Below are 72,089 nucleotides of genomic sequence, written 5' to 3'. Positions count from 1 at the left end.
TATTTTTAAGTTATTTTTACTAGATGTATTTACCTTAAGCCTGCAACCACGCTATTCATGTTTGAACTAGAGCACTGTGTGGAGCACGTATATTATACGCTGCATCAAAGCATTGTTACCGAGACTGAGAAGTTTAAATATTTTGTAACTTTTTGCGTCAAAACTTTGCCATGAACAAACAAGACGTGACAGAATTATTACGCGAATCATACAATAAGAGTTCGCAGATCGAGGGCGAATTAATAATTTACGTTACTGATACTATTATATACGATGCATTAACTACTTGATAGAATGATTGTACACCATGTATTACATACTCAATAAAAAGAATGTATTTTGAAACGTATAAAATTATTTTTCTCGATATAAACCTTTCCCAAGTTACAATACGTAGAATAAGACGTGTAGATTATGAGCGGGAGAGAGAGACAGGTTTGCGTGCGCTGGATCTTTGCTTATAACATTTATATCAATTGGTGATGCAAACATGGCTAAGGTCATGCCTAAGAGCTGCTTCAACAAATGTAATTTGAATAAAGAAAGTTCTATAACTTTTAAACGGTAGGCTAGAATTTTCTGAGACTTAAAATTTAGATGTATTAAAATACTGCCTTTCAAATAAATCCAGGAAAATAATAGGCTTTCTAGAAACATTATAATATAATATAATATAATAGCGAGCATAAAGTAGCGGCGTATACTTCATCTTCGATGTAATCGTGTATCTTTTGCGATTAGCTATAATGTAAATACACGGCGACAGACATAAGATGCTCTCGCTAAACGAACCCTTCGTTAATAGCTCTGGAGTAATTAAGAGTGTAAGTGCATGTCGTTAAATAATAAAAAAGAAATGAATCAAGACAATAGACAGGGAATGCACGAAGAGGGGGAAGAGGAGTATGTAGAACTAATTCAAGAAATACGTGTATTATTCCGAAGGATAAAATACCTCTTCTTCCTCCTACCCAGATATATTGCTATCTGAATCCTCAGCACCACGAGTTTATTTGTGTACGACGAGTATGAGGTGCATGAGGAGAAGGATGAGAACAACGATGATCACAATGATGATGACAATGATGATGACAACGCTGACAATGACGACGACAAATACTATCGGAGTAAAGAATAACAAATGGTGGTGGTGGCGGCGACGGAGATAGCGAGCGAGGGCGACGGTAAGTTTAAGAAAACGTTTTTTATTATTATTATTTGATCCGCAAAATTCGCGCGCGGGCGCAAACGTTCGGGCGGCGGCGGCGGCGGAGGGGAGAGGAGGGGCGACTGGGGACAGCGGCGTAGACCTCCGAAATTTGCCGCGAAAATCGCCGCGTCAGGCCCCGCAAAATTCGCCGCGGACATAAACGCGAATAAAAGCGCCACGAAAAGCGCCGCGTCAGGCTCCGCGAAATTTACCGCGTTATTATAAAAATATAATTGTGCGGTCAACGCACAGGGCGGGCCTAAGCTCGCGGACACCAAAGATCTCAAAATCCGGCGGAGAAGGTATTGAATGAAGAAGTCCAATTGGTTTCGAGTAATAAATATAATTGCACTTACCGTTGATTACAACGTAGTTACATTTAAATGTAGTTGCGGATACGACGCGACACACGGTTGCTCATACGACTTCACTGATTATTCTCCGTCGCTTGATCGCTTTGGCGGTGGTTTTGTACAGAGGTGATTGCGCTAAGCCGTTGCTTATCGCACTCGCTCGTTAGCATTTTCGTGACACGGTTAGTCCAAGTAGTCCTCGGGTTTTTGAGATTTCTAGCTCCGTGTTGCGAAAATGCTTTACATTCGTGGCATGATAATCTCATTTGATTGTCATGCCTCGCGTATTACTTAATTGTAATACTTTTGTGGCATGGTAACCTCATTCGGTTGCCATGTCTCGCGTTATTGCTTAACTATAACATCATACATACCGGTTCTAACTACGGGCTTATCCCTATCCCACCATCACTTTGGTAGTTACATACCGCACGAGTGACCCGCTATCCTCTCAATTAGTCTCACCTTTTGGTCAGTAGGTGACACCACCCACTACACCATGAGGATCACCACCCACTCCCCGTCAGTATCGTTGTATTACTCCCCACTCCCGGGTAGGACCGTGGGCTGACTCCCACGCGCGGTTAGTACAATGGGCTGACCCTCACCTCTCAAGTCAGGCCTTGCGAATCACCACCCACTCCGCGATCAATACCGCGGGTAACCTCGCGCCTACATTCCCCTCCTCACCCTCCTCATTGCCCTGGTCCAGAACCGGCCTAGACTATCTACTAATTTACTATGTAAAATAATCCTGAGGAGCATAACTTATGAGAAATTAACATAATATATCTACTTAGAACACAACAAGGATCGTAGCAAAGATAACCGCAATTTCAAGAACAACTGCAGAAATGGCGTCAGTAGCAATTACAGCAGCCTCAATAGGTAAAAATAACATAAAAACATATAATTTAATAAAAATTAGGAATATTTCTTTATGTATATATAATACACGCATTTAGTGATGCCCAGCTGTTTATTTTGGAATGATAACTGACTAGACTCGACGGATTTTCCAAATGTAACAACTTTATTTCAACGGATCGCCATGTGCGACGATCTTCTTCATCCGCCATGTCTCACAAAACCGACGTAGCGCCACACGCGTTCTTGTTACTAACTACGTTTCCAACCGGTACGCCCAGACGATCTAATCGGTAACATTTCCGGGGCACCTTGAAAGATCCTCTTTCAATATAACTCAAAACTGAAATGACAATGACTAAATAATTGACTAAATGAATGTTAACATAAACAATGTGATTTGAACTGAACTGAACTTTGTTTGAAATTAAACAATGTGGTTTGAACTAAATTTAAAATGAAACTAAGCCTTATTCTATAGAGTCTTCAATTTTAATACATAGTATGGTCATTCGACAAGAGCAATGGACATATCTACTTGACAGCTCTCTTGTAGGACCCTGTCGATGTCTTGACTGTCACGACTCGAACTTTAGCATCCGCGCCGGGATGCACTGCAACCACTCGACCCAGTGGCCACTTGAAGGGGGGAGCGTTATCCTCGATGAGTAGAACGAGAGTGTTCACTCCAACATTAGCGTCAGAAACAAACCATTTGCTCCTCCTTTGCAATTCCTGCAAGTACTCTCGTTGCCATAACTGTTGACGTAGTTTCTGTAAATGCTGCCAGTGAGACAAACGATTATCCGGAACATTAAGCAAACAATGTTGAACAGGTTGAGTGAGTGAGTCGCCTATAAGGAAATGAGAAGGAGTAAGTACGTTAAAATCTGATGGATCACTGGTCAATGGCGTTAAAGGACGTGAGTTAAGAACGGCTTCAATCTCAGTCACTAAAGTATTGAATTCCTCATAGGTAAGCACCTTTCCTTGAGAAATCGTGTACATATGCCGTTTCATAAGTTTCACGGCCGACTCCCATATCCCTCCAAAATGAGGAGATCTGGGAGGAATGAAGCTCCAATTGATCCTTTGTTTGATCATAAAAGACTTTATCTCTGGTTCTGTTTTCTCTAGAAATTCTTGAATTTCCTGGAGCTCTCGAGAGGCTCCTACAAAATTCGTTTTATTGTCGGAAAATAGTTGTGCTCATAGTCCACGTCTAGCCGTGAAACGACTCAGCGCTGCTATAAATGCCTCACTTGTGAGACTTGTCACCACTTCCAAGTGCACTGCCTTGGTGCTAAAACAAATGAATAAGGCCACATAGCCTTTTGATACATGGAGCCGTCCGCGTCGGCGACTTTCTCGAAGTTGAAACGGGCCGGCGTAATCTACACCCCTTACCATGAATGGTCTCGTGGGCATTATGACCCGTTCCCTGGGCAGATCTCCCATGGTGATATCTGGTATTCTTGGGTTATATCTAAAACATTTAACGCATGTTCTTACTATTTTCTGCGCCAATCTCCGCCCGTGAATAGGCCAATATCTTTGTCGCACGCTGTGTAACAGCTGTTCTGAAGGGCAATGCAACATGCGTATATGCTCCTCGCGCATAATGAGTAGCGCCAGACGATGCCTCGCCGGTAAAACGATGGGGTGCTTCTGCTCTTCTGATAGGCGTGCGTGCCTTAGTCGTCCTCCAATCCGTATCAGACCGTTATCGTCTATGAACGGACTGAGTGATTTTAACTTGTTTTTTCGCGGCAAGTCTTGATTGCTTGCTAAGCTTCGCAGCTCGAGAGGAAACCCTTCCCTCTGAGTCTGTTTGAGAATAACTTTCTCTGCTCTGTTCATTTCCTCGATGCCGATTGACCTCGCCATATACTGCTGCTTATTCGGCTTGCTTTCATCAGCTGAGCGCCTCGCGGCATCTACGAATCTAAAACAATACGCGATTATCCTGCATATCTTGCCGAACGACTCATGTTTCAGCAATAAAGGAAATGAGGGTGTTACTTGTGTCGTAAACAATGTGATAGCCGGAGCCTTTACTTCTGGTAAACTCTCACTTGGCTCTTGCATGTGTTCTGGACATCGATCATCTCTCTTAATCCAGTTTGGTCCGTGCCACCACAAATCACTAATCTCGAGCTCTTGGACAGCGACACCTCGAGACAAAAGTTCCGCAGGGTTTTCCTCCGATGGGACATGTCGCCATGTAGCCTCGCTTGCCGTTAACTCTTGTATCTTCGCCACCCTATTGGCAACGAAAGTCTTAAGAACGTGAGGTTGCATCTTTATCCAACCAAGAACAATTGTGCTATCGCTCCATAAATGAACTTGACGAATTCTCCCTTTTAAAGCAGTCTTAACGCTGTCGTACAATTGCGCCAAAAGAAGTGCTGCTTCTAGCTCCAATCTAGGAAGAGAGAGTGTTTCAGCGGTGCCACTTTGGACTTGGCACAAAGAAGATGCGAACTTGTATTGCCACTTTGATTTGTGCTAACAATGTACAAGCACGCTCCAAACGCGCTTTGAGACGCATCCCCGAATCCAAACAAGTCGGACTCTCCTTTAATGTTATCTGGGTTGACATTTCGTAGTGGCCGAATTAAACTGAGCCCTGACAATGATTCGTAATAATCGTACCACGCTGCTTGGTGTTGCAGGGGTAACGGTTGGTCTCACTGCAAATCGTCTGCCCATAATTTTTGCACGAAGATCTTTCCCTTTATCAAGATAGGTCCGAGTAGACCCAATGGATCGAAAATTTGCGATACATGTGATAGTACAGTCCTCTTCGTAAGGCTCTTTCTTACTGGCAGATCCAGTTTGTATTGCAACGTATCGCTTGATGAGCACCACAAAAGACCCAACGTCTTTGCCTCATCTTTGTCTAACGTAAGCATTTCACCATGCCGCTGATCTAGTAAAGGCTGCAAGATTTGATGATCGTTTGATCTCCACTTTCTAAGAAAGAATTGCCCCTTTTGTAACAACTCGAACAGCTGTCGTTGGAGTTCGATTACTTCTTGACGTGTATTACCTCCTGAAAGTATGTCATCCATGTACGAATCCTCGATTATTGCCTTTGATGCCATCGGGTATTCCTCTTGATGCTGAATCGCTAATTCCCGGATGCAACGCATCGCATGATACGGTGCACTTGCAGTTCCGTAGGTAACGGTATTTAGCTGATAAATGTGTGGTTCCTCGTTAGAGTTGCGTCTCCAAAGGATGAGCTGTAACGCCCTGTCTCTCTTATCAACCAATATCTGCCTAAACATCTGTGCTACATCAGCATTTATGACAAATGGAAGCATTCTGAATTTTATTAATACCTTAAAAAGACTATTTTGCAAATTGGGCCCCGTGAGGAGCTTGTCATTTAGAGACGTACTCAACGCCGTCTTTGATGACGCGTCGAATACGACACGGATTTTTGTTGTTGACTTGTCTGGTCGTAGCACTGCTTGGTGTGGCAGGAAATATACCTCTTTGTATTCTTGAAACTCTTGTTCTGCAATTTTTGACATATGACCCTGCTGCTCATAGTCGTCCATGAATTCGTAATATGCCTTTTGCAAATCTGGATTCCTTTGGAAGCTTCGCTCGACTGCTTACAATCTCCTTTGAGCTTGATCTCGCGAATTTCCGAGTTGAACCGTTGGTCGTGTAGGTAGACGGACAACGAACCTACCATCCTGTTCTCTCCGTGTTGTGTCTATGAAGTACCTTTCGCAAGCTTCTTCTTCTGCTGTGTAGTGCCTGACTTCCGGAAGACTCTCCACTTTCCAGAATTTTTCAACTTGTTGATACAGTTGATCATTCGTGATTGCTAAACATGTTGATGCTTGACCTGTTGCCTTGGAGCTACCTGAATCTAAGCTGCCACCGATGATCCACCCCAATTTAGTGTTCTGCAATGCTGGCTGACCATCAATGCGATTTCTTGGTGCACCGATGACTAGTTTCCAATATAAACCTAATCCCACAAGTAAATCAACTTCTCCAGGCTCCTTATATAAGCCGGATCTGCTAATTGTATTCCCTTTGGCATTATTATCTCGTGTGAATTTATTTTCCTTTGCGGAATTTGCTCCGTTACGGCTGGCAAGACGACGCACTCGAGCTCCGTCTTGAAGTCGTTATGAATTGCTTCCAAGCTGATTCTCACGACCTTGCAAATGTCTGTTTTGACTCGACCTATTCCACTGACTGGTTCGTCACCTTTAGTCCATGGTAATTTCAGCCTTTGCAGTAGATCCGTTGTTATAACATTCAACTGCGACCCTGGATCTAACAATGCACGACAGATTACTCGTTTTCCATCGCTGTTTCGAATATAAACCTGAGCTGTGGAGAGAATGTGATGCGCACTTGTATTTTTATGCGCTGCGCTTGATACATTCACTGCATTTGTACAGTGTACGACAACTGGTGCTGTTGTGATTTCCTCTTCTGTCTTTTTGTGCTCCTCTCTATGCAAGAGCGTGTTGTGCCTGCCTGAGCATTTTTTACATTTGATGCTCTACACTCCTTCGCTTGGTGACCTGTATTAAGGCAATTGATACATAACCTCTTTTCCATAATGCATTTTTTACGCTCGTCTGGAGCCAATTTCAACAGTTCGTTACAACGGAACACTTGATGTGCCTCGTTACAAATTTTGCACTGAAGTGAAGTCGCTGCTAATACGATCTTCTTTCCTGTTTTCTTCTCCTGATTGTCTTTGGGAGACGGCTGCTGTTTTGTTTGAGTAATCTTGTTTTGATTTAGCATGCGTAATATGTGACAGCGTTCTGTCAGAAATGCGATAAAGTCATCTAACTTCGGCATATTCTGTGGCGTATGATCCTTTGCACGATCCTGCCAATCGCGCTGTTCAATGTAATCAAGTTTCTTTTTTGACAGATGCAATATTATCGTATCCCAATGATCCACGGGCTGATGCAGGGATTTCAACGAAGATTTGTGCGTTTGTATGTGCCATATGAGTTGCCTTATTGATTCGGCCTTGTTGTCCTTTGTGATAGATTGAAAATTGAATAATGCGTCTAGATGCGTTTCTATGATCATCATTTCATTATCATATGTGTTTTTTAGAAGCTGCCAAGCATTCTCGTAATTTTCGTTACTGAAACCTTCGATGACCTTTCGTGCTTCCCCTGTTAGCACTCCGATGAGATACTGAAACTTTTGTGGTCCTGTTAAATCTCTATCGTTATGTATTGTGGTTTCAAAGCTGTTTTTGAAAAACAACCATTTGATGTATTCTCCACTAAACTCTGGGAGCTTTATTTCGGGAAGCTTTGGTTTGTTTCGCCTTTCCCGATAGGGGATGCTCTCTTGTCTGAGCCCGCTGGTTGATGCCTGATTGTGACTGCTGTCTCTTTGTTGTTGCTGTTGCAACGTTGCTTGTAACCGATCCTTTTTTTCGATGATTATTTGCTGTGCCTTAGCTGCTATGCTGTAATATCTTTCTTCGAAAGTTACTTGCTCGCTGTCGTCTTCCGTTGGCACGCCGTCTTGCATGTCTATTTCCTTTATTTGTTGCTGAATTTCCTCGAATGAATTCCAGAGTTCTTCCAATTTTTTGAGCCTAACCTGTGCCTCTGCTGCTGAACATTCCGAGTTAGCCTGAAAGAAGCTCTGTAATCTGGTGACTTGACTTTTAACCCTACCTCTTCGTTGCTTTAGTTTTGTTAATTCTGACATTTTGCAAATATTTATACTACTGACGTGTTACAAGTTACGACTGTATTGAAAGGAGGATATTATTGGAAATGAATTATGGGAAGCGACTCACTAACCTGTTTTCCTCGATGCCCCACGTTGTGTGACCGAATCGAGCCTCGATATGATGTTGCGTTGCCTTGTTGATGCAACGCTTCAATGTGTATATTGCTGCGCTGTCTCGCTGTGTTGTCTCACTGCGTTGTCTCACTGTGTTGTCTCACTGCGTTGTCTTACTGTGTTGTCTCACTGCGTTGTCTTACTGTGTTGTCTCACTGATCCTTGCGATCCTTGCTGAGTTGCGTTTCTTAGCGTCGTTGTTACGGCGCGCCTGCGCAAGCACGCTGTGTGCGTGTGCGTGTGTGTTATACGGTCGGTGTGTCCGACCGTTGCACTGCTTCCTGGCGTCGTTGTTACGGCGCGTCCGGGTAAGCACGTTATGTGTGTGCGTACTTGTGTTGCGTGGTCGTTGTGTCCGACCGACGTATGCTTCCTAGCGTCGTTGTTACGACGCGTCCAGGCTAGCACGCTATGTGTGTGTGCGTGCTTGTGTCGTGCGGCCGTTGTGTCCGACCGACGTATGCTGATTTACGTTGCGACTCACCGACTGTGGGCGAGATTCGGGCTGTTGGGCGCCAATGTTTATTTTGGAATGATAACTGACTAGACTCGACGGATTTTCCAAATGTAACAACTTTATTTCAACGGATCGCCATGTGCGACGATCTTCTTCATCCGCCATGTCTCACAAAACCGACGTAGCGCCACACGCGTTCTTGTTACTAACTACGTTTCCAACCGGTACGCCCAGACGATCTAATCGGTAACACCCGCCGATACCAGTCCTTGCTCTGGTGATGGAGCTCTGGTTATGCGCTAAACAATGGCTTGACAAGTGAGCGGTAAGAGGACGTGATGGTCACAAGGAAATATATTCATAGAGAAAATGTGTATCACATTTACAATACACCTCCTACACAATAATTTTTTAATATACATATACATTAAAGTATAATAATTACAAAGTAAACATATCAGTATAGGAAACATATAAATTTTTTATAAAACATAAAACATATTTTAAAAAATATACAATATTACTCTCATAACAAAATTCTTGTGTTTTCTAAATAACTACACGTGTAACGTTCTTACTTAAATATCCCACATAGCACGTAATATTGCAGTGATATCATAGCAATATCACTTTTACATTGCAATATTACAAATGACATATTGCAGAAATATCACGAAATATTATTGTGATATCACAGTAATATCAAAATGTCCGCGAAAACACATCACAGTAATATTACTGTGATATTTCATAGTAATATTACTGTGATATTTCACAATATTTCTGTGATGTTTATGTGATATTTAAATAATATTGCAAGAAATTAAATAAATTATTTCAATTTATTTTATTTTTATTCTTAATATTATTTTCATATTGTTACATGTAATATATATTAAACATAAAAAAAGTAATTATATTTATTAAAACAGAATACAATAATGTAAACGTAATAAATGTTTAATTTACAAAAAAAAACTCTTGTATCCTTTTTCATTTTTGTTAAAAAAGATTCAATTTGAATTATAATTTTAATTTATGTTCAAGATTAAATAACAATACAAAATATTATTTACATGTAAAAATATAAAATTTTATATGGAACAGCGTTCCACACGTACCCCTTAAAAAAAAATTGATAAACTTGTTTCAATAAACTGATTACTGATCAGTAACTGACAAAATATAATCAGTTACTAATCAGTAATCAGTTTATTGAAACAAGTTTATCAACTTTTTTTTCAGGGGACGTTACATTGGGAAAAAAATTAGAACAAGTATTCGTTTCCAAATTACAACAAGCAACGATTTTCTTTAAAATCTCACTGAAGTGTGAGCTAGTGAGTCGTAGTGAGCCGGCCCGGTCGGCCGCAGTGGCGTCTAGATATAACACCTGTGGCTGCACTTGACTCACGAGAAGGTCTCCAGCGGCGCGGCCACCTAGCGGTGGTGCCAGCACTCACTTGTTTGCGTGGAGTCTTATACACACGGCGGGACCGCATAGCGGCTGTGCACGCGCTCGCTTGTTTCGTCGTATGTTGTGACAGTCGGTGACCGAGCCGCAACATTATATACATACATATAATTAATGAACATTGTAAAATACCTAATTAATGATAGAATATATATAATCATATTTTTTAATAAAGTTGAAAAAAAAGTGAAATCTAAAGAAAAATTTGTTGGAAATTTAATATTTTATTTAACTTGGAAAACCTTTTACTGTGGTGTATAATAGTCTAATCAATATTAATGAATAAACTATTTCACAAAATAATGTACCGATCAGTAAATATTAAATAACGTAAAAATGTATATTTTTTTAAAAACTTCTAAATATACTTTGAAATATTTATTGCCAAGTGAATAATAAATGTGTATTAACAAAACTTTTTGTAAACATTTTTTTTTAAATTCCTCATGATAAAAATTTTTAAAAATTAAAATCAATTTTGTGCTCCTGTAAAAATTATAAATGGCAATAAGACAAATACAAAGGTTTTTTGTAATTTTTTAATAAAATCAGTATTAATCGAGTTGTAAAGCAATAATTAAATTGATAGATTACATAGAAGAGCGTACATTATAGTTTATACATATATACAGTTTAAGGAATAAACTAAGTAAATATCTAAACTAATAATAAAGTAAATTAATTTTTTTTCTTAACATTTACTTTTATTCCACGAAAGGGTAAAGACATAATTATTTTATTTGTAAGTTGATTTCTTCTATAGAATACCGAAATTACCAAGAATATTAAGGATACTAAAAATATCGAAATTAATCAAAGAGATACTGACGTTGCATTAATAAGACATAATAAAAACGTCATTTGACATTACCTTGTTCTTTGAAATTAAATATTGCAACAATATATTGCAATGATATCATTGGAATATTTTAATGTTATTATCACTGTGTAATATCACAATAATATTTCTGTGATATTTCTGTGATATCAGTAGAATATTTCAATGTCATTATCACTGTGTAACATCACAGTAATATTTCTGTGATATTTCACAGTAATATGTAATATTTCTGTGATATTGCAATGATTCTGTGATATCACAGAAATATTACGTGCTATGTGGGATTGTATGTATTTAGTATAATATTTTAAGAAAAATAACTACTTTTACTTTGGGGATGGTTTTTCAGAAGGAGATAAACAAAAAAATCTCGTCGTGCATATTTCGAAAACACGTAAATATCTTGGGCCTATAACCAATTTGATATCTGGCTTTTTACTAGTACTTTACTCTTGTACCGGGAAGGTGGGTGCTCATTTCAGGGGAAGTTTTTCGGTCAAAGGGGATGGCACAAAAATTTCGTCGTACATATTTTGAAAGGACATAAATAGAAGAATATCTTCGATCTACGAACAATTTGATATCTGATTTTTTACTGGCTATTTACTTTTCTACCGGGAAGGTGGGTGCTCACTTCAGGAGTAGTTTTTTGGTTGATGAAGATGAGCATAAAAATCTTGTTGTGCCTATTTTGAAAGCATGTAAGTAGGAAAATATCTTGGGCTAATGACCAATTTAATTTCTGCTTTTTTACTGGCACTTTATTCTTGTATCGGAAATGTGGATACGTACTTTGGGGACGATTTTTTCGTCGAAGGGGTTGAGTACGAATATTTATTTGTATTTGGAAAGCACATAAAAAGCATTTAATTCTAGTGTATTAAATTTTAGATGTTATAAATAATTACAGTAAACGGGAACAGCGTTAACATTAAGCTAGCATCATTTTCAATTGCAATTTTCTGCTAAACCACTCAACCATAAAAGTTGAAAACACAGTACATAATTAGCACATAAAAAACACTTAATTTTAGCATAGGTGTCGTCTCATTTTTTGTGGTGGGGATGCTAACTTAATAGACATCAATATTCTTTTTGTTACATAATTATACTTTTTAAAAGAGGAATGATATTACAGTTTTCAAAAGTATGGCTTTTTCTTTAAAATGCTGTACTTAAAAATCCTAAAAGTTTTTTGTTGGAAATATATAGTTTTTTAAAGGAAATGTAGATTTTTGAACTATTTTTTATTTTTGCCTAATGATTTTTTTTTATAACTTCATAATAAATCATTTTTTGACAATGTTGATTGTGTAGTCACATTTCTGAGATGCTTAACTTTTATTTGAAAAAAAAGAATGCTAAAAGATATTGATTGGAACCAAAATTAAAGCTTCTCAAAGTTGAAAAAATCTCCTAGACTGGAAAATATGTTAACGTAATTTTCCGGATCCTTTATTTAAGCGTTAATTAGTGTATCATATTAACTTTTATTTTGTAATATGAATAATGCTTATTTTTATTATATTAACCCTAACAGTATAAATCTCCCAGGGACATCCATAGGACGTCCATAGGACATCCGTGTGTCCCATGGATGAAGTGTGCTGTTAAGGAAATTAGTGAATAATGTGGGATTTTCAATAAATACAGCTTTAGTTTTGTGATTTTAATAAATTTCAATACAAATTTAGTATTGGAAAGTAAAAATTACATTTTTATATTTATATAAAGAAAAGTTTTATTTATACGAAAACTGTAATATAAAGAAAAACAATAAACACTTTTTATTGTAATTCGCAATGCACTTCCATTTCTTTTAAACTTTAGATTTTTTATTTTAGCCACGATTATTAAGTAAAAAAAAACCGTAATGTTTGTTTCTTGAAGCCCCTAAGCAATAGAACGTGTCATAAAAAATAGGCTATAAAAGATCCTTACCTCCTTTTTCCTTCTATTCTTCTTTTGAAATTTGGCTTTCTCTTCCTACGGTATTTTTGTTAAATTTTTATTGTTTTCCACATTTTTCTCCAAAATGACATTGCCCATAACCAATCAGCTCATGAAACAATATGGACGTAACCTATTATCTCGCGGGTAGCCATAGCGTCTGAACACATCAAATAATGATCCAATTATCTTTACCACTCTTCCGTCAACCGACCAGCAGAGTGCAGCAGACACGTTTAACTCATTCCTTTCCCAGTTGACTCTTCTCTCTGTCTGTACTGCTCACTTTCCTCCGTCTTTGACGTCATTTATTTTGACTGGCCATGGCTTGCTACTACGCCATCTCTTTTCTTACTGTGTGGGACGTCATTTGTTTTGACACTTTGGCTTTCAATTTACTGCTGACGTCCACATGGAATATAGAGAAATCCAGATACAAATATTGGCAAAGGTAATATTCTTTGCAACAAATTCTTTACTTCTTGTATAAAAGAGTGAATCGTAGAGATGTTTGGAGGCATCAAAGTTATTAAATTGATTAGTAGTTTAATTTCATAACATAACATTTCTGATTTTACTTAAAAGCTGCGTTTTATGTCTAACAAACATGCAGCATCTAGCTCGGAAAACTTGTTAATGTTTGTAAATTTTTCTAAGAAATTATTATTGCGCATTAAGATCTACTTTCGATCAATACAGCCATCTTCGTAATTTAAATATGTTGATACACTTTTCGGTCATACTAGAATGCCATTTATATTGAAGAAAAAAATTTTTTTTAGCCAAACAATGAGTATCTGATGACAATAAGACTGCAACAAATTGCTGCGAAACATAGTCTCATTGCTCATTTGAATAAACTACGAGAACATGTCATCGGCAAATTAATTGAACATCATTGGAATTACAATCTCAAGATATGTGCTACATTTGAAATGATAAAAGAACGTGTTTTAAATATTCCGCAAACTACAAAGGAGTTATTGGAATTAGGTATGCTTACTAATCAAGTATTATTATTTTCTACTGTAATTATTACAATAATATAAAAAGTTTTGTATTATGTTTAGTTTAAACAAAGTAAAATACAATATTTGAAATTTGATGTCTTCTTCAATTTTTCCCTTTTTCTTAAAAAAAATTGACAACAGACAATTGTTACAAACCAATTTGATTTTCATTGAATATGTTGATCATTTTTTAAATTTCAAAATTTCAAATCTAAGATTTGTTTTTTTATGTCCATTTGACAAATGGATGTTTGCAATGTGTTTGTAAATAACTTTCATTCAAATAAATATTTTAGTTATATTTTAGTAATAAATATTATTTAAACTACTTTATTATTTTACTTTATAAAAGCATATATTCAGACAACTCACGGACATTGGGATATAAGATGACTAGCCCTTTTAACTTTGAAAGAACGGAAAAAAGGAGGGTGTTAAAAAAGTATTAATTTTGACCCCCAAGCCACTCTTAAATAATCCTTGTAAAATCATTGTCTGTGTCGTTAAATAACAAGAAAAAATAGCCATTTGTCCGAGAAGTGGTAAAAACATTGTAAGAATAGCTTAAATATAGTAAAAAATGACATTAATCACATGTACGGTAAATAATTGGAAAACTATGAATTTAGCTAAAATTGTTGGTATATACTGCACATAAAGAACGCAGACTACTTTAACATGATTCAGGATGCACCACGTGATAGTATAGTCCGCCTAACATTCTTTGAGATTGGAATCCCACAGTTCGTCACCCCTATGGAATTTTGTAACTTTAAAATGCCGTGTATATGAGTGTGTGTGCGAACGTATAACATAAAAATAAGCGAGTTCACATCTTTTGCACTTTCAGAATGTGATTATAATGGCCGTTTTCCAACAAGGTACACAGATGACATAGTGTAACTTGTGTTGCGATTAGATAACTAATCTAGATAAAGATAAAATCAATTACGTATAAATATATCTTACAATGAACATTTACAAAGTGTCCGCCTCAAATTTAGACGAACTTTTAATATGTTATAATACAAATTAAAATAAAGGACACGTATTTTTTTATACGTGCCCTAATGCACTTTTAAGGGCAAAACACCCCTTTGAAGAAAATCGATTTTTTTTCTTTCAAAGCGTATATCGCCGAAATTATAAGAAATAGAGAAAAATGTTCAAATAGAAAGTTAAATGGTTTGGAGAGTACTTTATAACAGTGCTTGCAACAATCTGCATATTTTGGGTCGATTTCTGAAGCGATTCTCACTGCACCCCCCACTACCGCTCGCCGCTCGAAGGTTGAGCTCGCGAACACGTGGTAGGCGTGTAGTGGATGAGCGGCGGGTCCCGATAGCGCACATTCCGATAGCACACAAACCACTCACAATGGCAGATGCCTAGAGATTTTCCGTAGGTTGAGTTAAATAAGTCAAGATGATTGGTTGGTGGGCTATCGGGATGTGCGCTATCGGAACCCTCCCGTGGGTTAGCAGTGAGCGGTGAGTGGTAGTGGGGGCAGCAGTGGAGGTTGCTTCAGGAATCGACCCGAAATGTGCAAATCGTTGCAAGCACTGCTTTATAAAAACGTTAAATATTTTATTTTTTTTTATACTTTCTTCCACCATTTTTTCAAAATTTTTATTTTTTTATAAGCAGAATAAAGCTTATTTTATTACATATTCAATGATATATGATAAAGTTATGTTACGACATTTCCATTTTCCAAAAAATAATTAAAGTCACTCCATAACGCATGGTACGCGCACCCATTTGTACGCTACGGAAGTATCCCTCTCCGATTTTGATGAGCCTTTAATATGTTGTAATACAGATCAAAATAAGGGATACACGTATATTTTTATACGTGCTCAATCTCAATTTTAAGGGGTATAACATTCTTTTGAAGAAAATCAGTTTTCTTCATTCGAAGCATATAGCGTTAAAACTTTAAGAGACAAAAAAAAATATTGTAATTGAAATATTTTGCTTATAAAAAAATAAAAATATGAAAAAAAGAACAGGTAAGTAATGGGCGAAAAGTGTAAAAAAATTTTTTTTTTTAATGTTTTTCATCATTGTTATAAAGTATTCCTCAAGATATTTAACTTTTAATAAGAAAATTTTTTTTTATCTCCTATAGTTTCAACAATATAAGTTTTGAAAGAAGAAAACCTATTTTTTTTAAAAGGGTGTGTTACCTCTTAAAAGTGAGATTGGCCACGTATAAAAGAATACGTATTCCTTATTTTGATTTGTACTACAATATATCAAAAGTTCGTCAAAATCGTAGGGGGACAGTTCCATAGTACATGGACGGGTGCGTATAACATGCATTATGGAATGGTTTTTAATTATTTTTGGAAAATGGAAATGTTGCAACATAACTTTGTCATATATCATTGAATTCGTAATAAAATAAGCTCTATTTTGTTTATAAAAAAGAATAAAAATGTTGAAAAAAACAAGTGGGGGAAAGTGTAAAAAAATTTTTAAACACTCTTATCGGCTTAAAATTGTTAAGAGATTTGCGGGTTCTTAGACTTAAGAACATTTACGAGATAAACGTTCTTATGTCTAAGAGTGGTGAGATACTGAAAATATTAATATTATTAATATTATCATTAAGTTCATAAAGAATACGTCCGTGAAAGAAGAAAAAATGGTAAGTATTGTACAGTGTGTTGCATTGATGCCTGGGGTACCGATTTTAAGGACCACATTTCTTTCTTAGTTATTTTTACGTTCATGACCAAATGCTGCTGTCAACGATCACCGCAGCATTCAGCCATGAACATAAAAATAATCAAGAAAGAAACGTGGTCCCTAAAATCAGTACCCCAGGCATCAATGCAACGCACTGTACTACTCAATACCGGCTTGTGTAAAGAGGCACATGCCACATGCGGTCTTGCATTTTGAGTTTGTTTAGCACAAGACACTATCGTGGTCGTGTTCCAATATTCACTGTCAGTACTAAAAATATAAGGCAAGACTTTTAGTTCATCGATTGATCAATCGCATTATGCGCAAATGCAAAATTTATCTTCTAAAAGCTACATTTGCGTATAATGCGATTAATCAATCAATGAATTAGAATACTCGCCCATAGTATAGATAACGTTGGCTTTCTTTTTAGTGAACAGAGTCGATACTCGATACAGACATTATTCTATCCTTTTTTGATATTCAACGAGTAACAAAGATAAAATTATGCTTAAAAAGGGGCCATGCCCCTCAATTTCGATTTTCGTGCGACGCTTTTTCTAGGCCATACAGTAACGCCAATGGATCCACATTTTCAGTCGACGGAATGGGATCCACCTTTTTTTACTACTCGATTGGTGTATGTCCGTGCCAGATCTACGGACCTTACCTATGTGCTGTAGTAAAAAAGTGCTATTCGGCTGTGATACCAAAAAAAATCTCGCGTGTGGTAAAGCAAATTATAATTTTTAAATTATAATTATTAAATTAGAATTTGTTTTACTATGCGCAAGATTTTTTTTGGTGTCACAGTTGAATAACACTTTTTTACTATATATAATAAATAATAGCACATGGGAAAGGTCACTATAATGGTATTGGTGGAAATTTAAGACAATTAGCAAGGAAAGTTTGCAAGGAAGTGTAATCCTCAATGCTGTGGCATTGTATTTAGGCTAAAAATAATATGAAAGAGACAACAATTTTATTTAGTTCGAAAACAAATCACGACAAATTAAGTTTTTGGAACCAAGATTTGCATTAGTAAAAACTATTCCGGGTACATTAAAATATCATGTGATTATTCCTACAAGCAAAGATCAATTAATTTAAAAAAAATTCAGTTTTGATGAGGAACAAGACTTTTTTCCAAAAAAATATAAAAAAATAAATAAGTCTAAATAATATAAAACGCAGATTTCACAACTATTTTTTATTTTATAACTATTTGTTAAAAAAGTATTATTTACGTAGTACTAAATAATTGGCCAATAAAAATTGATATTATCTAGCTTTTAGATAAAATTATAATTTTGTATTAATAAAAATATTTATTTTCGGCAGGATCTCATAGCAATCTCAAAATTTGCTTTATGATGCGATATTTTATATGTATTGAAGTATTTTTAAGAATTTTGTCAGATTTATAAAAATGGATGAAATTGTTCATTTTTTATTTAAAACTAAAAAATTAATTTTTTGATACTATTAAATTTTTCTCATTAAAATTAATATTTTTATCTGAAAGTACAGGAAAAATTAAAAAAAAATCATGTCTTTAAAAATGTTTTAATTTTAACTCCAAATGCTAAAAATGAAAAACATTCTTTTTTAATTTAAATGACAACCTTCAATATCTTTGACAATATAAGCAAGACATATAATATTTATTTTTTTTACCATTAACCTTATACAATACGTCCACTAACATGTTTTTATTATTATTTTAAAAATTCCAACCAGTTTATTTTTAGGTAGACTTCTTTCAGGTGGAATGTCCCATATATGCTTTAATATACAGGGTGAGTCATTTTAATCTATGGACCCGAATATCTTCCAAATAACGGTATCTACAAAAAAATGGTTTAGATAAAAGTTGACCAGGACAGAGGGGGTCATTTAATTGTACCATTGATTTGACCTTGATGTCAATTTTGAAGGTTATTTCAAGGTCACGATGGTTTTTTTAAATGGGACACCCTATTTTTGACTGCGGATTTTGAAAGAGCAGAAAATTTTACATCAAACTTTTCTTATAAAAAAATTGTTTTTGCGACCTTGGAAAGGTCAAAAGTGAAGGTGAAATGCCTGAAAAACGATCTGGTGTACTTTTTCTGAAATGACGTGGTTTTCTGGGTAACACAAATGTGCATAATGCTTAAACAAAGTCAATGAATTGTAAAAGTGTTAATCACTTTGACTAGCTTGACCTTGAGGTCAATTTTCAAGGTTGTTTGAGGCTCATAACGCATTTTTTGATTAGTAAACCCTATTTTTGACCGCAGAACCTGTTTCTTGACAATGGGCTCTTAAACAATGGCACTTTTTACATGAACATAGGGATTTTTTAGTTTTTTGACCTGACCTTTTGAAGGTCATATCAAGGTCAAAAGCACTTTCATCTTACTTTTAGCGTTACTCGGAAACAACGACGTGGACGTAGTAAGTTCTATTTCCTTTAGGGTGCTTGATTATCGTGAGTCCCCTTGCCTCTCACGCGGGGTGCTTGATTATCGTGAGTCCCCTTGCCTCTCACGTCGGGATGCTTGATTATTGTGAGTCCCCTTGCCATTCACGTCGGGGTGCTTGATTATCGTGAGTCCCCTTGCCTCTCACGTCGGGGTGCTTGATTATCGCGAGTCCCCTCGCCTCTCACTGACACTGTAATTTAAATGAATTACCCACGGAGTAATTGTTCAAAATTATCTCCGTTGGCTTCGAGGCATAACTGGAATTTGTTTTGAAAACTATCCACAGTTCTAAGCAGGGTAGCTCTAGGAATGGCTGCACAAGCTCTACAAATGCGGTCCATAAAATCATCTCTTGTGGTTGGTCGTTCAGCAAAAACAACATTTTTCAAGTATCCCCATAAAAAGAAATCAGTCGACGTCAAATCTGGTGAGCAAGGAGGCCATTCAACTCGACCCCTTCGTCCAATCCATCTGTCATTGTAACTGGCATTTAAAAAGGCACGTACAATGAGTGCATAATGCAATGCAGCACCATCTTGTTGAAGCCACATTCTTGCTCTTGTTGCTAAGTCAACATCCTCTAATAAGCCTGGTAAGTGATCTCTTAGCAACGATAAGTAACTGTGTCTATCAACGTTCTCTTCAAAAAAATAAGGTCCAATCAAATAACCATTTACAATGCCGCACCACACCATAATACTCCATCGATTTTGATGATCTATTGGCCTATACCAATGGGGATTAACATCTGACCAATAATGGCAGTTATGTCTATTAAGTTGTCCGTCACTATAAAATTTAGCCTCATCTGAGAAAAGCACATACCTAAAAAAATTAAGATCATCGTGTAACATTTGTAAAGCCCACTGGCAAAAAGCAATACGCATCAGATGATGATTAGGCTGTAAAGCCTGCGTAAGAGTGATGTGGAAAGGGTGATAATTTAGAGCTCTTAAAATTCTAACAACAGTTCTTTGTGATATACCTATTTCCCTTTCAATCTGGCGAGTACTAACGTGAGGATTAAGGTGAAGTATTGCTAAAATAATTACAGCTCGCGCATCATTTTCCTCATATTCATGATGTTGACGTTGACGAACAAGATGTCCATTGCGAGTTTTTTGGACTAAACTACGTATTGTCATATCAGTTGGATGTCGCATTTCAGGAAAACGTTGAGCATAAAGCCTTGATGCTGTATTGTAATTGCTATGACACTCCGCTAAAACTAATATAATATCAACAATCTCATTAGGACTATAATCAGCCATTCTGGAAAGATAACTTGTGAATGTAATTACCTATATACCTTGTATGTATGTTTGGAATTTTTAAATTTAAGCAACTTTAAATAGTAAATTTTTCAATTATGCAGAAGTGAGTAAGAAAGAAAAGGAATAAAACTCTATTATAACAATAATTATAAAGCTTAAATCAAACGTAATTGTTTAGTTTTTTCACTCGTTGATTATTAGCATTAGGTATCGCAGTGCTGTCAGCTACTTGCAACTTTCGGCCGCATTCTTCGACGCACGCCTATTGCTCCCCTCCCACCGCTCGCGCCTTAGCAACGGCATCGCCGGACGGCGTAACTAAGGAGCGCGTTACATCGTCTCAGGATCGTGCGTTACGCCGTCCGGCGGCGCCGTTGCTAAGGCGCGAGCGGTGGGAGGGGAGCAATAGGCGTGCGTCGAAGAAACCGGGCGAAAGTTGCAAGTAGTAAGGTTTAAGCATTATGCACCCAGAAAACCACGTCATTTCTGAAAAAGTACACCAGATCGTTTTTCAGGCATTTCACCTTCATTTTTTACCTTTCTAAGGTCGCAAAAACAATTTTTTCATAAGAAAAGTTTGATGTAAAATTTTCCGCTCTTTCGAAATCCGCAGTCAAAAATAGGGTGTCCTATTTAAAAAAACCATCGTGACCTTGAAATAACCTTCAAAATTGTCCTCAAGGTCAAAACCAATGGTACAATTGAATGACCCCCTCTGTCCTGGTCAACTTTTATCTAAACCATTTTTTTGTAGATACCGTTATTTGGAAGATATTCGGGTCCATAAATTAAAATGACTCACCCTGTATGCTGTATTATAACTCCGCAATGATTTTTTCCATATTAATACATATTTTGATTATTTTAATATATATATACACACACGCGCGTGCGCACGCACGCACGCACGCACGCACGCGAGGGCGGTCCGATAAGTACTTAGCCTCATCGCCCGTTGATGCCAGAGAGTTTATCGCAAGAAAGATTTACTATCGTGTAGTACATTCTCGTAGACGGCTACTGTCCAAATTTCAGCCGAATCGGACTCGTAGTTTTGTTTTGATCGCGTGTGGAAGCGGGCGTGTTTGCGGATTTTAGAAAAATGGAAAAAGAGCAATATCGGTCAGTGATTCTTGTTCTTGAAAGGGAAATCGCGCAGCAAACTCAAAGAGCGCTTGGATGCTGTGTACGGTGACTCTTCTCCTTCGATGGCGACCGTCAAAAATTGGTTTAACGAGTTTCAACGTGGTCGCACGTCGGTTTTTGATGAGCCACACCCAGGTGCCCCGAAAATGGCTACCACAGAGGATAACATGACAAAAATCCACGATCTCGTATTGGCAGACCGCCGATTGAAGATGCGCGAGATAGCTGAAACAGTAGGCATCTCAAAAGACCGCGTAGGTCATATCCTGCATGAAATTTTGGGCATGAGAAAGCTGTCGGCACGACAGGTGCCGCGTTTGCTCACTCCGGACAACAAGCGAGACCGTGAGACCACTTTAGAGTGTCTGACGCTGTTTAAGCGCAATCCGAAAGAGTTTCTGCGTCGTTTCGTGACTGTCGACGAAACATGGATTCACTGGTACACACCAGAGACCAAGGATCAGTCGAAACAGTGGACTTCACCCGGCGAACGTGTTCCGAAGAAGGCGAAGACTGTCCTATCGGCTGGAAAGGTGATAGCCACCGTTTTCTAGGATTCTCAAGATGTGATTTACATCGACTACCTGGAGAAGAGCAAAACGGTCACAAGGCTCTACTATGCCGAATTAATGGGTCAATTTGACGCCAAATTTGAAAAAAAACGGTCTCATATGGCAAAGAAAAAAGTGCTCTTCTACCATGACAACGCACCGGCTCACACCTCCGTTGTCGCCATGGCCAAATTGGTCGAATTGCACTACGAACTGCTGCCCCATCTACCGTATTCTCCAGATTTGGCCCCGTGTGACTTTTTTTTGTTTCCAAACTTGAAAAAGTCACTCGCCGAGCAGAAATTTAAGTCGAATAAGGAGGTCATCGCTGCCACGGAGGCCTACATTAAAGACCTTGAGAAAACGTATTTTTCAGATGGGTTAAAGAAGTTGGAGCATCGCTGGGTTAAGTGTATGGAGCTAAAAGAAGACTATGTTGAGAAATAAATCGCCACTTTTCCAAAATTTTCGTTTTTCTTTCGTAGACTAAGTACTTATCGGGCTGCTCTCGTATATATATACGAGGTATGATCAAAAAGTAAGGTGACTTTTTGAATTTCGCGCGCTCTGTACACTCTAATTTCAAAATTTTTTTTTTTGTGTCGTGTACACTCGTCACGATCATATGTTCACAGTTTTGACTATATAGCATGTGTTGTTTTTATGTGAGAGGCATAAAGGTTAGACTCGTGTTTGCGTACTCGGCGATTTTTTGCTGTTGAAAATAATGGAGCAGAGAGTTTGTATTAATTTTTGTGTAAAAAATGGTGTTAAGTGTTCAAAAACTCTTGAAATGTTGACAGTGGTGTACGGTGAGTCAACTTTGAGCAAAAAAAATGTTTATAAATGGTATAAGTTATTCCAAGAGGGCCAAGAAAATGTTAACGATGAACCTCGCTCTGGACGCCCCAGCACGTCAAAAACCGACGAAAATGTTCAGGAAGTGAAAGAAATTGTGTTGAAAAATCGTCGAATCACGATTAGAGAAATAGCTGATGATCTTAACATATCGTTTGGCTCATGCCAATCAATTTTAACGGATGTTTTGGGTATGACACGTGTGTCAGCAAAATTCGTTCCAAAATTGCTTAATTTTGATCAGAAGCAGTGTCGCATGAACATCGCCCAAGACATGTTGAACGACGTCGACAATGATGATCCTGATCTGCTCAAAAAGGTTATAACTGGTGACGAAACATTTTCCTCTTCCCAAAATTGAAAAGGCCTATGATAGGACGAAGATTTGCGACGATTGAGGAGATTAAGGCTGCATCGCTGGAGGAGCTCAAGGCAATACCCAAAAGTGCATTTCAGAAATGTTTTGACGACTGGAAAAAGCGCTGGCACAAATGCATTGTATCAGGGGGGGATTATTTTGAAGGGAATAACATAATTTTGGATGAATAAATGAATATTTTTTTATAAAAATGAAAAGTCACCTTACTTTTTGTTCACACCTCGTATATATATATATATATATATACGAGGTGTGTTCAAAAAGTATCGCGAATTTTGAATTTTCGCGGGTTACGTATATTCGAATTTCGATCTTTTTGTGGCGTTATGTTGGTACTCATGTCTCTCACTTATGCCGACAAGCTCGGCCATTTTGAATGTTCACTTAATTGTTGACAGCTGCTTTGCTTGCACGTGTTTTGGATCGTCTTCGATTTTTACCTATTCAAAAAAATGGATCAAAGAACCTGTATCAAATTTTGTGTGAAAAACGAAATTAAGTGCGCGGATGCATTCCGAATGTTGACTGTGGCATACGGAGAAGCTACCTTGGACCGAAGCAACGTTTATCGGTGGTACAAAATGTTCTCAGAAGGCCGAGAAGATGTGAACGACGAAGAGCGTGCCGGACGCCCGAGCACTTCAACAACAGACGAAAAAATTAATGAAGTGGAGAAAATGGTATTGGCCAATCGTCGAATCACCGTTAGAGAAGTTGCTGAGGACCTAAACATATCGATTGGCTCGTGCCATTCGATTTTTATCAATGATTTGTGTATGAGACGGGTCGCCGCGAAATTCGTACCAAAATTGCTCAATTGCGACCAAAAACAGCATCGCATGAACATTGCTAATGAGATGTTGGACTCTGTCCGCGACGACCCAAATTTGCTCCAGAGGGTCATAACTGGTGACGAATCGTGGGTTTATGGTTATGACGTGGAAACCAAAGCTCAATCATCTCAATGGAAGCTGCCGCACGAACCAAGACCGAAAAAAGCGCGCCAAGTTCGGTCGAATGTGAAAGTTTTGCTGACAGTTTTCTTCGATTGCAGGGGCGTGGTGCATCATGAGTTCTTGCCACAGGGTAGAACGGTCAATAAGGAATATTACCTGCAAGTTATGCGCAATTTGCGCGAAGCAATCCGCCAGAAACGCCTGGATTTGTGGAAGAACAAAAATTGGCTTTTGCACCACGATAACGCCCCTGCTCACACATCGTTGCTTGTGCGCGACTTTTTGGCCAAAAACAACACACTAATGATGCCGCAGCCACCGTATTCCCCAGATCTGGCCCCCTGTGACTTTTTCTTGTTCCCTAAACTGAAGAGGCCCATGAAAGGACGACGTTACGCTACGCTTGACGAGATAAAGACGGCATCGAAGGAGGAGCTGAACAAGATAAAAAAAAATGATTTTTTGAAGTGCTTCGAAGATTGGAAAAACCGTTGGCACAAGTGTATAATATCTCATGGGGATTACTTTGAAGGGGACAAAATAGATATTCATGAATAAATAAATAATTTTTGAAAAAACACAAAATTCGCGATACTTTTTGAACACACCTCGTATATATATATATATATATATATATATATATATATATATATATATATATCAGGAGCATCCTATGAGGACACTTTTAAGGGGCCAAGGCATACTGTTGGGACATTTTGATACTTTGGGGACTGGTCTCAAAAAAAGTTGACTTTTATCGCATACATTGGGGACTTATATATTTCTATATTTAACGCATACTTTGAGGCAAAAATTTTATATTATTCGGACTGTAGAATGGCGCCATCTAGAAGCATGTCCTCAAACAATACATTGACTACATTAAATCATATAATGCATATTTTACATGTATTCTTTTTAAGAGGAACGTGAAAACATATTAAAAGATTAATAGTAACTAATTATTGTATTGTTAGTCAATTCTAGTATCATTACGTCAGTATTAGATAAATAGTAATAAAATAACTAATAATCTTAATATGTAATTAAAAATTTTATTTCCAAGGCAATAAAAAAGCATGCAAGTATATATTTATGTATTACAAAATATTTTAATGAAAACATTGATGTGAAACTGTCTCCAAATTTTACAATAGATATAATATCCTGATGAAAACGTTATCAAACTAACATCTACTCTGATAATTTCAAAACAAACATTAAGTTCAGACATAAGGGTTTTATAACAACGTTTTTCGAGTTGTACATAAATCAAATAATATTTATTTCAAGAACCCACGGTTCAAAAATTCCAACTGTATAAAGCATATCTAGAATGATTTGGATGAAACCTTTTAATGACACACGGAACATGTGCCTTTAAAATGGGTGACACTCTTTTGGACACAGCACGATTGGACACCAACCAATCATCTTGACTTATCTAACCAAACTAACGGAAAAACTCTAGGCATCGGCCGCTGTGAGTGGTGGTGTCCAATCGTGCGGTGTCCAATCGTGCGCACCCCCTTTAAAATTCCAGAACACATGGTTAATTTGATAATGTTCTCGAGTGCATACATAGTTTGTACAATTTAAAGACTGTCCCCAAACAAAGCTTTTGGTGAAAGGATTTAAAAATGTAACGATATATTAAGCTATATTTTATTGGCTGAGAAAATGAAAACATACAGTATCCAATAATTTCTAACATGAAGATCAATGACGGTTTTAATAGATTAATCAGATGAGCAAATTGTATGAATACATAGTGATACCTATACGTCAGTAAACAAAAATTTAACAATAAAATATTGCCACGTCGGCCCGTGCCTGTTAGGACAGAAATCAATCGGACACTCGTGGAGAGGATTTAGTCAACCTTGAGCACACTCCTTGTTAAGCGCGGGAATGTTGATGTATACAAGTCGCGTTTGTCACGCGATCGTCGCTTGTTACATACAGGGTGTTTGCTAAAAAAAGTTCCCCCTCTCTTAGGATGACATACAAAATAAGCAGAAATATCCTTTATCATATTACAATGTTCGCAAAATTTAGCGACATTTGTAATTAAAATCAACGACTTAACCCGGTTTCCCGCCAATTGTATACGCGCTGCTAGAGATGACCGTTCGCTGTTCGCGGTACGAGGGGAATTGTTTGTTATGTGGGACAATAGAAATTTGAGCGGTGTCTGGCCATTTGAAGAACAGTTTCCACGCAAATATAAATGCTTGGAATGGGAGGGGGTGAACATATCTCATAGCGTGTTAGGTTTCATCGGAAAACTGCTTGGAATCGATTATATATGTCTAAAGCATTTAATGAAGACATTTGCTTGGGTCAATGGATACTTCGGGGACATTTCAATACTTTGGGGACATGTCTCAAAGAAATTTTTGATTAATTGCATTGGTCCTTCTTTCCTCCTTAGAAAGAAAGCAATTTCTCTAATAATCGAAATGATTTCAATGTATATGGCGAATGAAACTAAATCTTTGTCACTGATTAAAGATATTAATATAAATATTTATTTTTTTCGTACAAGGACCAACGGTTAAAAAATTCCAACCCTCTTTGAAATATATCTAGAAAGATTTGTTAAAACCTTTTTACTGACACACGGAACATGTGCTTTTAAAATTCCAGAAAACAGTTAATTTGAGAACGTTCTTGAATGCATACATAGTTTGTACAATTTAAAGATTGTCCCCAAACAATGCTTTTGGTGGAAGGATTTAAAAGTGTAATGATATATTAAGCTATATTTTATTGGCTGAGAAAATAAAATCATACAATTTCCAATAACTTCTAACATGAAGATCAATGACGGTTTTAACACATTAATCAGATGAGCAAATTGTATGAATACATAGTGGTACCTATACGTCAGTAAACAAAAATTTAACAATAAGATATTGCCACGTCAGCCGTGCCTGTCAGGACAGAAACCAAACTCGTCGAGAGGATTTAGTAGTCAACCTTGAGCACACTCCTTATTAAGCGCGGGAATGTTGACGTATACAAGTCGCGTTTGTCACACAATCGTCGCTTGTTACATACAGGGTGTTCTCTAAAAAGAGTTCCCCCTCTCTTAGAATGACATACAAAATAAGCAGAAATATCCTTTATCATATTACAATGTTCTCAAAATTTAGCGACGTTTGTAATTAAAATGAACCACTTAACCCGGTTTCCCGTCAATTGTATACGCGCTGCTAGAGATGACCGTCCGCTGTTCGCGCTACGGAGGAATTGTTTATTATGTGCGACAATAGAAATACGATCGGTGTCTGGCCATTTGAAGAACAGTTTCCTCGCAAATGTAAATACTTGGAGTGGGAGTGGGTGAACATATCTCATAGCGTGTTAGCTTTCATCGGAAAACTCGTGGAATCGATTATATATGTATGTCTAAAGCATTTAATGAAGACATTTGCGTGGGTCAACGCATACTTCGGGGACATTTCACTACTTCGGGGACATGTTTCAAAGAAAATTTTGATTAATTGCATTGGTCCTTCTTTTCTCCATAATAAGAAAGCAATCTCTGTAATGATCGAAATGATTTCATTGTATATGCCGGATGAAACTAAATCATTGTCACTGATTAAAGATATTAACATAAATATCTATTTTTTTCGTACAAGGGGCCACAGTAGTTAAGCAAGGCGGATTCTAACTCAGGGATCTGAGGGGGGTGCGGGGGCAGGGGGGAAATTTCACGACGCGTCTTTGCCGTACTGACCATGATGATGTCATGTGGGGGAAGCGGGAGAAACATTTCACGGCATGTATTTGTCGTGCTAACCACGCCTTGAAGGGAGGGGTGATGCCACATGCCTACAGAAGAAACATTTCACGGCACGCGTCTTTGCCGTACTGACCGTGATGATGTCACGTGGGGGGAGCGGGAGGAACATTTCACGGCATGTATTTTGTCATTCTAACCACGCCTTGAAGAGAGGGGGTGATGCCACCTCGCGGCGTTAGCATAGATGACATTACGTAAGCACTGCGCTCTCACTCCTTCCTGTATACCTTCTTGCTCGCACGCCAACGCTCTCAATCGTCGTTTTGGAGGGATGGGGGGGGATGCCACCTCGCGATGCTAATCATAGCATAGGTGATGCGCACATGTGTTTTCTTTCTCAATATCATTTATTAAAATTATTTATCTATTTCTAACATACACAAATAATTTTATTTGTCTTTATTGGATAAATTTTGCTTCTTATTTATTTTTAATAAGTATACAAATAATTTTGCTTTCCCACGGCTTATCTTATACTTCGCACGCGTTCTTATTTCTAAGATGTTTTCAGGAATGGAAGAGAATAGGGAAAATAATAATAATTTGCTTGAATGTAATATATTTATTCTTTTTATTTTATTTATTTTAAAAGAAATACATAAAAATGGTTTTGCTTCTTATTTATTTTTAATAAGTATACAAATAATTTTGCTCTCCCACGGCTTATCTTATACTTCGCACGCGTTCTTATTTCTAAGATATTTTCAGGAATGGAAGAGAACAGGGAAAATATTATAATAATAATAATTTACTTGAATGTAATATATTTATTCTTTTTATTTTATTTATTTTAAAAGAAATACATAAAAATAGTTTTAATAAAATGTTATTAAAAATTATTTATTTATTTTTTAATATACGCAAATAATTTTATTTGTCTTTATTGGATAAATTTTGCTTCTTATTTATTTTTAATAAGTATACAAATAATTTTAGTTATTTTCATTAAATAAATTATTTAAATGAAAAATATCCGGTTCGCCATAATAGTAGTAAAACCACCATCCATGTAAAGTTGATTCGCACCATAAGAAGTCCAGTTCATCTCGTAGTTTTTTTCGTTCTTTTTCAATTTTTATTTTTTTTTGTATATTTATGAAACCTACTACCTCGAGATCTTCGATTCGTAGTTTCTGTGGATCCAAAATATATAAAATAATTAATAATTTAAATACCAAACACACACACACACACACACACACACACACACACACACACACACACACACACCTGCGGTTCATCAAACATCAATGATGTCTCCCGACGAACTCGAAGCTCGTGGTTCGATATATAACTCTTTACTATTTTGTGCCTCCGTCAGCGACCATTTAGGAGGGATTCGTCTCACAATGTATAATCCTGATGATGATGATGATGATGATGCTGACGATGATGATGATGATGCTATTTCATCTCCATTCTGTAAAAATAAGAAAATATATATTATTATTAATCAAAATAACACATGTGTACTCACATACACATAGTTATACATGGACATACCGTTCGTGAGGTCCCATCTATCACTCTTATTTTAACGTTTTTTTCTATATCATTTACTTTTATTGTAAAATTCTGGAAAAATAAAAGAAGCATTATAATGTGTAATATAAACCCAATATATATAAATATCATAAAACAATACCTGTGCTGGTGTATATTTTAGTAATATCTCTCTCTGAAGAGACACCTGGTTTACAATTTTTTCGGTTCCAACTCTAATGTGCTGTAAAGTATGAAATTTTATTTAATAAAATATTAAAAAATACATGTATTCTACTAGTGACACAAAAACAATATTCAGTATATTAGTATTCAGTCATTTAGTATATTCAAACAATATTAAGTATATTATAAATATACTTACTCCATTACATGGGTATTTTACTCGTAAGTATGCCATTTTTTTTGTTCGTGAGACAATTTTTTAATGCACACGAGATACAAACGACGACGGCGACGACAGTCCAACCCTTATGACTGACGCTAAGGAGCGCAGCCCATCATTTTATAGTACAAAATGTACGTGATTTATCTACGAGATGTTAAATTCCCACAGTCAAAAACCTTTGACAGTAGTAATTTAATACTCATCTTACAACTGAGTTCTTGGTAACAAAAGAAAGTCATTGTCACAGCTGTGACAACCACGTTGTACCACACTGAATAGCTATCAGCCTCATTCGCTAAGGATAGGAAAAATAATCAAAAGTTCAATTTCAATTTACACATTTTTATTATTATTTCAAATTTGCACATAACATGATTATAACATTTTATTTATCATTTAACACATCATATGCAATATTCACATTTCTACATATTATAATATTTTATTTGTCATTTAGCGAATCGTATGCAATATTATTTGAAGCATAAGCTATTAATTCACATTCAATATGTGAACTTTTATCATAAATTTTTCGCAAAATATTTACTGCATCGTTTTTATTAGTGATGCAATTCTGACGCAAGTAAGTTACAAAATGTTTATATTTGTCAGTAACATTATTCATATTCTGACACAGTGTGAAATATACATGTTCAATACAATGCTCAAGTTCAAACATAAATGATACAGTTGCAGGCTTCATGCAAATATAAGTATTGTGCAATGTTAATTTTATAATATGTTCTTCATGCAGTTTAATCTGCTGCACAATCAGTTCGTGAATCAATAATGGAGCCGTTTTTGACTGCATAAGTCCCTCGATGTCCATACGTTTCTCAATCAACGATCTCCACGTTTTATAAGGCAGAGCAATTTGATTTCCACGGTTGTCACCCAGCACCAATTCCACGTAGGATATAGATCCTGCGTTGATTCCGATATCCAACCATTTATAAGATGTAGGAGTTAGTGCAAACCTTCTCCCCAAAATGTGTGATGTGTATCGTGGTGGCGTTCTGTAAATAAGATTACAGATTAATGAGATAAAACAAAAAATATTGATGATGATGATGATGATGATGATGATGATGATGATGATGATGATGATGATGATGATGATGATGATGATGATGATGATGATGATGATGATGATGATGATGATGATCTATAAGTAATAAATAAAATAGAGATTTTATAAGAAACAATAAAATATGAAAATATGAAAAAATGTATATAAAATAATTATAGATACTTACGATTTCTCACATGCTTCGGTCTGGATCGGAATGTAGTAGTTCATTGATGTGTGTGGCAATGTTCTGTAAATAAGAAATATGGATATGTAGAAGCAAAAATATGAAAAATATAATTTAAGGAATCTATAAAAATGTGTATAGATACTTACGATTTCTCGCATGCTTCGGTTTGGATTGGAACGTAGTAATTCGCCATTTCTCTCGTATTTTTCAAGAGTTGTCCGCTAACAATGAGCAACTGATGAGAGTAACGTTTTTAAAGTTCTTTTTATTTTATAATCCCCACCACCATATCGACATCAAATGTGGAAATTACATATTTTATGATGAGATCATACACATATTCAAACGTAAATCTTGCAAGCGTTGACAGATGTGATGAGATCGCAGGATAGTAAAACTCAGTTTTAGACACGTTTGAATGTAATTTAATATTACAATGAAATCATATAGTATTGCAGATTTGCATTTTCAGCATAAAAGTATGCGTCAGAGTACAGCAGCTGTGATGATATCATAGACGCTGATATCACAGATCTATAAAATTAATTTAGACATACGTTTGAATATAATTTGACATTACGATGAAGTCATGGAGTAAATGTGGCAGTTTTGCATTTTTAGCGAACGCCTGCTGTGACTCGTTTAAAAGTAATTTGATATCACGATGAGATCATTTAATAATTTTACAAAGTCAGTGATATCAAATATACATGTGAATCTTACAAGGGCCGATTTATGACAGCTAAGAAGACTTTAGACATGTATCAAATGATACACTGTGAATAACATTTAAAGTGATGGTGACATTATAAAATGACAAGATCGCGATGCATCCCATCAGTCTATGCAGTCAAGCACATTGTAAAAATGGAGCAAACGGAGCGCGATTTGGTGGAGCAATCCACTCGATTGAATACGCATAAAGAGTATATGGCGTGGGAGCAACGTTGTATCGAGTTCATCGAATCGCTAGATGGACGCAGCCGCAGTAAATATCCGCGATTGTCAATCGGCGGAAGACAATCTGTGATCGCTTGTATCATGCGACTAGAAGGTTTGAAACAAATGATGCGTGGGCGGTTTGTGCAAATGGGCGCTGGATATAGTGCAGGACTCCAATGGCGTGAGATAGATACAGTTTTTGAAAGTCGTATACTGACTGGTGCTGTGATTAATTTCGAACACATTGAACCGTATCAATTTCTAGAGGATGCGCGAGAAATTGTGCTTGAGCACGTGCAAAGTGTCATGCAGAGACATGGCAACGTAAAGATAAATGCTATTTTTAATGGTGAATTTGTGGTGGGTGACAAACGCGCTAATAAGTGTATCACAACAAGAAATTATGAACTCTTTCAATGCTCCGATTTGCATGAGTGGTACCAGTTACACGTCATCGAGATAATCCTAGCATCGTTGGAGGAATTCCAAGAACGTGATAGCGGATGGGCGTTGTCGCGTATACTAAATTTAACAATAAATATAAACAAATATAACCCTTTGCATGCAGGATGCAACATCCAGTTACCAAGTAAAATTATGATGAAGAAAGCGGTAATTAATGTAAAATCAAATGACAATGCATGTTTTGCATGGTCAGTGGTGGCCAGTCTGCATCCTGCTGAAAGGAATACAGATCGAGAATCTTCATATCCACATTATTCTACGGTATTAAATCTGAAAGGCATTGAGTTTCCAATGACACTGCCACAAATTAAAAAGTTTGAAATTCTCAACAAAATCTCCATTAATCTATACTGCATCGAGGAGAAGAAATTATCTATTTTTCCTATACGACTCACCGAACGAAAAATGGACAAACATATAAATCTGCTATACGTGCAGGATGACAATGTGGGACATTTTGCGTTGATAAAGAATATGTCCCGTCTCATGAGTTCACAACTCAGTAAGAAAAAGAATAAGAAATTCTTTTGTGATCGGTATGTATATATTTCGGAAAATACAAAAATATGTATATATAAATATATTTTTTCTAATTTCTCAAAAATAAATTATATTTCAGATGTCTACATTATTTTAGTTCGAACGACAAGTTGGAAATTCACACAATGGACTGTGGAAAGATAAACGATTGCGCTATCATATTACCAAGCGAAGATGACAAATGGCTGAGCTTTAAAAATTACTGTCGAAAGGAACGAATGCCGTTTATCGTATACGCCGATTTGGAATGCATCCTGGAGAAAACTGAGGATGAGAAAAATTACCAGCATCATCGAGTATTTAGCATAGCATATTATGTACACTGTGCGTATGACAATTCTCTATCAATGTATCGGTTTCATCGCGATAAGAATTGTATCGCATGGTTCGTCGAGCAACTTAAAGATTTAGCACAAATTGTAAATAATATTCTGTCGGTTAATGTTCCCATGGATTTAACACAAGACGATTGGAAAAAATTTAACAACGCTACACACTGCCACATTTGTGAAAAACCATTTACGAATGAAATAGAACGGGTACGCGATCATTGTCATTTAACCGGTCGATTCAGAGGTGCAGCGCATTCAAATTGTAATTTAAATTACAAAGATTCGCATTATATTCCTATAGTTTTCCATAACTTATCTGGCTACGACGTGCATTTTATCATCAAGGAAATAGCTACAGCATATGAAGGACGAATAGATTTACTTCCGATAACAAAAGAAAAATATATTTCGTTTACAAAAAATGATCAGAAAAATTGCATAAAATTAAGATTTATCGATTCTTTCAAATTTCTCGCATCTAGTCTCGATAAATTGGCATCTTTTCTTAGTAAAGATAAGCTATGCATAATGCAACGGGAATATAGTAATTTATCAACAGAAAATTTCGATCTGTTAACACGAAAAGGTGTCTTCCCATACGAGTATGTTGACTGTGTGGAAAAATTGGAAGAGTCATGTTTGCCACCGCGCGAATTATTTTACAGTTCATTGACGGGTGACACAGTATCCGAGAGCGATTACGCGCATGCTGTCAACGTGTGGCAGCGGTTCTCCATCCGATCGCTCGGAGATTATAGCGATTTATACTTGAAAACTGACGTACTGTTGTTGGCTGATATCTTTGAGAATTTTCGCGATAGTTGCATCATGAGTTATGGACTCGATCCCGCGTATTATTATACTTTACCCGGTTTTACGTGGGATGCAATGTTGAAATATACACATGTAAATTTCGAACTGCTAACAGACATTGACATGATCATGTTCATCGAACGTGGCACACGTGGTGGTCTGAGTCAATGTTCAAACAGGTACGCACAAGCCAACAACAAGTACATGAAGTCATACGATCCATCGAAATCATCATCGTACCTGATGTACTTTGATGTAAATAACTTGTATGGTTGGGCAATGTGTCAGCCATTACCATACAAAGATTTTCGATGGGTAGATGACATAACAAATTTTAACTTTATGGACATCGCGCTAGATTCTCCAACAGGTTACATTCTTGAAATAGACTTAGAATATCCACAACATTTACATGATGCGCACATTGACCTACCGTTCTGTCCAATGCGTGATAAACCGCCCGGTAAGCGGCAGGACAAGCTCCTCGCAACCTTATACGATAAGAAACGTTACGTCATACATTATCGTAACCTGCAGCAGTGTACTCGTCACGGCCTTCGAGTAACAAAAATACATCGCATATTACAGTTTGCACAATCACCATGGCTTCGCGATTATATTCAGTTAAATACAGATTTCAGAACATGCGCCAAAAACAATTTCGAAAAAAATTTATACAAATTAATGAACAACGCGGTATTTGGCAAAACCATGGAGAACGTGCGCAATCACGTCGATGTGCGACTTGTGACAAAATGGAAAGGCAGATACGGCGCGGAGACAATGATTGCTATGCCAAATTTCCACAGTCGTAGTGTCTTTTCAGAGAATTTGGTTGCAATCGAAATGCGTAAGCTTGAGGTGAAATTTGACAAACCAATCTATGTGGGTATGTGCATCCTTGACATATCTAAGACATGTTTGTATGAATTTCATCATGAATACATGGCGCCGATGTTTCGCGAGAAATGTAAAATTATGTATACTGATACAGATAGCTTAATATATAACATTGAATGTGATGACGTATACGAAATTATAAAGCGTGATATTAATAAATTTGACACAAGTGATTACGCGGTTGATAATACATACGGTATTCCGCTTGCTAATAAAAAAGTGCCAGGTTTAATGAAGGATGAAAACAATGGTGCGATCATGACCGAATTCGTAGGGCTTAGAGCAAAGATGTATGCCTTGCGCGTTGATGGTAAAAACGACACGAAGAAAGTCAAAGGAATCAAGAGCAACGTTGTGGCAAAATCGATAACTTTCGATGATTACACGCGATGTTTACATGATGAGATTGAAATGACACGACAACAGTCAAGTATTAGATCAAAATTGCATGAGGTGTATACTATATCCGAAACGAAAATTGCTCTTAGTCCGTATGACGATAAGCGATATATTATGTCAGATTCTATTGACACGTTGCCTTGGGGACATTATAAAATACCAATGTAAATAAAGCACTTAATTTGTATAATATATGTATATTTGTGTAATTGTAATAAAAATTACAAATATCTTGTAAATAAGTAATACATTTTTTACAATACATTATCCTTGTGTATCCACGAATTGTGTGAATTATCAAATCCCAGCCATTTCACATAAACCTCATCCCCTCTTTTGCGTAAAATTTTTTCAACGAGATACAAGTTAGAATTACCGACTCGCTGAAGCTCATATTCGTAAAATCCACCGCTGATATGTTTTTCACAGGAATCCTTCAATAAATACGTCACGGGATTAGTTCTCTGCACTTTGGCAATTTTAAATATCTCCGTAGTCCAATTCGGTGTATAACCTTTATCAAAAATGGTCTTAAATTTGCTCACGCGTACCGATTCACCCACTTTGAACCGCGCGGGTGCAGCAATTTTTATGCGACTATACACAGTGGATAAGAGTTTTTCGGCAATCGCAGGGGTAACATTGATAGGTCGCATACCAATAGTACGATGCCTTCGCGAGTTGTATTCTAATACGAGACGTGGTAACAAATCGATCCATTTATAATTTCCATTAAGCGTAAACTGCTTCCACATGTCGTTCTTTAATGAACGGTTGAACCGTTCAACGACTGATGCCTTCATTACGGAATATGTCGAATAATGATTGATATTATGTTTTTTCAATAGTTTCTGTACCGTGGCGTTGTAAAATTCTTTTCCTCTGTCAGTCTGCAAATTTTTTGGACATCTTTCATCGTCTCGTATTATCTTTGCAATCGCATTAACCACTTCATTGCCACTCTTGGCCTTGAGAGGCACAGCCCATGCATACTTGCTCAATACATCGATAACGGTGAGTATGTAATGGTAACCTCGGTTAAATCTCATGTAAGGTCGCATCTCAACCACATCCGCTTGCCACAGGTCATCGTATCCGCGAACAATGACATGCCTTCTCGGAAAATTTCTTCTCGCTGGAGCATGAAGTTCCTCCACTAACAGCTGCTTTTCGGAATTGTTCATGTTTGATTCACAAATGATGGAGAGATCTAATGTATCGTTTTTTCTACTCTGCGCTATGAGTCACTGTATCGAGTTGTCTTTGAATTTTGTTAAGCATAATCTCCACCTTATTTTGGAGAGTAACAATCTTCCTCTCGATTTCGTCCTGGTGATCTTTCAAAATTTGTATGCTCTGTTGTACATATCGTTTATTGGCAGCATCGCTATCATCTACAGGTAACGCTACGTGACGAATCTTGCATGACTTTGCATCAAAATTGGCGTTGACCTTGCAAAGAGCATTATCGCGGACGTAACTTCTTATTAATCCGTTCCATTTGTAATACGATTCCGTTCCGCTACTTCCGAGCGATATCCCAAACTTATTGATTGACATTTCAACGTTGACTAAAATAATATGAATAGCACGACTCAATTTATAATTAAACTAGCTTCGCGAAGTTCCTCGATAATCGACAGGATCTCGTTATCGTGAGCGTTGTGTCCGGCTTGGCGTGAGGCCTCGAGCAATCGAAGACGATCGACGAGTTCGTTCGGATCGTTCCAATGAATGTAATCAATCTTGTTGTCGTTTAACGTAACGTTGTTCGGTATACCTCGTCCAACTTTATCCAGTGCTAACATGGGGGAGATTATATTTTTATACTTGTGTCCTTTGTTACCTAGTATTGGATTATATTCACCATGGTCTCGCCTATGTGCGTTTGTAGTTAATATGATATCCTTATACTTCTCTACATCGTCATTCGTGTAGATATCAGCGTTGGGTATTTTCATGAAAATTAACTCGTACAGACCTTGAGTACCCTTGTATCTTTTACCGTCTATGGATATATCATCGTTCTTGTGCAAGTCGATACGTTTGTTACCAAGCATCGTTCCGGTATTGTTGAAGTAAACTCCGTAAACATTATCTACGTTGACCGTTTTTTTACCGCTCAAAACAGCTCCCATATATTTTTGTCCCAATGGACCATAATGTATTTGTAATTTTTGTTGCCCCTCAGACGTTTCTAACTGTTGTCGAACGGACATCACAAGCGGCTCATCGGTGATTTCGAAAACCTCTTCAACGGAGGGTGCATGATTCTGCAATAAATCGCTATCTTGTAACATTTGTGATGCTTTATTAAAATTAATTGGTACAGTTTGCAATTTAATTGGAGTAGAAGTCATTATTGAATTATTAAACGAAATGTTCGACCGTTTTCGTTTTGGTTCCACGTATTCTTCATCTCCCGAAAAGAATGCTTCACTCTCAGCCTGTTTAGACCCATTTTCAATGGTATTTTCAGCTCCAACGGTATTTTCAACAATCTGTTTTAGAGGTTCAATGATTGGCTTAAAATGTCTTTCCAATGCAATATCTTCTTCCATTTTACCCGTTTTTAATGCACGATATTTTTTGCGAATTGTGTTACTTGTTTTTACAATCTGTTTAGCTATCTTCTCGCGTTCTATGTTACTATCCATGTTGAACATTCAACGTATCGACAACAACTAATCATTCTACGGTATTGCAAAGTCGTTAAATCCTTTTCTATATCTTCCATCGACAAGCGCGCTGTCCTTGTCTATTACTAGAAATCCATATTTTTGTTGCCAACAAATCTGGCATAAATCGCAGAAATCCTTGTAAGACATGTCAGTGTTTACATGATCGTTGTATACATGCTTCAGATTGGTGCCATCCTGTTTGAACATAATTAACAAATTCGCGTTGTCACGTATAAGATGCTTCGGTATCTTGGCATACGTCTGACAGAGATAGAAGCAGTCAACGTTAGCATGTCGACCCATTGCAAAGTACTCTCTTATCGTATTTTGCTTGTCGCATGCTACATCATCAAAGATAAAGATGGAATTCGGAAGTGCTTCGCTCGGAGGAATGACGTTGCTGTTGTTGGAGAATGCAAAATACCCAACTTCTTCAATCGGTGTTAATAAGTTTTCCAGATATCGATATTTCGGCTGCTGAAGCGATTTCGAGTACACATACACGTTCTCGAAACGTACACCGTGCGGGCTTTCCAGCATGCTTATCAACACGTTTGTCTTGCCACAATTTGACGGACCGCAAATGATGCCACGTATAGAAATCGGTAGCATATTTCCATGTCTGCGTGTTTTTATTTCGGGTGTTACCTTATCATCAAAATTAATTACTCTAATTGCCTGCGGTTGCTGCACAAATCGCATATTTTCTTTCCCTCTACGGTAACAATAAACTGAAAAATTTCTATTGCGGGTAGCTTCTATTTATAGAGGCGCGTAGAGTGAAATCGCTCAGTATGCAAAATGTTTCTTATCGTGTCAGATATCTGTGATGTACACAGTTTGACTAGCGAACAGTTAAAATATATACCAAAAGTTGTTTTGCTACAAAAGTTTCACAATTACATCGATCATTTATGGGACAAATTGCCCAAACATATAAAAACAGATTCGGAGGTTCAACAGTACCGTCGGTGTTTCAAACATTATAATTTACCGTCTCAGCATACGCATATAGACGGTCCGGCACCGTTGAGAAAGAATTGCTGCGAATGCCTGCGAAAGGCTGCGGTTTGTTAAATCGCGCGATTAATGCACTTCCTTTCGAATTACATATCCCCGGTTATCAGTATTGCGGTCCAGGAACACGTTTAGAAGAGCGATTGGCTCGAGGTGACCGAGGCATCAATCCATTGGATGCGGCGTGTCGTGAGCATGATATAGCCTATTCGCACAGCAACGATCTCGCGAAAAGACACGTGGCTGATAATATACTCGCCTCGAAAGCACGGAAACGCATTACAGCGAGAGATTCAAGTCTCGGAGAGAAAGCTGCTGCGACAGCAATTTGGGCGGCTATGAAAACCAAGATGAAAATCGGTATGGGTCTGAAATCAAAGAAGAAAAAGAAGAAGACAACGCGCAAGCGGATACTTCCGGTAGCAAAACGTGGTGGTATCCTACCCGTCCTGCCATTGTTGGGAGTTCTCGGGTCATTGGTCGGAGGAGCGGCTGGAGTAGCAAAGGCCGTAAATGATAACAAAGCGGCACAGCGTCAACTGGAGGAATTAAAACGTCATAATCGTGTCATGGAAGGTCATGGAGTTTATCTCGCTCCGTATAAGCGCGGCGGAGCAGTATCAAGAAAAAAAAAAAAAATGTCGATGAAACATTAAAAATGCCAAAAGGTGTTACTACAAACCTTGAATTACTTCAACTAGCAAAACGTATGCGCATTCCACATTTCCGAGGAATTTTTATGCGTACTTCATTACCAACGGGGGGAGCACGCCGAAACGAGAGCGGTATCATGAATTTGGACAGTGTCGAAGGACCGGGTACTCATTGGGTGGCGTACGCAAAGAGGGGGAATCGTGCTATATATTTCGACAGTTTTGGTAATCTTCGACCACCACAAGAATTGGTGCGATACTTTAACAGTGATGTGACACGTATCGAGTACAATCACGCGCGTTATCAACGTTACAATCAAAGCAACTGTGGTCAACTATGCCTACGTTTTCTACAGTCGGTTGACAATCAATTTAAAGATCAACATTTCGCTATTTAACTCAGTATACAACATGTCACTGACGTTTACGTTAACCGGCAAAAGTAACGTCCTCGCGGTAAGCTACTTTCCAGCTGTAGATTTAAGCGATGGTGATTACGAGCTCGGTCTGACAGACTTTGAAACCTACAATACGATACCTAATATAAATTCCTCAAATAACAAATTTTACTATGACAAAGACGACAAGGAAGTTATCATTCCCGAAGGATCGTACGAACTGCGTGACATTGACAAGTATCTGAGACATGCTATATCTCATGTCTCAAATGATGTTACTAGGAAGAAGTTGCTTCATAAAGAGATCGATGAAGACGAGGATAACGAGATTATGATTCGCGCCAACAATAATACTATGAAGAGCAAGATCAAGTGCTCTTATCGAATAAATTTTAGCAAATCCAACAACATTGGATCGCTGTTGGGATTTTCCTCAAATCGTATGCTTGAACCTCGACAATGGCACGAATCAGACTTACCTATAAATATAATCAATGTAAACATTATTCGCATAGAATGTAACCTGACCGCTGGTGCGTATAGCAACGACAAGTGCGTGCATACGATACATGAATTTTCACCGAGTGTTCCTCCCGGGTATAAAATCTCGGAAACGCCTGCACAGATCATTTACCTTCCGATCGTCGTACGGAGCATTACTGACTTGACTATTCGCATTGTGGATCAAAACGGTCGATTAATTGATTTCCGCGGAGAGGAGATTACTGTTAGATTGCACGTACGAAGACGATAACGTGAGATGCTCGTGCTGAATGAGCAAGAGCGAGACACAATTTGCAACAAGAAGATCACAACAATCAAAAAGACAGCAATCAAGAATATCCAATTGCTTGGTAAAAAGAAACTTACTCCATCAAACGTTGCATATTTGAGATCACTGGGATTCACCATACAAAATTTCTGAGATGTCTGATATTCTAAACATTGGAGGTGACCCGATCTTTGACGATAGCATTGTCAAGATTGAAACTCACTCGTATAATCCATACGCTAACACTACGTTTGGACAGTGTGTGTGAAGCTGGCACATCATTTGGTGGAAAATCACTAAACATTGACAGTTCTGAGTTTATTTTCAATAGTTCTACAGTTCCTGATAGATAAAACAAATAGTTCTGGCCTTTAAAGCGAAAAAAACGCATAGGACAAAGTGAGGTGCCAGGTTCACGCAGCACCTCACTTTGTCCTACGACATTTTCCAGACCGAATTCTTGTAGGATTTTAAAAGATCTATAGTTCTAGATGAGTTCTAGAAAGAGTTCCAGCGTTTAACATAGTTTTTTTATTTTTTTTTATTTTTTTTTTATAAAACATTAATGTTATAATATTATAAAATAGAGTTCCGTGTACAAAAAAATATTTTTCCTACAGTTCTAAAGATATTGAAGCGCGTTCCGAAGAGTTCCGGGCGATTCCGATATTAATTAATTAACAAAAAATTAATAACACCCGAAAAAGTCGATTTTCCGCACATATAGGTGAGGTGCTGGACTTTTTCGAAGAGTTCTGTGTACGAAAAAATATTTTTCCTACAGTTCTAAACATATTGAAGCGCGTTCCGAAGAGTTCCGGGCGATTCCGATATTAGTTAATTAACAAAAAATTAATAACACCCGAAAAAGTCGATTTTCCGCACATATAGGTGAGGTGCTGGACTTTTTCGAAGAGTTCTGTGTACGAAAAAATATTTTTCCTACAGTTCTCAACATGTTAAAGCGCGTTCCGAAGAGTTCCGGGCGATTGCATAATTTATTAGTTAATAATAAATTGTTAACTCCCGCCAAACACGTATTTTGTCATATATGGTTGAGACGCTAGTCTTTATTCGAGAGTTCCGTGTACAAAAAAATATTTTTCCAATAGTTCTTAACGTAACAAAGCGCCTTCCGAAGAGTTCCGGTCGAGTGCATAATTTATTAGTTAATAATAAATTGTTAACTCCCGCCAAACACGTTTTTTGTCATATATGGGTGAGACGCTGGTCTTTATTCGAGAGTTCCGTGTACAAAAAAATATTTTTCCAATAGTTCTTAACGTAACAAAGCGCCTTCCGAAGAGTTCCGGTCGATTGCATAATTTATTAGTTAATAATAAATTGTTAACTCCCGCCAAACACGTTTTTTGTCATATATGGGTGAGAAGCTGGTCTTTATTCGAGAGTTCCGTGTACAAAAAAATATTTTTCCAATAGTTCTTAACGTAACAAAGCGCCTTCCGAAGAGTTCCGGTCGATTGCATAATTTATTAGTTAATAATAAATTGTTAACTCCCGCCAAACACGTATTTTGTCATATATGGTTGAGACGCTAGTCTTTATTCGAGAGTTCCGTGTACAAAAAAATATTTTTCCAATAGTTCTTAACGTAACAAAGTGCCTTCCGAAGAGTTCCGGTCGAGTGCATAATTTATTAGTTAATAATAAATTGTTAACTCCCGCCAAACACGTTTTTTGTCATATATGGGTGAGACGCTGGTCTTTATTCGAGAGTTCCGTGTACAAAAAAATATTTTTCCAATAGTTCTTAACGTAACAAAGCGCCTTCCGAAGAGTTCCGGTCGATTGCATAATTTATTATTAACTAATAAATATTATTAACTAATAAATTATGCAATCGACCGGAACTCTTCGGAAGGCGCTTTGTTACGTTAAGAACTATTGGAAAAATATTTTTTTGTACACGGAACTCTCGAATAAAGACCAGCGTCTCACCCATATATGACAAAAAACGTGTTTGGCGGGAGTTAACAATTTATTATTAACTAATAAATTATGCACTCGACCGGAACTCTTCGGAAGGCGCTTTGTTACGTTAAGAACTATTGGAAAAATATTTTTTTGTACACGGAACTCTCGAATAAAGACTAGCGTCTCAACCATATATGACAAAATACGTGTTTGGCGGGAGTTAACAATTTATTATTAACTAATAAATTATGCAATCGCCCGGAACTCTTCGGAACGCGCTTTAACATGTTGAGAACTGTAGGAAAAATATTTTTTCGTACACAGAACTCTTCGAAAAAGTCCAGCACCTCACCTATATGTGCGGAAAATCGGCTTTTTCGGGATTTATTAATTTTTTGTTAATTAACTAATATCGGAATCGCCCGGAACTCTTCGGCACGCGCTTCAATATGTTGAGAACTGTAGAAAAAATATTTTTTCGTACACAGAACTCTTCGAAAAAGTCCAGCACCTCACCTATATGTGCGGAAAATCGACTTTTTCGGGTGTTATTAATTTTTTGTTAATTAACTAATATCGGAATCGCCCGGAACTCTTCGGAACGCGCTTCAATATGTTTAGAACTGTAGGAAAAATATTTTTTCGTACACAGAACTCTTCGAAAAAGTCCAGCACCTCACCTATATGTGCGGAAAATCGACTTTTTCGGGAGTTATTAATTTTTTGTTAATTAACTAATATCGGAATCGCCCGGAACTCTTCGGCACGCGCTTCAATATGTTGAGAACTGTAGAAAAAATATTTTTTCGTACACAGAACTCTTCGAAAAAGTCCAGCACCTCACCTATATGTGCGGAAAATCGATTTTTTCGGGTGTTATTAATTTTTTGTTAATTAACTAATTTCGGAATCGCCCGGAACTCTTCGGAACGCGCTTCAATATGTTTAGAACTGTAGGAAAAATATTTTTTCGTACACAGAACTCTTCGAAAAAGTCCAGCACCTCACCTATATGTGCGGAAAATCGACTTTTTCGGGTGTTATTAATTTTTTGTTAATTAACTAATATCGGAATCGCCCGGAACTCTTCGGCACGCGCTTTAATATGTTGAGAACTGTAGGAAAAATATTTTTTCGTACACAGAACTCTTCGAAAAAGTCCAGCACCTCACCTATATGTGCGGAAAATCGACTTTTTCGGGAGTTATTAATTTTTTGTTAATTAACTAATATCGGAATCGCCCGGAACTCTTCGGCACGCGCTTCAATATGTTGAGAACTGTAGAAAAAATATTTTTTCGTACACAGAACTCTTCGAAAAAGTCCAGCACCTCACCTATATGTGCGGAAAATTGACTTTTTCGGGAGTTATTAATTTTTTGTTAATTAACTAATATCGGAATCGCCTGGAACTCTTCGGCACGCGCTTTAATATGTTGAGAACTGTAGGAAAAATATTTTTTCGTACACAGAACTCTTCGAAAAAGTCCAGCACCTCACCTATATGTGCGGAAAATCGGCTTTTTCGGGAGTTATTAATTTTTTGTTAATTAACTAATATCGGAATCGCCCGGAACTCTTCGGCACGCGCTTCAATATGTTGAGAACTGTAGAAAAAATATTTTTTCGTACACAGAACTCTTCGAAAAAGTCCAGCACCTCACCTATATGTGCGGAAAATCGACTTTTTCGGGTGTTATTAATTTTTTGTTAATTAACTAATATCGGAATCGCCCGGAACTCTTCGGAACGCGCTTCAATATGTTTAGAACTGTAGGAAAAATATTTTTTCGTACACAGAACTCTTCGAAAAAGTCCAGCACCTCACCTATATGTGCGGAAAATCGACTTTTTCGGGTGTTATTAATTTTTTGTTAATTAACTAATATCGGAATCGCCCGGAACTCTTCGGAACGCGCTTCAATATCTTTAGAACTGTAGGAAAAATATTTTTTTGTACACGGAACTCTATTTTATAATATTATAACATTAATGTTTTATAAAAAAAAAATAAAAAAAAAATAAAAAAACTATGTTAAACGCTGGAACTCTTTCTAGAACTCATCTAGAACTATAGATCTTTTAAAATCCTACAAGAATTCGGTCTGGAAAATGTCGTAGGACAAAGTGAGGTGCTGCGTGAACCTGGCACCTCACTTTGTCCTATGCGTTTTTTTCGCTTTAAAGGCCAGAACTATTTGTTTTATCTATCAGGAACTGTAGAACTATTGAAAATAAACTCAGAACTGTCAATGTTTAGTGATTTTCCACCAAATGATGTGCCAGCTTCACACACACGTTTGGACATAGTGATGAAATAAGGATACCTATACAACAACAGGATTTATACACATTGCCGTGCGAAAGTTTTCTCTATGTCGAAGGAAGATTAGTGAAGAAAAAAAAAAATGATGATGATGACGATGATGCATCAGAAATAAAACTTGGAAATAATTGTGTAGCGTTCATGTTTGATGAAATTCGATATGAAATCAACGGTGTGGAAATTGATCGCAACAGAAACGTTGGAATCACTAGTACTCTAAAGAACTATGTATCTCTTACGTTTGACAAAGGAATGATAATGCAGAATGCCGGATGGGACATGTCGTCCACTCTGTGGGAAAATTATTTCAATTTTTGCGTGCCGCTAAATTTACTGCTGGGCTTTTGCGAGGATTACAAACGCATGGTTGTTAACGCACGCCATGAATTAATTTTGATACGAGCGCGCAATGATAACAATTCTATTGTGGGAACGAATAGAACGACGGAACCGGAAATTGAATTGTTCAAAGTACAGTGGCGAATGCCACATGTTACGTTAAATGAAGTCAATAAATTGTCCATACTACGAGCTTTGGAAAGCGGGCGATATCTAAGTATGAGTTTTCGTTCCTGGGATCTGTATGAGTACCCCTTGCTGCAGAGCACAACCAAACATTCGTGGGCTGTTAAAACTGCAACACAATTAGAAAAGCCTCGATTCGTTATCTTTGCACTACAGACCGGTCGCAAGAATATCATGTCTCAAGATGCTACTATTTTTGACGATTGTAATTTGATCAATGTGAAACTTTATCTCAACTCTGAATTTTATCCGTACGATGACTTGAATCTAGACTTTCGTAAATCTAGATACTCCATCTTGTTTGACATGTACCAACGTTTTCGTAAATCTTATTATGGACGTGATTGCTACGATACGCTGCTTAACGTGGTCACATTTCTGCAAAGAGGACCTTTTACTGTGATTGATTGCTCGCGGCAAAACGAGTCCATCAAAAGTGCTACTGTGGACGTACGCATTGAATTTGATTGCAAAGAAAATGTGCCAGCGAGCACTACCGCCTATTGCCTTATCTTACATGATCGTGTAATTGAATACTGTCCATTGTCTAACGTTGTGCGCAAAATCATGTAAAATGCAGCGTTAGCAAATATCTTTAATAAAATACCGAGATATTTTGTGATATGGTACAGTCTCAAAAAATTACTTGTCATGGTTGTGCCAACATTTGTGGATCTGCAAGGATTCACCATTGGAAAAAAATTTATTGTAAAGGAAGTAGCGGTATTGAAACGAGGAAACGTTCTCACGCATTACATTTTTACGAATTCCATGCCATGGAATGCATTGACAAAATCCGAAAGATCTTGCGTTTCTTGGTTGACTGCTTATCACCATGGATTACAATGGGAAGATGGAGTAGTTCAGTATCCGAAAGCGAAGCACCTGATTTCAACAGCTGTATATGATAAAAATGATGATGAAGCTATCGTATACGTTAAAGGCCATGAAAAACGAGAATGGTTGAAGAATATACTTGATGTCAATGTAAGAAATAATGTTATCATCGAGACCATGGATGCTGATTACGAAGACATTGAATCTTTAAATAATTTGGATACAGCGAACACTATACGATGTGCAAAACATATTAAGAATTGTGCTATGCAGAATGTATTTAAATTATACAATTATTGGTTACAATGTCAAAAAGATGCTTTAAAATAAAAAATGTATAAACGTATTTATGGTTTATTTTTTTATCTTTCCCTGTAATACATAAATAATTCGTAGACGTTAGACGTTTGATAATAGTATGGTTGAACCGTCAACCATACTATTATGAAACGTCTAACGTACTACGATGTACAATAGACGTATGGTAGACGTATGGTCGATGTACGATAGACGTACGGTAGACGTACGACAGACGTATGGTAGACGTAGACGTAGACGTCTAATAGATGTTTAATATCGGTTCAATAGACGTATGATGCACGTTCAATAGTGCGATCGTGTTATAAAAAAAGTGTTTAATATGCAACGGTCACTTGGTGTAAGACACTGTCATACCTCTTGATAAAACGTATCTAAGCTGCATGGTAAGATAAAAAATTGCTCCGTCAACCATACTATTATGAAACGTCTAACGTACTACACTCGAACGTCAGTAGTACAATGTAGTAGTATGATCGTCAACCATACTATTATGAAACGTCTAACGTACTACGATGTACAATAGACGTATGGTAGACGTATGGTCGATGTACGATAGACGTACGGTAGACGTACGACAGACGTATGGTAGACGTAGACGTAGACGTCTAATAGATGTTTAATATCGGTTCAATAGACGTATGATGCACGTTCAATAGTGCGATCGTGTTATAAAAAAAGTGTTTAATATGCAACGGTCACTTGGTGTAAGACACTGTCATACCTCTTGATAAAACGTATCTAAGCTGCATGGTAAGATAAAAAATTGCTCCGTCAACCATACTATTATGAAACGTCTAACGTACTACACTCGAACGTCAGTAGTACAATGTAGTAGTATGATCGTCAACCATACTATTATCAAACGTCTAACGTACTACACTCGAACGTCTGTAGTACAATGTAGTAGTATGATAGACGTACGATGTACAATAGACGTATGGTAGACGTATGGTCGATGTACGATAGACGTACGGTAGACGTACGACAGACGTATGGTAGACGTAGACGTAAACGTCTAATAGATGTTTGATATCGGTTCAATAGACGTATGATGCACGTTCAATAGTGCGATCGTGTTATAAAAAAGTGTTTAATATGCAATGGTCACTTGGTGTAACACACTGTCATACCTCTTGATAAAACGTATCTCTTGTGTTATCGAAAATTCAATCTGCATGGTAAGATAAAAAATTGCTTAGAGGTGTTCTCATTTTAGAAATAAGAACGCGTGCGATTGAGAACATTGGCGTGCGAAGTATAAGATAAGCCGTGGGAGAGCATGAGCAAGCGAGCGAGGATAAAACGTATGGGGGGAAGGAGGATGATGCATCGCCACACCGCATCGCAGCATCTGATGAGCGCAATATATGGGAGGGAGTGAGAAAGAAAACGCATGTGCGATTCCATCACCTATGCTATAATTAGCATCGCGAGGTGAGATCACCCCTTCTCCAAGACGGCGATTGAGAGCGTTGACGTGCGAGCAAGAAGGTATACAGGAAGGAGTGAGAGCGCAGTGCTTACGTAATGTCATCTATGCTAACGCCGCGAGGTGGCATCACCCCCTCTCTTCAAGGCGTGGTTAGAATGACAAAATACATGCCGTGAAATGTTCCTCCCGCTCCCTCCACGTGACATCATCACGGTCAGTACGGCAAAGACGCGTGCCGTGAAATGTTTCTTCTGTAGGCATGTGGCATCACCCCTCCCTTCAAGGCGTGGTTAGCACGACAAATACATGCCGTGAAATGTTTCTCCCGCTCCCCCCACATGACATCATCATGGTCAGTACGGCAAAGACGCGTCGTGAAATTTCCCCCCCTGCCCCCGCACCCCCCTCAGATCCCTGAGTTAGAATCCGCCTTGCTTAACTACTGGCCACGGTTAAAAAACTCTAACTGTATGAAATATATCTAGAAGGATTTAGATAAAACCTTTTTACTGACACACGGAACATATGCCTTTAAAATTCCAGAACAGACGGTTAATTTAAGAACGTTCTCGAGTGCATACATAGTTTGTATAATTTAAAAATTGTTCCCAAACAATGCTTTTAATGAAAAGATTTAAATGTGTAATGATATACTAGGCTATATTTTATTGGCTGAGGAAATAAAATCATAAGACTTCGAATAATTTCTAACACGAAAATCAATGATGAGTTTAACAGTTTAATCAGATAAGCAAATGGAATCAATACATTGTGCTACCTATACGTTAGTAAACAAAAAATTAACAAAAAATATTTCCACGTCGGCTCGTATCTGATAGGACAATGTCCAAACGGACATTCGTAGAGAGGATTGGGTGGTCAACCTTGAGCACACTCCTTGTTAAGCGCGGGAATGTTGATGTTTACAAGTTGCTTTGTCACGCTTGTTGTATACAGGGTGTTCGCTATAAAGATTTCCATCTCTCTCCGGATGACATACAAAATAAGCAGAAATATCCTTTATCATATTGCAATATTCGCAAAATTTAGCGTCGTTTGTAATTAAAATTGATTTAACCTGGCTTTACACTAATTGTATACGCGATTCTGGAACGAGGGGGAATTGTTTATTATATGCGACAATAGACATTCGAACGGTGTCGGATCGTTTGAAAAAAACTAGCCTGGTAACTATGATCTCTAGGATGTGAAGGGGTGACCATATCTCATCGTGTTGTAGCTTTTACCGACAAACTGCCTGGAATCGACTTTATTTGTCCAGAGCATATGATGATACATTTGTTTGTGCTAACGCATACTTCTGTGGCGTTTCAATAATTTGGGGAATTGTCTAACAAAATTTATGATTAATCCCATGCATTGAGACCTTTTTTGTCTCCAAAGTAAACAAACAATCTCCGTAATATTCAATATGATTTCAACGTTTATGCCGGGTAGATATAAATGTTTGTTTGTCAGTGATTTAAGCCATAAAAATTAATTCATTTCGTACACGAATCCTCGGTATAAAAATTATAACTGTATAAAATATGCCTAGATATATTGGTATAAATCGTTTTTACTAACACAGAAAACATATGTCTTTAAAATTTTAAGAAAAATGTTTAATTTATGAATTTTCATGTGTTCATATATAGTTAATGTAATTTGAAGACAGTCTCCAGACATTGCCTTTAGTGTAAAAGTATAAGATGCAACGATATATTATGTTAATAAAATAATATTTAAATATAAAAAATTATCAAGAAATTTTATGAACGTCAAATAATAAATTATCTAAAATTTTTTTAACTTAAACTGAAATCATGTGTTCTACTAAAAAAATTGTTATTTAAAATGTATGAAATAAAGGGGTAGATAATAAAATGTTTCAAATATTTTGTGATATAATATATATTTTAATAATGTTGAGTGATAAAATGATTAATATAAGGACATTTAGGTTTGATACATCGATTGTATAATTTCAAGGAAATATGCAATTAATGCCTAATATTGTTAAACAATTTTTTAGATATGCAATATTTCTATTTTTTTAATTCGTTACTGTATAAATTTTTAATTGTATATTATGGATGAATCATAGCACTAATTAGAAGTGAATAATTTCACTTTAACAATTGTAAGTTATATTTTATGTCTTCAAAATAAATCCTTATCATAATACTTTCGTATTTTAAATTTTAATTTATAGTTATACTTTAAGTCCATATTTTATATAAAAAAATTGTTATTTTCTTTTATTGTTTTTAAAGTTTTTTAATATTAAGACACTTTTTACAAGTAAAAATAATTTCATAATTAAAGTCGAAGAAATTCGCCAATAATAGCCTAGAGGAGCACGTATTTCTTGAAGACTAAACATTTTATTATATTAATCTTATAAAAACATGATTTGCTTAGATAATGAAAGCAAAAGAAATCCACAGTTCGCGTTTATACATTTATGGTTTTTTTCTATAGAAAATTTGCTAAAAGTTCTTTTAAAACAAAAATAAAATTTGCACGATTTTTTTTTCAAATGACGTAGTTAATGTAGTCATAGTGAGTATATGATTAATAATAGTAAATAATTTTATATATGTGCTTGTTGCTTCCTAAAACTGTTTAGTGAATGTATAAGTCAAATTATATGTTCAACATGTTGTCCTCAAATTGTACGTTTGACATATCAAATGGAAGTCCCTGCTAAAAATTCCATTAGAAGCGGATAGATTCTATAATAACAGGGAAAGAAACGTGCAGTAAAATAATCAAAAAATGGATAAAATGTTGAAATAACGTTTATTACGGAATCTATCCATTTCTAATGGAATTTTTACCAAGGATGTCCTCTTATACACTTGGATTATACACTTGACATATTTCATGGAAATATAATGTTCTCAAATTAAACATTCTATCTCTATACTTTTATAATGTACTTTGTCCCCAGAGTTAACATTATATAATGTTTTTGTAAAACATAAATATATAACTCGTACTTTGAGGACAAAATGTATTTTAAAAGTATAGAGATAGAATGTTTAATTTGAGGACATTGTATATCCATAAAACATGTAGAAAGTATAATTCGGGAACATTTCCGTCAGATATGTTCAATGCATAATGTGATGACAATTCATATGTTGAATGCATAATTTGAGAAAAGTCTCCAACTAATGCTTTTATATATGCATGCGATGGGTCACCCTTTATATATATACAGGGTATCCCAGAGCAATGTATACATATTATCACGATGAGGTAGAAGAGATCGAGATAAATCAAAAAGTCTAACACCATTTTACAATATTTGCAATAACTTTAGAGTAATAAAATAATAAAGTCGGCCAAATAAGAGATAAGCGGTCGCTTGCTTGAGCCGTAGGACCACCGCCAGGGGCTCTAACCGTCCGTGTTATAAGCTGAAGCAGAATTGTGGGTTATTGTGCGAGCCATCTACCACTTAGGGAGGGATACGACTAAAGTCCCCCCACCCGTATATATACGAGGTGTGATCAAAAAGTAAGGTGACTTTTCATTTTTATAAAAAAATATTCATTTATTCATCCAAAATTATGTTATCCCCTTCAAAATAATCCCTCTCTGATACAATGCATTTATGCCGGCGCTTTTTCCAGTCGTCAAAACATTTCTGAAATGCACTTTTGGGTATTGCCTTGAGCTCCTCCAGCGATGCAGCCTTAATCTCCTCAATCGTCGCAAATCTTCGTCCTTTCATAGGCCTTTTCAATTTTGGGAAGAGGAAAATGTTTCGTCACCAGTTATAACCCTTTTGAGCAGATCAGGATCATCATTGACGTCGTTCAACATGTCTTGGGCGATGTTCATGCGACACTGCTTCTGATCAAAATTAAGCAGTTTTGGAACGAATTTTGCTGACACACGTGTCATACTCAAAACATCCGTTAAAATTGATTGGCATGAGCCAAACGATATGTTAAGATCATCAGCTATTTCTATAATCGTGATTCGACGATTTTTCAACACAATTTCTTTCACTTCCTGAACATTTTCGTCGGTTTTTGACGTGCTGGGGCGTCCAGAGCAAGGTTCATCGTTAACATTTTCTCGGCCCTCTTGGAATAACTTATACCATTTATAAACATTTTTTTTGCTCAAAGTTGACTCACCGTACGCCACTGTCAACATTTCAAGAGTTTTTGAACACTTAATACCATTTTTTACACAAAAATTAATACAAATTCTCTGCTCCATTATTTTCAACAGCAAAAAATCGCCGAGCACGCAAACACGAGTCTAACCTTTATGCCTCTCACATAAAAACAACACATGCTATATAGTCAAAACTGTGAACATATGATCGTGACGAGTGTACCAACACAAAAAAAAAATTTTTGAAATTACAGTGTACAGAGCGCGCGAAATTCAAAAAGTCACCTTACTTTTTGATCACCCCTCGTGTATATATATATATATATATATATATATATATATATATATATATATATATATATCATATTAAACCTATATATAGCTCATTCTCTATATGTTTCAATAGACCTGTTCTTTCAGCTGAACTGCTGCACTAGTTCAGAGTTTAACTTTTTTACTCCACATTGGAAGGAAAAAGATAAACTTTGAACTAATGCAGCAGTTCAGCTGAAAAGAACAGGCCTATATATTATTATGTTGTACTATATCATTTATGTATTGATGATTTTCGGAGAGATTAAATCTAAATAGTATGTATAATTTAAAGGAAGATAATAAATTTAAAATATTATAAAACAGACAGCATAATTTATAGTTAATAATATATTTATTATATATATTAATTATGTGTCAAAATACAATAAAACATTGAACTTACGCGTAAATAAACATAATATATGCCTTATATCCCACATAGCACGCAATATTACAGAAATGTTACTGATATATTGCAATATATCAGTAATATTTCTGTAATATTACGTGCTATGTGGGATAATATTATACATTTTTCATTTTTTAGTAACACAATAAGAAAATAAACAGTTGTAAAATAAAAGTAATTCAGTTATATATTATAATTTGGTATGTTACTCATCATGCTCTTTAGAGATTATTTTACTATGTTTCTTGAAATAATTATATGCTAGAGAATGTAGTTCACTTGCTTGTGCCGTTGGAGTCTCTGTTTCATTTAAAATTTTATTCATTATTTTAATATTTTTTTGGATATGTACTATTATATATTTATTTATCAAATATTCTTCAATATGTTTTTGTTTGTAACATATATCAGAATTAATACTTATGATTAGTTCCTCAATATTTGATTTTATATATTTGGTTAGCTTAGTAATGTAACAATTTATTAAAAAAATAATTTGTTATGGCAATTATTTTTTTTATATATTCTATTACAGCCTCTTGGTTGCTTATTAATAAAGCACAACAAATATTACAAAATCTTACTGCAGACAAGATATTCTCAACAATATTTTTAAAATTTTCTGTTATATTATGGAGTAATTCTTCTATTACATTTTGTGGAATATAAATATTATTATTAATCTCGTCCAACTCGTTATAAAAAGGTATCGTTAAAATATGTATTAAGTTTTCCATGTTAGTATTTTTATAATTAATGCCAGATGATGTATATTGCGTGCAATAATTTATTAATAAAGTTGTGTAATGAGTAGAAAAATTAGAGCAAGTTGGAATAATATTTCTTCCTTCATGTTGTCTAATTTGGCAGAAAAAGTTCTCTAAAGGATCTTGATTAAATTTATGTGTGGCAGAACTATTGAAACATAATTCTCTTAAATAACTTCTTAATAACTTAAACCCACGTAAAGTATGTTGGAAATTGTTTAGGACATCGGGTCTTTCTTTATCATGTTTTTTTGTTTTTATAAATGACATGTTTTGTAAAAATCTTTTTCCAGCATTTCATATATCTTTTTGTGTGCAATTTTTAGTTGCAGTAGAAGTCATAGTCTCCTCATTTATACTTCAATCACGCATTCTAATGCCTCCATTAAGGCTATCAAAAAGATCATTAAAAAATTTTTAAAAATAAGTTGTTCCTGTACCATCACGAGGCATTTTCCATGTCTTATATCTACTTTCTAATTCTTGCTCACTATATAACAACATTACTTTAAAATATGTTTGAGAAAACTTGTGTGCAGTAAAGTACTCTCATTTTTTTTTATTTTTTCTAGTATGACATGAGAATCCTTAATTTTGTCTAATTGTAAGAATCCATCAAGTCCTCTGCTCTTATCAATAAAATAAGTTTGTATCACGTTTGACCATTTAGCAATTTTTGTAACATTATCCTCTAACATATATTTACAGTCTTTCGTTAATAAATTATTGCAAATGCATTTTATTAAATTCGGGGGATCATGTAATGGTATAACTTTAATGCCTTCTATATTTATTATATTATCATGTTTTTCCATTTCCGTTTGTGCATTTCTTTTACTATCAAAAATCACAGTTTTGATCGCTTTAACATTTGTACTATCCTGATTTGTACTATCCACAGACTGAAGCTATTATTTCTAAACCTATTTTATGACATTGTTTTATTATATCTTTATACATGCACACAATGTCCTGCCATGAAGATGTGCCCTTACAAAATGTATATAGAAGGGGTTGTTTCCATGGTCTTTGTCCATATATATCTTTTAACATCCATACTGTGACATGATCCGCAATATTAATGTTTCGATCAATACCTGTATCAACAACCTCTTCTATAATATCAGTCAATGCATTATAATATAAGCCTGCGCTTAATTTCATCTCGTCAAATAAGAATACACAATATTTTTCTCGGTAGTCTTTAAATTTGAAGACTCTTTCTTTTAAATTTTTAAATACACATTCTGATATGCCGCTACTTATAAATACATTTTGGAGTATTTTTCTTAACGTTTCGATACTAGGTAAGCAGAAAATATTGACTAGAAATCTATATAATTTTGGACTTCTCTTTGCTAGTGTCAGCGCAAAGGCTTTATCTTTAATTGAATAACGCCGATTATACTTATCTGTTTTGAAATTATTAATATTGGATAAAAAGAATGTTTGCATCGGATCTGACATTTCTTCAATTGTTGTAATAAAATTTCTTTTGCCTAATTTCTTCACTTTTTTCAACCGCTGGTATAAAGAAACTCCTCTCTTTCTCTCGTTCTTCCTCCCTTCCTTCTTTTTCATATTATTCTACTTAAAAATTTTTACCTTCTACAACACCTTAGATTCTTTTCTTCATTTAATTTTATTTCGATTCTACGCTTTTTTGATTTTTTCTTTTTATATTATTTTATTCCTCTTCTTTCTATATCTTCATTTCACATTTTTAAAAAACTTTACTAAAATACATAATATTTTATTACAGAAATTTTTATTTTTATGACAGAATATCAAAATATCATGTAATATTTGCTCATTGTTAAAAAAAAAACTTTAATCTGGTGTTTAATTGATGTCTTTACTTTATTCATCCTTTATTTAAAAATCTTTACCTTCTACAACACCTTCAATTCCTATCTTCATTCAATTAGATTTCCGTTCTACACTCCTTTTTTTTTATCTTATTCTATTCCTCTTCTTTTTTATATCTTTATTTCACACATTTTTAAAAAACATTACTAAAATATATAATATTTTATTAGAGACATTTTTATTTTTATGACACAAAATATCAAAATATCACGTAATAGTCGCCTATTATTAAAAAAAACTTTTAATCTGGTGTTTAATTGATGTTACTTTATTTATTTAAAAATTTTTACTTTTTCCAACACCTTCAATTCATTTTTCCTTTCAATTTTATTTCCATTGTAAACTATTATGATCTTTCCACTTTTCTTCCTTCCTTTTCATCTTATTCTATTCAAAAATCTTAACCTTCTACAACATCTTTAATTCCTATCTTCATTCAATCATATTTCCGTTCTACACTCCTTCGATCCTTTCTTTTTATATTATTCTATTCCTCTTTTTTTCTATATCTTCATTTCACACATTTTTAAAAAACCTTACTAAAATATATAATATTTTACTAGAGGCATTTTTATTTTTATGGCACATAATACCAAAATATCATGTAATATTGCACATTATTAAAAAAAACTTTAAACTCGTTCTTAATTGACATGTTCATTCTTGACTTGTTCATTCTTTATTTAAAAGCTAGTACCTTCTCCAACACCTTCAATTCCTTTCTCCATTCAACTTTATTTCCATTCTACACTCCTTCAATCCTACCTTCTTCCTACCTTCCATTTTATATTATTCTATTCCTCTTCTTTTCTTTATCGTTATTTCACATTTTGAAAAGATATACTAAAAAAGTTAAAATTTTATTTCAGAAATTTTTATTCTCATGACACAAAACATTAAAATATCATGTAATATTTGCCCATTATTAAAAAGAACCATTTAACTGCTGTCTTAATTTTATTCATCTTTTATTTAAAAATCTTTACCTTCTCCAATTTTTACCTTCAATTCCTTTCTTCTTTCAATTTTATTTCCATTCTACACTCCTTCGCTCCTTCTTCCTCTCTCTCTTCTTTTTTATATTATCCTATTCTTTTAGTTTCTTTATCATTTTAAATTTTTAAAAAATTTTATTGAAATACATAATATTCTATTAAAAAAACTTTTATTTTTATGACACAAAATATAATATCATGTAATATTTACTCATGTTAAAAAAAAACCTTTAATCTGGTGTTCAATTGATGTCTTAACTCCATTTATCCTTTATTTAAAAATCTTTACTTTCTCCTTCACTTTTAGTTCTTTTCTCCATTTAATTTTATTTCCATTCTATACTTCTTTAATCCTTTCTTTTTATATTATTCTATTCCTGTTTTATTCTATATTTTTACTTCACATTTTTAAAAAACTTTATTAACAGATAATATTCTATTGGAGAAGTTTTCATTTTTATGACACAAAATGTTAAAATATCACCTGAGATATTCAGGATTTAAAAGTATTTACGTTCTTTACCTTCTTAAATTCCTTTCGCCTTTTTATTTTATTCCCATTTCATATTCCTTCGATTCTTCCCCCTCCCTCCCTTCTTAAATTAATGAATTTCTTTTTTTTTACTTTATTGCACATTTTTGAAAATCCTTACCAAAAGAGGTAATGTTCAAAGGAAAGATATTTTTATTCTTAGAACATAAAATGTTAAGATATCATGTGATATTTACCCATTATTTTAAAAAATCTTTAAACCCATGTTCATTTAGACGTTTAATTTCTTTCATCTTTTCTATTCTAAATTTTTAAACTTTTTACTAAAAAAAATTAATGTTTCATTAAAAAATTTTTTTATTTTTAATACACAAAATGTCAAAATATTATGTGACATTTATCCATTATTTAAAAAGATCTTCAAACCCGTGTTCATTTGCACGCTTAATTACTTTCATCTTTTCTATTCTAAATTCCTAACTTTCTTCGCGTTCTTTAATTCCTGTCTACTTTCTATTTATTGCCTATTTTACACTCCTTCAATTCTTCCTCCTTTCTTTCTTCCTTCTTACATTTCTTCATTCCTATTCTTTTCTTTACCTTTGTTGCACATTTTTTAAATTTTTTACTAAAAGAGATAATGTTTTATTAAGGATGTATTGGCGGTAACGTCTAACATTGACAATGCCTTGAAAATTTTATAAATCGTCTATTTATTATCTGAACACGTGTTTAAAATTTGAATTCGATCCTTCAACTGGTTCACGAGTTATTCAACTTTAAATTTTGTACGTATTCTTATGGTGTAGCAGTACATTTTCACTTAAATCAACGAAATTATAAAGAAATAACATTGCCAATATTCTGAAACTTTGTTTATGAGTAAATAAAATATTGAGCAATATTTCTAAAAAAAGTTTATATCGATTTACTAACTCGTTGTTAAGATATCAATGATAAAACGACGCGAAATTTCAGTAAATGTCAAATTTTCGAATAGGCTACATAACCATACTATAGGACCACATTCTACTTTGACTTGTATAAAGTGATAAAAGAGCAAATATTATGTTAATGGCATTTATTTAAATATCTTATGGATTTTTAAGTTTTATTTGATATCTGATATACATTAAATTGCATTAAATGTTATCAATATGCGTCTAGTATTTTCATTTTTTACAGTTAATTTCTGGTAAAATTTACGTGCAAAAGTTTTTTGTCGATGATCGCAAAAATTGCAAAATATACAAATTTATTTGTAATGCCAAATATCACGTTAACTGACATTATTTTAGTCTTATACATGATACGAGTACATATGTTGTACGTCTTAACGTACTTAACGTAGTTATCCAGATAGCAATGCATTCTTTGCACAAAAGAAGAAATACTTGCTAATTACAAGTTTCCCTTCGATTGCAGTCACGTTGTTATATCGCAAACGCTCAAATTTAAGCAACTTTTGTCTGGGATTGTATAACCAGAACATCCTTAAAGAAAATTTCATTTTAATAACAGAAAATTATAAATATTATATGATATTCACTCGTTAATAAAAAAAACTTTCAAACACATGTTCAATTACATTTTTAATTTCTTAAACCTTTACCTTCTTTGCTTTCTTTAATTCATTTCTTCTTTCTATTTTATTACCATTTTACACACCTTCAATTCAACTTCCTTCCTTCCTTCCTTTTTACATTATTTCATTACTCTTCTTTTAATAACATTTTAATAGCAGTATTATAATAATATTAAACAAAATTGCTGAAAATGAAATATAACACAAAGTATCAATTCTTTATAATAATGATATTATAAGCATAAACATAAACGTTTAATAAGACTCATCTAAAATAATCGTGAAGTCGTCCAAATGGAAAAGAAAAGTCCTCATCGGCGCAGGAAATAGAACCAATACATTATTATTACACCATTAACCTTGTGATGCAACAATTATGTCTATTAACTGTCAAAACGTAATCTCCGCGATGACAGCAGCTCGCAAAGTAAGCACATCGAGAGAACCAATCAGCATTACGAAAAAGCGTCAACAATAAACTTTGAGAGACTGCGATTATCGATTTAACATGGATTTTTTCAGATAGGATATGATATTTATATTTGTATTATTTTTACATGTTATCATTTTTATACGTTATTAAATTTTACAATAGGTAATTGTACATCTGTAACCGTGACCGTAATCGAAAAAGATTGAAATCCAAACGGTAACCGTAACTGTTTTCAATAACAAGACCGAAACCGAAAAGTGAATATAATCTGTGATCGTAACCGTAATCGGACCAAAATTTTATTTTTGGGCAGGGTCCCTAATTAAATGTTTTAAAAATCATTTTTTTACATAACGACAAATAAAAGAGTTTATATAAAAACGTATATAACATTTTTTGTAGAGTTTTCTTAAGTTCTTTATTTTTTGTCTGAAACTTTTGTTTCTAAAATCAATATTTTCGGAGATACGCTGTGAAAATTAGAGTTTTTTAGATTTTTTGGCGATTTTGCGCTATTTCCGATTTTGATTGCCATTTTTAAATTTTATATTCGTATTCAGGAGGCAAAAATATATAAGAATTGGATATTTTTACACATTTTTGCAAGTAAAACGTTTTTCCGAAGGTTTACACAATAATTTTTTAATTATTATTAATTTTAAAATATCAAAAAAATTGACTAATTATAATTGCATTTTGATGCAGGTCAATACATGTTGACAGTAACGTCTACATTAATGATGGAACTACAGGACAAAATAATTCTTTCGGTTCGCATGATGAGTTCATTGATTGAAATGACTACTTTGGGCAGACATCATATTGAATTGAACAACACGACAATTCAATGGTTAAGACGTATCAGACCAGTCTTGCAGCGCAGCTTTGCATTGTATGAACAAATGAAATTCGAGTTCGAAGAGAAACTTCAAAATGAAGTTGTTACTTTGAATGCACGAGTTGAGGAAATGTTTCCTAGGTATGTATATGCGTCTCCAATATACAGATGCATGCAAATGACGATAAGCAATCCGCCTAAAAAAAGACATTAAAAATGTATAAAAAGTGCCAAGTATATTTTTGTTTATATTTAAAAAAACGCATCATGCAATCTACCGCAAAGTGGTGTGGAAATGATAGCACTTTATCATTTTCTTACCACAGCGCAAAAAATTACTTCTTGAATCGCGCGTATCTGTCACGCGTTGTTCATGCATGTATGTGTGTATACACACATTTGTAATGAAAAAAGATACATTTCCATATTTAGATATTGAATTAAAAAATTTCATTTTCATAAAAAAACGAGGAAACGAGCAGCTCAGAGCGACGATCTAGCACCGCTCGCCGCTCGTGAGTACCCATTGCTATTTCTCCCTCCTTGCCGCGCCGCTCGCAGGCCACAACTACTGCTGCTTTTCTTTTCTCACCGCACAGCGCCGCGCCAACAGCCGCGGCTGCCTACATCTCGGTGACCGGTGGGCGGTCTTTGCGCGCGGTGATACGCGCTTATTTGCAGACTTTATTAATTTTTTTTTTTGTTAACTATGGCAAATATTAAAAAATGGTAAAGGATTTTTCTGTGTTCAAGTGTTCAAAAACTCTTGAAATGTTGACAGTGGCGTACGGTGAGTCAACTTTGAGCAAAAAAATGTTTATAAATGGTATAAGTTATTCCAAGAGGGCCGAGAAAATGTTAACGATGAACCTCGCTCTGGACGCCCCAGCACGTCAAAAACCGACGAAAATGTTCAGGAAGTGAAAGAAATTGTGTTGAAAAATCGTCGAATCACGATTAGAGAAATAGCTGATGATCTTAACATATCGTTTGGCTCATGCCAATCAATTTTAACGGATGTTTTGGGTATGACACGTGTGTCAGCAAAATTCGTTCCAAAACTGCTTAATTTTGATCAGAAGCAGTGTCGCATGAACATCGCCCAAGACATGTTGAACGACGTCAATGATGATCCTGATCTGCTCAAAAGGGTTATAACTGGTGACGAAACATTTTCCTCTTCCCAAAATTGAAAAGGCCTATGAAAGGATGAAGATTTGCGACGATTGAGGAGATTAAGGCTGCATCGCTGGAGGAGCTCAAGGCAATACCCAAAAGTGCATTTCAGAAATGTTTTGACGACTGGAAAAAGCGCCGGCATAAATGCATTGTATCAGAGAGGGATTATTTTGAAGGGGATAACATAATTTTGGATGAATAAATGAATATTTTTTTATAAAAATGAAAAGTCACCTTACTTTTTGATCACACCTCGTATATATACGGGTGGGGGGACTTTAGTCGTATCCCTCCCTAAGTGGTAGATGGCTCGCACAATAACCCACAATTCTGCTTCAGCTTATAACACGGACGGTTAGAGCCCCTGGCGGTGGTCCTACGGCTCAAGCAAGCGACCGCTTATCTCTTATTTGGCCGACTTTATTATTTTATTACTCTAAAGTTATTGCAAATATTGTAAAACGCAACAGGAGCTTGCAGATTCATTGGGCGTGACTCAACAAGCTATTTCACATCGTTTGAAAACCATGGGAATGATCCAAAAGCATGGACACTGGGTGCCATACGAATTAAAGCCGAGAGACGTCGAACGGCGTTTTTTCGCGTGCGAACAGCTGCTCCAACGGCAAAAACAGAAGGGTTTTCTGCATCGTATTGTAACCGGCGATGAAAAGTGGATCCATTATGATAATCCAAAGCGAAAAAAATCGTGGGGCTACCGCGGCCATGCATCAACATCGACGGCAAAGCCAAACATCCATGGCTCGAAGCTCATGCTGTGTATTTGGTGGGACCAGCTCGGCGTGATTTATTATGAGCTGTTGCAACCGGGTGAAACCATCACAGGAGCTCGCTACCGAACACAACTAATGCGTTTGAGCCGAGCATTGCAGGAAAAACGGCCACAATACGAGCAAAGACACGAAAAAGTGATGTTGCTGCACGACAAGCAGATTAAAGATTTTCCCAGTTATGACGCTTGAAAGTTACAGTACAACGTAACTTTGAAGCCTCACAACTCAGAAAGTACTCAACGAAAATGACCTTTCTTATAGTGTTTTGGAAAGGTCTCAAGATAAACTATAAAAATATGTAATAAAAGTAGGTAGTCCTATTAAAAAAATTGGAGGTGTCCTTCACGTGACCTTCAAGCAACTATTCAAGGTCAAATTAATGACACCATCAAATGACCCCCTTGAAACCATATAACTTTTGTCTGAAACATTTTTTTGTAAAATGTAAGGAAACGGAAATATTTGGGGTGATAGATTCAAATGGCTCACCCTGTATATTGTTTATTAAAGCAATATGACTTTTTCATTTACAAAAAATCTAAATTTACGTGGACAAAAATTTCCGGCCAATTTTTTAATGAAGAAAAACATCTTGTTTGCGGTGAATGTTTAACAAATATGAATAACCATGTTTGACCTCAATATTTAGTCGCCATCCCTTTGGCTGCGATAACGGCTTCGCAACGCCGTGGCATTGACTCGCTTCTCTAAGAAATTAGACGGTATTTTTGCCCATTCTTCCTGTAAATGCTGAAGCAAATCGGCGCGGTTTGAGTGATTTCGGCTCCCAATTCGATGTCCAAGCTCTTTCCATAGATTTTCTATTGGATTAATGTCCGGTGAGTGAGCTGGCCACTTCAGCACCTGAATTCTGTTCGACGCCAGCCAATCTTTCACTACCTTCGACGTATGCTTGGAATCGTTATCATGTTGAAATATCCATTCTTCCGGCATAAAACTATTCGGATATGGAAGGAGATTGTTTTTCAATATTTTCTTATACTTCGGGCCGTTCATTATTCCTTCAATGAGGACGAATTGACCAAACCCATTTGCTAAAAATACTCCCCAAACAAGTACACTCCCTTTACCATGCTTAACCGTGGGTATTTGGTACTATCATACCGTGAACCAACAGGACGTCGAACATATCGTCTGCCATCGCTCCCAAACAAATTGAACTTTAATTCATCCGAAAAAGCGACTCTCTTCCAATTTTCCGAAGTCCACTCTTGATGTTGCTTAGCAAAATTTAATCGGGCCTTTTGATTTTTCTTACTAATGAAAGGTTTCTTGACAGCAACGCGACCCATTAGACCAACATCGTTCAGACGTCTCGAAACTGTGCGTCGACTCACCGTAACACGATTTTCTTGTTTTAATTCGCGAGCGATATCACTTGCTGTTTTCCTAGGATCCGCTGTACACTTCCTTTTGATGACCTTGTCCACCCGAACAGTTGTTTTCCGTGGACGACCGCTTCGATGTTTATCTTTTAAACCATATCCTGAGCGATATTTTGTAAGAAAATTATTCACCGTTGATTTTCCAACACACACTATTGATGCAATAGTCCGCGAACTCTTTCCTTGTTTCCAGAGCCGCAAGATCGTCTCACGCAGTTGAATACTTGTGTGTCGAGCCATGTTTATTTACAAACTAACACTCTACAAAATAACATTCTTTGTTTAATCAAGGTGGAGCGACACACATCAGCCGTAAGATGCAAAAACAAATGCGGCCGGAAACTTTTGTCCACGTAAATTTTGATTTTTTCTAAATGAAAAAGTTATATTGCTTTAATAAACAATATATACTACATCATTGGCGTTGTTTTGACATGCGTTTCCTTATAAAAAAGTGTGGTTTATTAACTGCTTTGTTTGTAAGAATGATAGAAGAAAACCGAAATGGCCGGAAACTTTTGAGCACCACTGTATATATATGTATATATGTATATATGTATATATGTATATATGTATATATGTATATATGTATATATATACAGGGTGTTTCAGACCACCCGTACACCCCTTTTCTCTTCGCAGGATTAGGACCAATCAAAAATATGTTCAGACGAAAGTTATAGGGTTTCAAAAGATCTATTCAATGATCTTATCAGTTTGACCTTGGATGGCGTCGCCAAGGTCAGATCAAAATCACATTAAGTTTTTTAAACGAAACACCCTATTTTTGATTCCAGAATCTAATAGCTGATGTCAAGACCTTTCCAAAACACTACAAGAAAGTTTATTTTCGTTGACTACTTTCCGAGTTGTGCGGCTTGAAAGTTACACTACCGCCAACACCATGTAAATAACAATATAAAATCACGCGTTACGCAGAAAGCCGTGCAGCCGACACAAAGAAAGTAAACACGCGAGCCGGGCCAACAAAAACAGATCATGAAAAATCGTGAAAGTTAGCTGTCGCGACCGTAGATAGTCACATACATATGTATGTCATAATATTATGTAATTACATTATTACTTTAACGGTAGCACACGAGCAATAACGAGCGCGGCTTTCTGCGTAACGATGTCTAACTCGTGATTTTATACATATTGTTATTTGCATAGGATGTAGTAGAGATGTATTCACCACAACGCTATTGTGACTCACCTCAACACGAGTGACAATAACTCTCTCAAACTTGTCACCTACGTCTTCAATAACCGTCATATCAGTATCAATCGCGCAACAAAAATCCGACCCTCTTTATTAGTCTAGGTTTATTTAGCCATGTCCTACTCCAATGAAGAAGCATATGATATGCTGCTAATTTTAGGTGAGTGTCGAGGTACATTCATTGCAGCGGAAAGATTGTGGCGGGAACGTTATCCTGATCGGACTCCTCACTCGCGAAATGTTTTTTCACGTTTGGCTAAACGAATCAAAATTAAAGATGTCGTTCAGCCTCAACATAACAAAGGTACACAAATTCGTCGTCCGATTATGGATGAAAGAACAGTGGAAATTCTTGCATCGACAGAATTGAACCCTTATGATTCTTTAAGACGACGAGAACAAGATTCTGGTGTTAATAAAATCAGTGTTTGGCGCATTCTAAAAAATAACAAATTTCACCCTTACAGAATGTCTGTTCATCAAGCGTTGAATTATAACGATATTAGACAGAGACTTGTATTTTGCAACTTTATAAGACAGCAACCACTTGATTTCCACTTGAAAATTTTATTTTCTGACGAATGTACACTTAAAAGTGATGGATCTGTTAATACTTGGAACTCTCGTTATTGGGCACAAAATAATCCTCACTGGTTGAGAGAAGTAGATCATCAAACCATTTGGAAAGTCAATGTTTGGTGTGGAATTATTGGAAGTCAAATCATAGGTCCTGTTTTCTTTGACGAAAATCTAAACGGTGATAGATATTCCGCCTTGATAATGACAGATCTTCCTGTCTTACTAGAAAATATTCCTCTGCAATTGCGCCTGAACATGTGGTTCCAACAAGATGCATGTCCGTCTCATACATCGAGAGTTGCTCGTGCGGCATTAAATACTATGTTCCCCGACAAGTGGATAGGCAAATACGGTCCAATCAATTATCCACCCCGATCACCAGATCTCACCGTCCTTGATTATTATTTCTGGGGAAGGATAAAAAACTTGGTCTATCATGAACGTCCGACTACGAGGGATAATATGATTCGTAGAATAAGTGAAGCAATTCGATCCTGACGTGCCGAGGAAATTATTCGAGCAACCAATGATTTTCAAAATAGAGTTGATGCTTGCATCGCAGAGAATGGTGCTCACTTTGAACATTTAGTCGCTTAACAAAACATACACTCATTCATTCCCGCACGTGAGAGGCAAGGGGATTCACGTGAATCAAGCACCCCAAACGTGAGAGGCAAGGGGACTCACGTGAATCAAGCACCACAAACGTGAGAGGTAAGGGACTCACGTGAATCAAGCACCCCAATGGGATGAAATTCTCGTCACGTCCACGTCGTTCATTCTGGATAATGCTAAGCACGGGAAAATGCATACAGTCAATCTGGACATGATTGATCATCAAACATAATCAATCCAGTTAATAAACAAAAGCAGAGTACATAAAACTTTGACTCCCCTTTTCCTCCCCCATACACATACGCATGCACGTATGCACACACCCACACACAAGATTAAATCCGACTAAGTAACCACCACATGGTACATCTTGAGTAATGCTGATGCTGGCGGTAGTGTAACTTTCAAGCCGCACAACTCGGAAAGTAGTCAACGAAAATAAACATTCTTATAGTGTTTTGGAAAGGTCTTGACACCAGCTATTAGATTCTGGAATCAAAAATAGGGTGTTCCATTTAAAAAACTTAATGTGAATCCGATCTGACCTTGGCGACGCAATCCAAGTTCAAACTGATAAGATCATTGAATAGATCTTTTGAAACCCTACAACTTTCGTCTGAACATATTTTTGATTGGTTCTAATCCTGCGAAGAGAAAAGGGGTGTACGGGTGGTCTGAAACACCCTGTATATATATATATATATATATATATATATATATATATATATATATATATATATTGTATATTTGTTGAGTTGTAAAAATTTCATTATGTTATTTGATTACAATGGTGCTTTTAATGTAGTGCTAATTGAAATACTGCTGCCTTTTTCAAAATATTATGCGTACTCTTAAATAAAGCACACTTTAAGTCAACTTATATTTATTACTTTTCGCTGATTTAATTATATACTAAATTAATTTAGTTATATGCTTAGATTATTAAATATATTGTTTATAAGAAAACAAACATTTTCAATATAAATGGAAATATGTTGCATTATTTTTTAAATCTTTGCATGTCCTGAAATATGCCATATGTGAAAAGATACTCATGAATTGTATAGCATGTTCCAGGATGTCCCGTAATTAAAAAAAATGCAATATGTTTAAGCATCAAGAGGTTGCAACACTTTCGATGAATTTTGAAACATATAAATATACCGATGTTCCAAACCAATGTACGTACAATACGTCTCGCTACCTATAGTAATCAAACCAATGATTCGCAGTTTCAAATATTTATGCGTTCTTGTTCCTTAAAACCTAATTTTATTATGTAGAACTCCTTTTAATGCTAGCATGTTTAAAAAAACTAAAAATATTCAATTCAAAGTAAAATATGCTGAATTCTTTAAAAATCGTACATGTCCTGGAATAAGCCATACATTGAAAAAAAACAAATTGTTTGTAGAAGAATAAAAAATAGTAAATAGATGAAAAATATTTATTTATAATTATGTCAATAGTAACGTCTTTTATTAATCTTTATAATAATTTAATTATGTGTATTAACTTTGAAGTAATTGTAGTTTTTATATTTGTTCTCAAATCTACCAATACATTTGTATATACATCTGATGTACAATATGTATATACATCTAGATGTACAGTCCTGGAATCTGTCATTACATTAGTCGAGGACGTCCCGGTATCTACCGTACAACATAAATTTTTTCCCGGACAGTTCTGAAAAGTGCCAAATGTCCCGGAATCTACCTATATAAAAGTTGAAAAATTCCGGAAACTGCCCCTGGACATACATACATACATACATACATACATACATCCATACATACATATATATATATATATATATATATATATATATATATATATATATATATACATATATACATATATATACAGTGGCGCTCAAAAGTTTCCGGCCAGTTCGGTTTTCTTCTATCATTCTTACAAACAAAGCAGTTAATAAACCACACTTTTTTATAAGGAAACGCATGTCAAAACAACGCCAATGATGTAGTATATATTGTTTATTAAAGCAATATAACTTTTTCATTTAGAAAAAATCAAAATTTACGTGGACAAAAGTTTCCGGCCGCATTTGTGTTTGCATCTTACGGCTGATGTGTGTCGCTCCACCTTGATTAAACAAAGAATGTTATTTTGTAGAGTGTTAGTTTGTAAATAAACATGGCTCGACACACAAGTATTCAACTGCGTGAGACGATCTTGCGGCTCTGGAAACAAGGAAAGAGTTCGCGGACTATTGCATCAATAGTGTGTGTTGGAAAATCAACGGTGAATAATTTTCTTACAAAATATCGCTCAGGATATGGTTTAGGTTTTCAACGACACGCAATTAGACTGTTAAATCATCCCGCCAATAGCCCGGACTTAAATCCAATCGAGCACATTTGGGATGAAATGGAACGACGATTAAGGTGTCGCGAGGAACAGCCGCGAAATTTAGAAGAATTGGGAGAAATTTTAACGGAAATTTGGCACAACATTCCGCAAGATCGTATTGCAAGATGTATAAATATGCGAGAACGCTTGCAAGCAGTAATTGATCAGAGAGGAGGAAATACACACTATTGAACACTCATGCGCGCGCACGCATACACACACACACACACACACACACACACACACACACACAGCAGAGAGGGTTTGGAGTCATTAAATACTGCAGAAGTGACGAACTGCGGGGTCCTTATCTCTGCTGTGATACATACACACACACACACACACACACACACACACACACACACACACACACACACACACACACACACACACACACACACACGATGTGCAAAAATCCGACTGACAACCTCCACGTGGTGCACATTGGGTAATGCTAATGTCGACGGTAGACGTCATTTTTCGGAAAAATGTACTGTAAAAAATGTATATCTTCAAAGTCCTGTAACTCGGTCAAAAAAAATCGTAGAAAAAACTTTAAAAAAAGCATTTTGTAGAGAAAATGTCATACTTTATGGCACTTGCATTGGATTTGTCGAGAAAAATTTTTTTATTGAGCTACAGGCTGTTAAATATACGTTATTTTAAGGAAAATACAGTGTATCTTTTTTGGGGCATAGTACTAAGAAATTGAGAAAATTTTTGAAAACCATTAATAGAACGTTAAAGCTCGATCTTCAAGCTTCAAAATGCTTTTCTTATTTTTTACCTACGATGATTTTTCACCGAGTTACAGTCATTTGAAAATAGCCTAATTTTTGGTGTCTGGAAAGTGTTCCCTATTTTTTTTTGAGTAGTGTATATTTTTGTTTGAAAAATTCAAGGTTATTTAACTATTAAATACAGCGGAGTGTTTAGAAACCCTGTATGAAATTTTGATCATTTGCTGTAGCAAAACGTAATGATGTTATTGTAATATTGATCAGCTTCAGAGCTCAAGTAGTGTTCAAATGGTACGGAAGTAAAGTTTTTTGCCATTATTTTCATTGTTATATAATTATGATTTTGAAAGGAATGACAATGCCACAATATTTTTTAGTATCACTTTTCAGCTATAAACACGTCATTATAGTTTTCCTAAAAGTTTTTTGTTACAAAAATGATTCATTTTTAAAAAATGGATTTTGAAAAACTTATTTTCCTTCACAAAAAAAATTATTTTCGGCAATACTGTTTGTACAATCGCCTTTCTGAGCCTCTAAACTTTCCTTTTTTAAAAATTGGGAAATAGTGTTTGAAACAGGAGTTATGGCTTTTCAGAGTTGCAAAGGTTTCCCATACTTCTTTATACTTACAGTTAATGATATGCTGTGTTTAAGGGTTAAGACATTTTGATGAAACATTTTGTAAAGATGGCAAGAAGACTGTAAAGCAACGAGATCAACTTTAAAAAAAATATTTGCCTTCAACGGACTTATATGATTAATCGATGATTAGTTCATTTAAATTGACCATTTGTCATTTCACATAACAAACATATGATTGATCATTTTTAAAAGAATAATCGTCGATTAAAGTAATTGGAATAGATCACAAAAAACTTAGAAATAACTTAACGCTTCTAATCGACACAGATTATCATTTTATTATATCTGTATCTATTGAGCTATATATTATGTCTACTGTTGATAGTGATATTTTAACGTAGATATAATATAGATAAAATATAATGACAATTTTGTGTTGATTGATTTGATAGTCTTACAAAAACTTAAAAATATTAACTTTAACAGTCTTCTAAAATTTCTGTCAGTGAATAACAGTCAAATAACTTAAAAATATTAACTTTTCCAGTCGTCACATTATCGTTATATTATATCTATATTGAAGCTATATTATATTTACTTGTATTGTTGACAGTAAAAGAACGATGGCAGTTTAGAGCCAAAATTTGCCTGTGAGGGAATCGCAATGAAATTGATCTTAAACATAAAGATAGACCGATTTCGTACGATTCTATCACAAGCAAATTTTGGCACTAAACTGCCATCGTTTTTTAAAACGTAGATATAATAGATAAAATATAACGATGATTTTGTGTCGACTGGTTCAACAAGCTTACGAAAATTTTTAAGTATTAATTATAGTCTTACAAAAATTTTTGCCAGTGAGAGACATTCAACAAACTTAAAAATAATAATTTTGATAACGTTCCACTTTTAAGACAGTTTCTCTTCTCGGTTAAAATATTATCTACTTTACTAAATACGCGTTCGCATGGTACTGAAGTACCAACGATAGATAAATATTTAATAGCTATTTTATACAAAATAGGATATCAAGAGACGCGGTCGCGTCTCGTGCCAATTCAAAAAAAAGCGAAAAAGACCGAGCGTCTCTTTTACGCGAGTCAGCGAGTTCAAGCATAACGAGATTATCAGATCTCAGCAACGGCTGAACCGATCAAGTTCAAAGTCGTCTCATTCGATAACTTGGGAAAAATTGCATATATAAAAGTGTTTTTATTTTTTCTCTCCGTGCCGTACGAGCGGCGATATCGCGATACAAATTCTAATCTCTCTACATTTTTCTGTAAAATACGTCTCCTTCTTGGTCGCCCTCAGCAATTCTCCCTTTCACATTTTTGACACAGAGTGGCGCTAGCAAATACATTAGTCAGCCGTATGCGACTTGTGGTGCACTGTGGTGCACTGTGGTGTATGTGGTGTAGTACCTACTGACTTGATCATCATGGCCGCCGCGACAGTTCTACTAATAATAATATATAATAAAATAATTTGAATATTTTTTATCTTCTCAAGAGGCTTCGTCAATCGTCAATCATTTTTATTATTTATAAAATAACCTGAATATTTATCTTCTCAAGAGGCTTCGTCAATTGTCAATCAACAATAATCTTGGTTCGCGAGACAGTGCGACACTTTTTTTTTACCAGAGTTGTCCGTTTCGTGTAAAAACGTGTCAATCAAAATTGATGACCTATTCATCAATATTGAAAGTCGAAAGTAAGTAAGTTATATAATTAATATAAACAAAATGTTATTGTTATTAGAATGTTTCATGTAGTTTAATACTATATATATATATATATATATATATATATATATATATATATATATATACATATATGTGGTATTAACTCGAAACTACATGAAAAATATATATATATATATATATATATATATATATATATATATGCATATGTGGTATTAGGATAATATTATAATTAACAAAGTAATATAAAACGATAATATACAATACGAATAAATGTTGAATGAAAATGAAATATCGTATTGTATATTATCGTTTTATATTACTTTTATATTACTCAATTATGTGTTATAACACTTAATGCTGCACATCAAATTTTCCAAGTATCATATGATTGACAAAGAGCATATGAACAAACCTAATTAGACAGATAAATTTGTTT

At 35.6% G+C, this 72,089-nt stretch overlaps 4 protein-coding genes across 4 annotated transcripts; 2 read left to right on the top strand and 2 right to left on the bottom strand.

Annotated features, from left to right (window-relative positions):
* Nucleotides 1-2,964: 2,964 nt before the first annotated feature.
* On the bottom strand, nucleotides 2,965-5,032 carry LOC120359326. Its single transcript, XM_039456458.1, has 3 exons — nucleotides 4,951-5,032; nucleotides 3,693-4,892; nucleotides 2,965-3,602 (listed from the first exon to the last, which is right to left on the bottom strand). The coding sequence occupies exons 1-3, from the start codon at nucleotides 5,030-5,032 to the stop codon at nucleotides 2,965-2,967; spliced, it is 1,920 nt and encodes a 639-aa protein (XP_039312392.1).
* Nucleotides 5,033-6,056: 1,024 nt separating this feature from the next.
* LOC120359325 lies at nucleotides 6,057-8,154 on the bottom strand. The gene is made up of 3 exons (XM_039456457.1): nucleotides 7,041-8,154; nucleotides 6,564-6,942; nucleotides 6,057-6,471 (listed from the first exon to the last, which is right to left on the bottom strand). The coding sequence occupies exons 1-3, from the start codon at nucleotides 8,152-8,154 to the stop codon at nucleotides 6,057-6,059; spliced, it is 1,908 nt and encodes a 635-aa protein (XP_039312391.1).
* Nucleotides 8,155-31,793: 23,639 nt separating this feature from the next.
* On the top strand, nucleotides 31,794-36,797 carry LOC120359374. Its single transcript, XM_039456592.1, has 2 exons — nucleotides 31,794-33,260; nucleotides 33,344-36,797. Exons 1-2 carry the CDS (start codon nucleotides 32,131-32,133, stop codon nucleotides 35,874-35,876), a joined length of 3,663 nt encoding a protein of 1,220 aa, XP_039312526.1. The 5' UTR covers nucleotides 31,794-32,130; the 3' UTR covers nucleotides 35,877-36,797.
* An 8,834-nt stretch (nucleotides 36,798-45,631) lies between these two features.
* LOC120359324 lies at nucleotides 45,632-46,588 on the top strand. The gene has a single exon (XM_039456456.1). It carries the CDS (start codon nucleotides 45,632-45,634, stop codon nucleotides 46,586-46,588), a length of 957 nt encoding a protein of 318 aa, XP_039312390.1.
* The last annotated feature ends 25,501 nt before the right edge of the window (nucleotides 46,589-72,089 follow it).

The sequence above is a fragment of the Solenopsis invicta genome, chromosome 13 (genome assembly GCF_016802725.1).
Source record: "Solenopsis invicta isolate M01_SB chromosome 13, UNIL_Sinv_3.0, whole genome shotgun sequence".
Classification (NCBI taxonomy): Eukaryota; Metazoa; Arthropoda; class Insecta; order Hymenoptera; family Formicidae; genus Solenopsis; species Solenopsis invicta.
Note: the sequence above shows the minus strand (reverse complement) of the source record. Positions and strands in the feature narration are given on the sequence as shown.

What these genes read in the sequence shown, in the direction of transcription:
- LOC120359326 (XM_039456458.1), bottom strand. Translation starts at nt 5,032, where the DNA reads ATGTCAACCCAGATAACATTAAAGGAGAGTCCGACTTGTTTGGATTCG. An exon ending in AGCGCGTTTGGAGCGTGCTT is followed by an intron (nt 4,893 to 4,950) that starts GTACATTGTTAG and finishes CTTTGTGCCAAG; the next exon opens with TCCAAAGTGGCACCGCTGAA. An exon ending in AGTGGTGACAAGTCTCACAA is followed by an intron (nt 3,603 to 3,692) that starts GTGAGGCATTTA and finishes CGAATTTTGTAG; the next exon opens with GAGCCTCTCGAGAGCTCCAG.
- LOC120359325 (XM_039456457.1), bottom strand. Translation starts at nt 8,154, where the DNA reads ATGTCAGAATTAACAAAACTAAAGCAACGAAGAGGTAGGGTTAAAAGT. An exon ending in GAAATTGGCTCCAGACGAGC is followed by an intron (nt 6,943 to 7,040) that starts GTAAAAAATGCA and finishes AAAAATGCTCAG; the next exon opens with GCAGGCACAACACGCTCTTG. An exon ending in GACTTCAAGACGGAGCTCGA is followed by an intron (nt 6,472 to 6,563) that starts GTGCGTCGTCTT and finishes TACAATTAGCAG; the next exon opens with ATCCGGCTTATATAAGGAGC.
- LOC120359374 (XM_039456592.1), top strand. Translation starts at nt 32,131, where the DNA reads ATGACAAGATCGCGATGCATCCCATCAGTCTATGCAGTCAAGCACATT. An exon ending in AAGAAATTCTTTTGTGATCG is followed by an intron (nt 33,261 to 33,343) that starts GTATGTATATAT and finishes ATTATATTTCAG; the next exon opens with ATGTCTACATTATTTTAGTT.
- LOC120359324 (XM_039456456.1), top strand. Translation starts at nt 45,632, where the DNA reads ATGTTTGATGAAATTCGATATGAAATCAACGGTGTGGAAATTGATCGC.